This window comes from Anas platyrhynchos, chromosome 2 (genome assembly GCF_047663525.1).
Source record: "Anas platyrhynchos isolate ZD024472 breed Pekin duck chromosome 2, IASCAAS_PekinDuck_T2T, whole genome shotgun sequence".
Taxonomy (NCBI): Eukaryota; Metazoa; Chordata; class Aves; order Anseriformes; family Anatidae; genus Anas; species Anas platyrhynchos.
The window spans coordinates 71,385,767-71,457,855 of record NC_092588.1 but is presented as its reverse complement, the minus strand read 5'-3'; the positions used below and the strand labels follow the sequence as shown (position 1 = coordinate 71,457,855).

At 36.9% G+C, this 72,089-nt stretch overlaps 1 long non-coding RNA gene across 1 annotated transcript; it reads left to right on the top strand.

Moving 5' to 3' along the window:
* Positions 1 to 18,584: 18,584 nt before the first annotated feature.
* On the top strand, positions 18,585 to 43,954 carry LOC106016960 (uncharacterized). Its single transcript, XR_001190082.5, has 3 exons — positions 18,585 to 18,685; positions 23,142 to 23,302; positions 41,846 to 43,954. It is a non-coding gene; the product is annotated as an uncharacterized lncRNA (long non-coding RNA).
* The last annotated feature ends 28,135 nt before the right edge of the window (positions 43,955 to 72,089 follow it).

Below are 72,089 nucleotides of genomic sequence, written 5' to 3'. Positions count from 1 at the left end.
AGCCCCCTGCAACCCTCTGCCAACGAGAGCTGCAATGACAAGCTTTGGTACCTCAGCCTGGTCAGAGCTGCCTGGGGAAACCGAGGATGCCAGCTCCCCATATCCTCCTATCAGCCTGGGTCTGCTGCAGAGCCCACAGGAACCCTGCTTGGGGTGGGATCAGAAGTGCTGGACACAGACAGCACCAGGTGTCCCCTGTAAACACAGCTTTGGGCACCACGGGTGTCAGGGAAGCAGGGTGACTCCAACAGTTCTGCCCCTCACCCTCCTGGGTCTGGGGCAGCTGACCTCAATCAGCATCCAGGTGGTTGTAGGACAGGGAATAACTCCTGTGGTCTGTGTCAAAGGAGTCATCTTCTTCTTCCTCAAAAAGCTGCTTCTCAAAGAAGCTCCCACCCAGGTCATAATCCTGCTTGTGGAAAGAGATCTCACTGGAGGTAAGGTGGGAGACGCCGCTCATGAAGTCAGCAAATCTCTTGGGAGACTGGATGCGGGAGACTGCGGTCCAGGCAGAGAAATCCAGGCTTCTGCAGTAGCTTCAAAGCTCCTTGAGGGCCTTGTGTGTCTCCACCTCACCCTGGATGCGGTACTCCTCCTGAGTCAGCAGGCAACGGGGGATTGGCCCCAACTGGGTGCTCTGTGCTCTCCTGCCAGCAGCATGGCACCAGTTACTGCTCTCCCAGCCCGGACAGGGCACCTAGCATGGGTCCACACCCCAGGGAGCTGGGCCAAGATCTGGCGGTGGGATGAAGCAGAGCTCGTGGCTCCTCACTCTCAAGGGAGGCTCCCACATGCGAGGAGTGTGGTGCTGCCCTACACCAACCCTAAGAGGAGGGGAACATCTCCCCGTTCTTTATTAACAAAGAAAGTTCAATTAAAACACAGAGAAAAAACTATCAGGCATACTAATCCTATCTTTAACAAACTTTGTAACCACATCCCTGGGAGAAGCAGGCACTGAATGCTTAAAAATTTAAAGAACGATTTAAAAATTTAAGAATATAGCATGCTTTAGCTATCTTTTCCTGGGATTACACACCTACTCTCCCTTTTTTGTTTTTGAAGCATAGCTTTTAGTGTTACACAGGCTTGTTCACTAATTGCTTGACCCATGGGGAGAGTGAGGTATACCCATCAGATGTTGAATATCCTGCTGTTGAAAAAAAGTGGGTTGCGTGGGCCACATGTCCTGGCCCATTACCTGTTTTAATCATTTTGAGGATTTCTAATGTCACAAAAACTGACAGAAAATGTTTACACACACCCTTTGCCTTTTCTCCTGCATGGACAGACGCAAAAATACAATCAGAAAAGTATCAATTGAAATATAAACATAGTGAAGTTTTACAAATTCTGGCAAATGTGTAAAAAGCCAATCCTTTCAAGTCTATTTCTATTAATGTCTATGACTGGGGGAGCATAGTTGGGGATGACAATCCTGGTTGAAGTGCTCTCCTATCTTCCAGGACTTCATTAATTTTTCTCAGATCACGCAACACTCTCCACTTTCCATTCATTTTCTTGATTATAAACACCGGAGAGTTCCAGGGCTAGTCATGGGAACAATATGTTGTGCTTTAAGCTGTTAAGCAACTTGGCCTTTGGGTCTTATCCCTCCTGGATTGAAGGGAAACAGATACAGCTCCTTTTCGGAGCCTATAGAGCCTGGATCAAAAGGAGCATCCAGGTCATCAGGGGGTATAACAGAAAAAGCCTGCAATGGCAGTAGCAGCAGGGGGGGCAATGGCATTGCAGGAGGATCGGTGGATGAGCCCACAGCTCCCTCACTACCTGGCAAGCCGCACGTTTCTGACTGTGGTCCCACATGGCTCTTTAAGGCCTCAGGGATTGCTTACCAGGTGCTGAGCAATCCAGCTGCAACCTTGTAGTTTTCAGCAGCACTGTCCCAAAGCTTGACCTCAATTTGGTCCCATGTTTCAGGATCATAAACTGTCTGATTCATAATACAGGGAATAAACTGGAAGGTTACCAGGACATTCTCTGTTTCTAAGGACATACGATTCCCCAAAGTGTGCAACTGCTTCCGTTTGGCCAGGGAGGGGCAGTTGTGTGTGCAGGTCCGCTTCCCTCAGCTGGAGTTTCCTTCCAGCTCAAGTGCACTTCCTTTTAGCAGTGACTTTCAGTATGAGCTTCCTTTCAGCGACTTTAAGTATGAGCTTCCGTCAAGCTCGGGTGCGCTTCCTTTAAGGGACTTTCAGTAGGAGCTTCCTCTGAGCTGTTTGCTGTGTTTGGCCAAACCTATCTTCATGAGGCAATCAGTGTCCTTGCTCCTGTTCTGTTAGCCTGTTCCTGTTCCTGTTCCTCAAGTCCCTGTTCATTTTCGTCAAGTCCCTGTTTGGGCACCATTTGTGGCGCAATGGATCACACGGACACCAGGGTTCTTTTAGGATCAGGAACTGCTACTACTTTATTGATACATAACTTCAACTCCCTCTTATTACACTTTGCAAGATCTAAGGGCCATGGGTACACCAGAGCCCATCCAGGCTAACCCTCTAATCTGAATTTAGTGTGTGTACATTTGCAGAAAATAAATTGTTTTACATTCACTATATCCATTCTGCCAATAAACGAACTTTTGTTTGCATGTCAGTGGGTGGTGTGGTTTTGTTCTAGTGGCTACCCCACACAACATCCCAATGCCTTAGAATTTTGCAGTGTATTTTCCCTCATAAAATGAAATGTATTTAACCTCAGAAAACTGTAATTCTTACTCGAAACAAGATTTTTCATTTTACCACCAGTCCTATTTGTGGAAGAAGTACATTTACTGAGAGAATCCCAGACTGAATGTGCAGCTGCGTGTACAGGTACTACGATTCTCTTTGTCCACAGAAGTAGAAATTTATTCCTTACAAATTTACACAATATGAAAGAATTTTAATTGCTGAGAACTGTACACACATGTGAAGATGAACAGTTTAACTGATCTTACAATTTGCAAAAGGTAATCTAAATAGTGACTTGTCTTTAAATAGGAGACAAATAATATGTGTCCTGCAAGGTAGTCACACCTTACTTTTCACACAGGACTTTCATCCTGAAAGATTCCAGAACCAGGATTGTTTAGTTCCTAATGAGACAGCAAATTCAAAGTGTTTCAAAGTCCTTTGTTCCTTACAAACAAACAAACAAATAAATAAATGCTGCAGACCTGGCATTCAAATAATGGTATTTAGTAATTGTGCACAAAGTTGGCCAGGTAAATACATATTGATATTTTGACTTATGTCTGGCCCCTTCTCAGAGATCATAAAGCTCTAGACAAAATACTCACTCAGTCAAGAGATAATAGCTTATTAACCAGTGAAGCTAGCTAATTCTAAAGCGCAGGGAAAACAAGTATTGCTTTTTTGCCTATTACACTTTCTATTAGATCTTGAGTAAGACTGCTGTTATGTAAGAGATGAGAACAAAAATCCAGCCATCCTTGGGAGAAAGTGTTATTCCTAAATGCTAAGATTTTCTAGCATTTCCAGACAAAGATTTTCTAGCATTTACATGAATGTCATCTTAAGAGCTGCCTGGAAGATTGGGGTCTACCCGCTGCCCTTGAATATACCTGTAACCCTTATCCTCTGTGCCACTTAGGTAAAACAAATCACATATAAAACCTCTATTTCATATATGCTCTAGTGTGAATTCATTTCCTGCTTATGTTAACTAATCAATGTGACTGTAATAAATCAAGTTACATGTAAAGAACCAAGGAGGAAGAAAAGAAAAAAATAATCATTTATTAATGAAACAAAATGTCACATAGAAGAGGAAGAAAACTCTGTTGTGTCAAGTCCTTATGAAGACCTCACCCACACAGCTGCTTGTGGAGTGTCAGGATACATACTCAGATTCTGCCTGATCATTGAAGCTCAGCAGAAATGACAGACTCAGTGCACAGCCATAAGAGAAGCACATCAGGTAAGGATCAGTCATGGATGGCAACTTCATGTTTCCTGAACAAAGTGTACTTGCACAAAAGTACCTTGTCTGTTGAAACAGTTCCATCTGTGAAAAAAAAAAAAGTGGTGGCCAATTCACCAATAGTGGGAAATTAGACTTTTGAACTGGTTTTGTCCTAAGAGAATGTGGGAAAGGCAATCGCTACCTGGTTCTTCTGAACTGGTCATGACCACTGCTTGAATAAGGGTGTCACTGGGAATAAAATCTCTAGATGACCTAGATGATTACTCAGACACATAAAAACTAAGATGACTTCTCTTGCTCTAGCAAAGCCACTAGTAGTGCTAACAAGGAATTCAGCTGGATACAGGAGGCACCGGGAGCATGGAAAATTTTTAAGTGCAACCACATGAACCCTTTGGATTGTAGCCACAGCACAGAGAGCAAGCCATCATTACCTAGAGGTCTACTGTTGAATTCAGATGGGCAGTAGCCAAAGCAGTGTTGGAGCAAGATGGAAAGACAGATGAGGATGTAGATAGTGCAATTGCATTTTAAAAATTCTGCCTTGGTATAGACATGTTAATGCAGACAAAAAGCAACCCAGGAAGGAGTGGATGTGTATCTCCTCTAGAAAAAATAATTCTCCTTTTTCTTAAGTAAAGTATATTTTGCTTCTGTACCATATAAACTACAGTTCTCTTGTATCAGAATGCCTGCAAGTAATCCTACTTGCAATTTATTTTAGTGGTAGAAATGTAACAAAATTAATGAAAATGTGGAAGTTAGATAACTTAATTATCAAAGTTGGCAAGTAAATCAAAGAATCTAGCTTCTGAGATATCTCAATTTTATAATGGATCTCAGGAAACATTCTGTGATTATGTAGTCTTAAACTGAGAAAACAAGGAAACCTTGAAGAAAACAGGAAGATTACTAGCTTTGACCTAGCAGAAGCAAGGGAAATAAGGGATGAAAGCTAAAAAACAAGGAGAAAAACAGCTGAAGGAAGATTCCAGTCTGACCTATGGTAACCCTTTGCTCATTAAGGACCATTAACATATTAAAAAAAAAAAAAAACAACAAACAATCAAAATGCTAATATATGCAAATGTGAGATTTGGTGTTCCCTCCTGCTGGTCCTCTGTAACATGCAAACTCAGTAGAGATAAGTTAGGTGAGCTGAAACAGCCAATTAAAAGTAGCCAGAGAGATAGTTTCACAACTTCACTATGTATAAATAGCAGTGATTCAAGTCAGAGGTGTACTTGCTTTGTGAAAGATTGCCTAGCACCTGTCTTTGCAGAGTTATAGAAGTAATTATTTAATTAAAAAACCTTCATGTGGATTTCAACTCTGTGTGCTTATTGGCAGGATGCACCAGTCATGAACCTATGGATAGCAATTACTCAGACACATAAGAACTAAGATGACTTCTCTTGCTCTAGCAAAGCCACTATATGGTAGTGCTATGTGCCACTGTAAATAAGTTTTAGAGATAACAGATAAATATCACCATGATCTAACTCTTCTTCAGACAACTTTAAGACAAAATAATTGTGAAGCTAGGGCTGTCACATTTGTTTTCTGACTGTCAGCTTTGCACAATAACAAAAGAATAAAAAGAGAACAGCAGTTTAAAAATGATGCTCTGGACATTTGAAATGGAACATCCAAAGCAAGACATTTAAAGTTTTAAATAGAAAGGTTCTTTCTTGTTATAGAAAAGCTACTGCTCTTCATTGTAAGTTTAAAGTAAACGTCCTGCACTTTAACTCAAAAAAAAAAAAAGTCAAAAAAAGACTTTACTTGTTCCTTTTAAAGAAGCATTCAGCAAAGTGAAGTGGCAATTTGCATCACCCAAATTAACTGGTAACAATGAGGTTGACCCAACAACCCAACAACGGATGAGAATTAGAGCTTTAATTGCTGTTCCATGCATAAACATCCTTGGTGAAGCATTCAGTTTTAACATGGCACATATGTTCAAGCTTAATTTATTCCTTGAAAAAGAGCAGTAGCAGCATGTAAAGGAATTTCTATAGAAAGTTGGAAATAATTACCATGAATCTCCAAATATTGTGTCTTTCTTTTGATATTGTATTAGCAGATGCAAAATACTTGAGAAAATATTTCTACCTTACCTAAAAGTAGTGTTGTGTTTTTTTGTTTTGTTTTGTTTTGTTTTTTCAGCTTGAGTAAAAGCAGTTGTTTCCTCTGAACTACAACTTTTATACTTTTTGCCATGCCACTTTTTTTTCATGGAATAAACCAAACTATAATACTACAAAAACAATGCATGTAGAACACACAAAATCACCATCTATTTTACTAAATCAAATCTGACAGTAACCTTGTAGCCTCTTTGAAAGTTAACATAGCCAACAGACAGACTCAGAATGACACAAGCATCTTTGTGTAAGAGAATAGCAGTTGTAATTGGAAGAGGATACAAAGGCACCTCTGTTGTTTTTGATGCAAAAGAAACCTCCCACCTCTCACACTTCTCAGATTCCTTGGGCTTGTTTTATTTTTGTTGAACTGTCTATAGATGTGAAACATACTAGAACATATGTTTGCATAAGATTATACTTTGTGTCACTTTATGCACCATAGATGTTTTAAAAAAAGCACAAGTGATGTTTCAGTGTCTTGCATTAATATAAGAAAGAAATATAAGGCTCAAAATTAAATCCCTCACTCCTACAGATAGCATCCTTACTCAATGACATTTGAGTCTTCTTTAATCAGGGCTATGACGGAAACCAGGAAGCTCATGGTTCTGTTGTCTGACTCAGAAGTGCACAGATGTTTTCGGAGCAGAAGGCTAAAATTAGGACTCTTTACTACATTAGGCAGTATCATTATATAATGAGTAGAATCCCTTTATTCCTGAAAAAGCAAGGGATCTCACTGCCCAGCTGCCTTACCATACCCTCTTCTCCTCTAGGACAGTCTGAATAGACTGAAGTGGTTGTACAACTTATTTAAGAAAGAAAATAAATCAATTAATGCTTTTGATCACACAGAAGGGTTAAATCAATAAATACCCTTAAAACTGTTGGTATTAATCACTATTCCTTATTCCTCTGTTTGAGAAAGGCAACTGATGCTTACACCATTTTAATATGAAGGGTGCTGGACCTGGTGCTCATCAGTGCAGAAGAGCTCATTAAAAAGTTAAGATTAGAGGAAGCCTGGGTTGCAGTGACCATGCCCTGGTTGAGTTTGTGATCTTGAGAGATATGGGCCTGGCTAAAAGTAAAGTCAAGACATTGAACTTCAGAAGAGCCAACTTCCAGCTGTTCAAAGAATTAGTGAATGAGATCCTTAGGGACAGAGGATCTGAGCTGGCAACTCTTTAAGGATATTTTCCTTGGAGCACAAGAGCTATCTATTTCCATGTGTAATAAATGAAATTGGGAAGGTAGGAAACTGACATGGTTTAATAAGGATCTACTGGTCAAATTTAGGCAAAAGAAGGAAATGCACAGATGGTGAAAACAGGGCCATGTGCCCTGGGAAGAGTACAAAAATGCTGTCTGAATGTGCAGGAGTCTTCTTTTCTGATCAGGAAAGCTGACAGAACTAAACTCTGTGAGGAAGTTCTACAGGTACATTGGCCTCAAAAGAAAGACTAGGAAGAGTGTAGAGCCTCTGACAAATGAAGACCTTCGTCTTCAACTGGTAATGATGGGCGGGGAGAAGGCAGAGGTACTTAACATCTTCTCTGCCTCAGTCTTCACTAGTAGTCAGGCTTCCCACAACTCTTGTGTCCCTGAAACTCTAGATGGGGCTAGGGGAGCAGAGTCCCTCCCACTGTAAGCAAAGAGCAAGTTCAAAACCTCCTGACTTAACAACTAAAAGACTATGGGCCCTGATGGCATGCATCCCAGGATACTGAGGGAACTGGCTGATGTAGTTGCCAAGCCTCTCTCCCTCATATTTGAAAACTCATGGCAGTCAAGTGAAGCCCCCACTGACTGAAAAAAGGGAAACATCACTGCCATTTTAAAAAAGAGTAGAAAGGAAGACCCAGGGAACTACGGACCAATGAGCCTCACCTCTGTGCCTGGGAAGATCATGGTACAAATCTTCCTGGAGGCAATGTTAAGACACATGCAGGACAAGAAGGTGATCCAGGACAGCCAGCATGGCTTCACCAAGGGAAAAACATGCCTGACCTATCTGGTGGACTTCTACGATGGAGTGACTGCATCAGTTGACAAGGTAAGACAGACTGATGTCATCTAGTTGGACTTCTGTAAGGCCTTTGACTAAGTCCCGTATAGCATCCTAATCTCTAAATTGGAAAGATATGGATTTGAAGGGTGGACCATTCAGTGAGTAAGGAATTAGCTTGATGTCTACAGCCAGATAGTAGTGGTGAATGACTCTATGTACAGGTAGAGACCAGTGACAAGCGCTGTCCCTCAAGAGTCTGTCTTGGGACCAGTGTTTTTTAATATCTTCATTGATGACATAGATGACAGGATTGATTGCAAGTTTGTAGATGACACCAATCTGAGATGTGTGGTGGAAGGACTTGGGGATTCTGGTTGACGAAAGGCTTGACATGAGCCAGCAGTGTGCACTTGCAGTCTAGAAAGCCAACTGCATCCTGGGCTGCCTCAAAAGAGGAGAGTCCAGCAGGTAGACGGAGATGATTGTCCCCCTCTACTCTGCCCTCATGAGGTCCCACCTGGAGTCCAGGATTGTGGCCCTCATCAGAAGAAGGATGTGGATCTGCATGAGTGAGTCCAGAAGAGGATATGAAAATGACCAGAGGGCTGGAGCACCTCTCCTATGAAGAAAGGCCAAGAGAGATAGGGATGGAGAAGAGAAGGCTCTGGGAAGACCTCATTGTGGCCTTTAGTACTTAAAGGGGTCTTACGAAAAGGATGGAGAAGGACTCCTTACTCAGGTAGATAATGATAGGACAAGGGGAATGGCCTTAAACTAAAAACATATAGATTTAGATTATACATTAGGAGGAAGTTCTTCACTGTAGGGGTAGTGAGGCACTGGAACAGGTTTCCAAGAGAAGTTGCGGATGCCCCATTCCTGGATGTGTTCAAGGCCAGGCTGGATGGAGCCTTGGCCAACCTGATCTAGGGGGATGGAGTTGGAGTTAGACGATCTTTAAGGTCCCTTCTAACTTGAGCCATTCTATGATTCTATGATAAAATAAGAAAGTTGTCCAGACTTGTGTTAGCATAGGACTGTTGGAGATTTTTAAGGTAAGTTCAAAGTAATAGCAATATCTTATGCAGAGAAGATGAGGTCAGGCAACTTTTTAAACCAAAACAGTGCTGTCACAATCCCAACAGAGGAATGAGGAGCTGACCCTAATCTGCTTTTAGACCATGCTTTGCTTCAATTATTATTAACAAACTGCTGGTACAGATAGTAGAAAGTGTCATGCTGTGTCCTGTACATGTTTTTGCTATGAGTAGAAGATACTACATGTATCAGCAATACATGCTACAGTCCAGCTGTAAAGACAAGCTAGGTTTATTTTCTTCATGGTTTAGTGGAGGACTTGTTAGTGTTAGGTCAGAGGTTGGACTCAATGATCTTGAGGTCTCTTCCAACCTAGACAATTCTGTGATTCTGTAATTCTGTGAAGCCTTATTCTCGCTTAGCATGTTATTTCTTAAAAATGTTTTCAAATAGCTATGCAAATCATGGGTTGACAATGTATAGCAAATAAACTTAGTTATAGGACAACCTCAAAAAATTGGTGGCTTTTATTATGCTGCACAAAGAGCTGTAGCAATATTGACATGGATGACAAAAACATTCAGGGAAGTAGATGGGGAAAACAATACATTTTCTTGAACTGGCCATTCTGAAAACAAACAAACAAACAAACAGAAAAAAAAGATTTACAATTCTTCAGCAGCTGAAGTGATTTTTTATTTCCATTTGAAAGAAAACATTCTTAAACACCACTGTATTTCTAAGTGAATAAAACCACATTTCACTGAGGACAGCTACTGAGACTGAGGTATTGCTTTCCATTTTCCTTGTAAAACATAAGTTTACATTTGCAGGTACTTAATCACCTCACAGAGTCATGATCTCTGACAGTAGCATTGCCTATTATTCTGCATCTGGACAAAATATTTTGTCAGTTGCACTAATAGAATAATTCTTGTCCATTTCAAAAAGTTATTTCACCTATTTGTTCTTATTAGTGATCAAAGCAATGATCCAGATGATGAAAAGCAAATAATTGTAATGACTAAAGATAGATAGGGATATTGGAATTCTAATAGTTTTTGAACTGGTCAAAAAACAGTGAGGTAGAAGATTATGAATTTTTTAAAAAAATATGAAATTATGAAAAAAAATATGAAATTATGGGAACAAAAAAAAAAAAAAAAAGAAGAAGAAGAAGGAAAGGGTACCTATTACCTTATTGGAAATAAAATAAAATAAAATAAAAAATCAAGAGGAAAAAATCAAGAGGAACACCTCTAATGATGATTATTATTATTTTTTAATTCTATAGTGTTTGCATTTAAGGAGAGCTTCAATAAGCATACATGTATTATGAAGGTGTTGTGAAAACAAAGTGTGAAATCTTCCCACAAGATCCCAAGTATTTTCCTGAGTCAATTTGTAAATTGTATAGCATTTACAGAAAAGTTCTGCTTCATAAGCATAAATTTCACACTAAAAATATTGCCTGAGAAATGGAAATTAGAAGTTTCAATCAAGCCTAGAACTAATTCAAATTTACAAGCAATTTTATGTGGATGTCATCAAATGACTACTGCAGGCTCTTGTTTAGATCAAAGCACCCTTAAATGCTTACCCAGCTGCAAAACCAGTCTCAGTGTAAGTAGCGTTCAGAAAAGGGGAAAAAATCACCTATTTTTGCATTAAATATTAGTTTGATTTTCATTGTGGCAAGGAAATTGCTATTTTTTTTTCTTTTGTTTTTCAAGAGGATTAAGATGATTGAATATTTTTAATTAGTATTTCACAGTTCAGATAAGGATTTTGTTTGTTTGTTTCTTTGCTAAACAGGAGTGATCCTGATTCTTTAGCCTCTCTGACAAGATCCCAATTGAAAACATGTTCCACATGGCAACCATTCCACACACTTGACAGATTAGATAAATGATATTGTAGCCCCAATAAACATATGATATACATTTGAGATTTCTGTGTCTGTCCCCATTGGGCTTTCAACCTGCACAAAATTTCTGATGCATACAATCGGCATTATGTGATCAATTATTAGGAAGAACGAGGAAATTGTTTCCCATAATACTGCTAAATGCTGTGCTCTATGCTCACTTATGCAATTTGGAACACATACATTTGGATTTTTTCCTGAAGTCTGCAAGTAAAACTCTTACTGCATTTCTCAAACCAGACAAGTTGGTGATAATCAAAGTACACTAAACTTGATATCTGCTCAATCCCTTGACTGGCACGTTACTTACTGTTGACAGAAAGGTATGCCAACATTTATTTATTTATTGCAAAGGGTACTAAATGAGACAATATAAGTAACATAACAACATTTACAGAATTTGTGCTCTAATCAGTATGTAACTCTCCAGAATCTGGCAGAACTACAACAGTATTTTCTGCAATTAACACATTCCTTGCTTCCTTCCCTGGAGGATCAATCTGTATATCTGTAACAACAGACTGACTCCTTTGATATGAATCCCAGTCGTCTCCAATTGTCTCATATTGCTTCAGGTCTCAGCAATTTTACTTCACACAGTTGTATTCCTTTACAAGAAGCTACACCTGAAGTACCAATGCTAATACATACCCACTAAGGTAACACTTAATGTGGTGTTGCAGTACCAGAAATCATTTGTTAGGCACATAGGCACGTAGTATGTATGCATGAACCATGTGAAAACTACAGCACCCACAGGAGCTACTATTGCAAACCCTTCAGCTGATCTGTGGGCTATATAGCAGAACAAATGCCGTATCATTCCACTTACCCTCCAGTGCCAAACCTCTACAAACTTGCTTCTTTGACAATCCTGACCTTGCAGCTCCTTGTACATGTTCAGATATTTTTAATTTTTAACCACTTGCAGTTGAGACCAAAGAATAATTTATCATATAAATGTGAAATTACTCATATACTCCTTTAAACAAACATATTTTACAGAATTAAAACTGAAGAAAAATAAAAAATGAAGTACTTTAATAATCTTACTTTAAATAAAATATAGTACATATGTATACTAATAAGTTTTAAGCACTTTTAAATTTATCATTTTCTACTTTTGTTCCTGCATTCTCCAAGAATGTTAATGACTAATATATACATCAGTGATCTGAAAAGAATGTAAACATCAACAACTGTATGGTAAGTGTTCTTCATCTTTGACTTATGTTCAATTTAGAGTCGAAAGAATTTGAAGTTTTTATATAATAACTTTGTAAATAAGTAGTGATGAATGTTTGTTTTAATTTGACAAGACTGTTGTACAGATACACCAATGATTAGATCATGCTGTTAAACTCTCAGTCATCAGTTAGTTATAAAAATAGATACAGAGACCTAACTGATGTTTTCTGCAATAGTGTTTATAAACAATATCCAGATCATCTATTTAGTGTCCACACAATCTGGAAACAGCCTAGAATCTAATGTTGACTTCAATATATTTGAATGCTGTAAGTGTGTCAACACTTGCCAAGATTAATGTATTGAAATAGGTTGAGATACTTAGTTTCCATTTCAGACCACATTCATCAATGTTGCATAAAAAGCTTGGTCTGATGGTCGTTTCCCAAAACGTGTTCCAAAAAGGACAATCTGTCTGACAGAATGATCTCTCTAGATCCTCCTGTAGGAAATTGTATGAATTCAGTGATACTTTATACTAAAAATAGAGTAATAATATGCAGAAGTGGGAAAATAGATCCTTAACTAAACAATCTAGCAGATGAACCATAACCTTGCATTTAACTACAGATAAACTAGCTAGCTATCTAGGATAAATAGATGCCAGTCCAAAATAAATAAATATAAACTATTAAAAACAACAAAACAAAACTGATTATATACATATAGGTAAGAAAGAGTGGCTTAAACTGAAGAATTAACATTCTTCACATCTTTAGTTTTGCCTTAAGAATTCTATTTATTTTGATAAAACTAAAATATATTCAGTTCTGTATGTTTCAAACTTACTTTTTTATTGTATTATGTTTAGTGGAGGACTTGTTAGTGTTAGGTCAGAGGTTGGACTCGATGATCTTGAGGTGTCTTCCAACCTAGAAATTCTGTGATTCTGTATTTTTTCATTCCAGAAAACAAAGATAATTTAAACAAAGTTGACCCAAACTAGCACTTTGAGTTGTTCAGCTGTCTAGTCCATAAGTGTCTTGGCAGTTATCACAAAACTTAAATTCTCCTAGAACATGGTGGTCTATTCAGCACAGAGAACAGAATAAGAGTGTACTGTATTTGTTGTGCATGTGAGAAAGTATACAAATATTTATAGATTTAGGGGAAAAAATGGGCCTGTAAGTCCTCCAGACTCTGGAAAATGCTGGTGGTAGAAATCCTTTTTAAATGCATAACTTTGTTGTATGATTAAAGAAAAGCCTTAAAATAATACCTGGCACCTTGAAGGCTTAGTTCTCAAGTAATGCTCAGACCACAAAGCAAGACATAACACAGATAAGCTACCTTAGGCAGCACCTAAGTATCAACATCACTTTACTTGTACTCTAATAACATAACATTCATCGTTTTTTGTTTGTTTGCTTGTTTGTTTGTTTTTCTCCCCTGTGATTTGCCCTCAATAACAGAGAGAAGGGCCTCCATCCTCCACCCCCACCTCCACCAAAAAAAGGGATAGTCCTAGCTAAATAATAATAATAATAATAATAATAATAATAATAATAATAATAATAATAATAATAATAATAATAATAATAATAATAAAGCAACCCTTGTCTCTATGTCTGGACATTGACACCTGGAAGACAGCCAGGACCATTAGCAAACACAGTGGCAGCCACAAGATCTTTGTAGTCCACAAAAATTTGCCTTGATGAAGCTATTACACTGTGACCCATATCTATCTTTCAGATGATTTTGGGTGCTTATTTAATCCTGCTGAATTATGTAGTTTCCTGGAAGTTTTATGTAACTGATGCACTGAACTGTGAAAAATGAGGAATGCATATTGGAGAGAAGTCAAGTATAGAAAAAAATGTTTGGAAGAAAGCCTAGATCTTGCTAAGCATGTCCCCAAGAACATAGAAACAATCAAAAGCTATTTACATGAAGTGTTTTTAACTCCAAGATTTCTCAGTCTGTGCATTAATTTGTCATGGCTAGAGGTAAAGAATTGGCTTACAGTTGCAGTTGTGGAATGTTGATTATATGGATTGGTTAATGTTTTGAGTTAAATTAAAATGGAAGATTATTCCTTGGAAGTGTTAAACTAAAACTTTTGAACATATCCTGCCAGTTATTTACATAGGGCATTGCAAATTTTCAATGGACTAAAGGGAAAATGACAAAAAAAATGCATAGGCTTAATCAAGTCATGTCAATATTGCATCTTTATTGGATGCAAAGGACATTTTTGGGATTTTGATGACAGATGAAAAGAAGAAAGCTGCAGCTGTCATCATGAATCTGGAGCACCTTCTTGAAACCTGTATTTTAAAGCATAACAGATACTGTAAACAGGAAAAGGTTCAAGCTACTGAAGGATATTAAGGGAAAAAAAAATCATATGCTAACAGGGGAAAGGAGAGGAACACAAAATAATGTGACAGGATAAGTTCAATTAAGAGGAACAAATGAGGGCTGCCAGGGAAAACTGCTCATACATTTTCACTCATGTTTGCACACATAGGGATCACAATCTAAGCCGTCACCTGAGCCCTGCCTTGATTCCTTTGAGATGGTAGAGTATACCAGGTTGGGGAAGGGGGATGGGAGAGGTGGCAAGGAGAAGAGGGACGGGTGGACAGATAGATGTATGAATGGATGGACACATGATACCACACTGACCCTTGGCAGTGGACCAGTCCAGAAGGCAATGGTCCCACCTTAGACTCTCTTCTGCATGGTGGCAAACAGCCCTGTCACAATGTTCTCCCAGTCTCTGAGGGGTGTGTGTGTGCGTGCATGTGCATGTGAGCATGTATGCATGTGTTCAGCCAGACCTGCGAATTAGATCCATCCATGATGAAATCACAATTTGCTCTTTCTGGTATTATTGTTCTACTGGCTGTTGATCTCCAGGTGATGTCAAGGACCATGGCACTCAATTTGTGTTTGTAACTTTGAAGCAAGCAGATTATTTTCAAGGACATATCTCTATAATCTCTATAAAAGACACATAGAATTTAAGAGTTTTGCACTCCTAAGTTGTACCTAAGTCAGAAGTGAGCAGATGTGGTAAAATAGGGTAAACTATAAATCAATACTCAGGTCAGACAGTCCAAACATATAATGGGAAATGGAAAAGCTTATGAGGTAACAGGTCACTCTATTTGGGAATGGTACCCACATTTATCAGAAATTCAGTATGTTATATATTGATACTTTTGAAGTTAGTTTATGCTGTTCTCAAACTGAAGCATTAAATAAAAGAAATTAGAAAAGACATAATATGCCTACAGACATCTGAAGACAGGAAGAGCTTCTGAAGAGAATGGGGATTATATTTCATTAAGGCTGGAGTGTAATTCATAAAAAAAAAAATAAATAATAATTAAAAACTACTTGTAATTCACTTGTAATCTGAATACTCTAAGGAGTTTGGAAATAAATTCACCTTTGTGATAATTGTTTTTCAAAACTTACACTCAACATCATACCATAAATTTGATTATTAAAAACTGATTTAAGTTTCTTGTTTATAAATAGAACTTGGGACAGAATTTTAGTATGGAGGAAAACCAAAGATAACAGTCTATTTTACATTACAGATATCTACTCTCATTTTACTTTCATGCTGACCTTTCTGAACTCATACTAGACTCATTTTAGGGTAATAGCAACATGAAACTCTAGTTCCTAGGAACTACAATAGTAAAAAGAAATAACAGTGGGAGAAAGCCAGAAGAACCTCCTTACCTCCTTTTTTTTTTTTTTTTTTTTTTTAATGGCAATTATATGTATGTATGTGTTTGTGTGTTCCTGCTGCAGATAAGAACATGATTAGATTATAATGTATATTGCTGACATAGGTTCTGATGTTATTTATTAAAATAACTATTAAAAATCACTTCTGAAAGCTTTCCATTTACCTTGATTCCTGGCTTCTTATTGCAAATTATTCACATCAGGTAGAAACTCATACATTTTAAATGCTTATGTGAACAGGATTTGAAAAGTCTCATCAGTGTTTTCCATGTAGGGAACATCTGTGACAACATGAACATAAGAACCTTTGGTGTACCTTAAATAGTACACAGGTTTCAAAGGGAAATTATATTCCAGACAGAGTGGAATTTCAGTATTTTTTCTAAAGAAAATATCATCCTATAGGTTTCAAATTGTTTAAAAAAACTTCAATGTAGAAGCTTCAAAAGAGAATATTTAATACCATCAGAATCAATATTATCATAAACAATTGATACTAAAATTCAGTGGCCCTGCCACAATACTTCAGAAAACTAAAATTATATTTTAAATGAGCAATATAAATACATTTAAACTTGATAAAATATTTTGAATAGCTCAACAGTTAAATAAAAATGAATGTGGTGAATTTAAGAGTGTTTTTTAATTTTATTCTCTTTGTAGCATTTAAGCATATTTCTGCTTCTTTCCCCACTCAGAAAAGCATAGCTGACTTCTAAGCTTTATTCTGATAAATGGGTCTTTTATGAAATTTTTATATGCATCATTAAAGATTTAAATTAAATTAATTTCAATGGACTATTCAGATGTATTGATTCCTCTATCATGACTGACATGACATTGCCAAATTTATGCTGTTCTACATTTGTTTGTGTCATTGGCCCTCCAGATGTAGTTTGGATTTTCTTTTACTGTACACTTAGTATTAAAAATATCTGGAACATTTTTTCATACACTTGCATTATACTCATGTACAGATTGTTTGTATGTGGGGGGTGGGGTGTAAAACTGGCTTTAAAAATAGTTAATTGGTGCTAAAATACTCTTCATGTGAAGCATGCTTATGCTTTTAACAGCAGGATTTCAACCACCAGTGCTTGTGTTCCTCAGCATGACACCAATTGGCGGTATTTGGGTGTTTGTTAGCAGTCCTTTCAGCCTTGATTCAGCCTTTTGTTTTGTTTTTAACAAAAATAGAGGGTCTTAACTGAAACACAAAGTCTGCCTAATGCTTTATCTCATAGCTCTCAATACAGCATTTGCTCCCCGACTTTTTTTTTTTTTTTCACTGCTTGCATTAGCTTCATGCATTTTCCAGGTTTAAATATGTTAAATGAAACACTCTAGGCACCTGTTTAATAAATTGGGTATGTATTTCTGCTACTTCACTACCATCAGAATGACAGAATTCTTTGGGTTGAAAGGAACCTTAAAGATTCCACTTCCACTCTCCTGCCATGGGAAGGGACACCTACTAGACTATGTTGCTCAAAGCCCCATCCAACCTGGCCTTGAACACCCCTGGCCTTGGTGCATCCACACGGTCTCTAAGCAACCTGTTCCAGTGCCTCACCACCCTCATCATGAAGAATTTATTCATTATATCTAATTTAAATTTACCATCTTTCAGTTTAAAGCTGTTATTCCTTGTCCTATGACTACACTCCCCAAAAAGTCCCTCCCCATCTTTCCCATAGGAAACATGTCCCCTTTAAATACTGGAAGGCCACAACAAGAATTCTGTGAAGCCTTCTATTCAGCCTTTTTTAGGCTGAATGACCCCAACTCTCTCAGCATCTCCTTCATAAGAGAGCTGATTATTTTTGTGTCCTTCTTCTGGACCTGCTCTAACTGGTCCACATCTTTCTTACACTGTTTTTATTGATATGTGAAAAACTAGTGTATGTAAGCACCAACGTAACACAGTAAATGGCTGTGTTCTTAATTGTAAACTTTTCCAAAGAAGATGGTTTCATTAAACCTGCCCTTATCTGTGCAGCAAAACTTACTGTATTTTTGTTTGTTTGATTGGTTTGTTTCATATGGTCCAATTTCAAATTCTGCTGCTGAAAATCCATGTTTGCTTTCAAAGGCAGGCACATACAAAGGGAATTAACTTTTGCTTTCAAATAGTAACCTGTTCTTTTCCTTCTGCCCTCATTCCTAATGTGATTTCCAGAGTTCATTATCAAAAGAATATATTTGCATACATATATTCAAACACAAGATTGATATTATCTTAATCTGTATACATTTTTACGTGTGTGTACATAGACATAAATCCTTACTAAGCCAAAGACTCTTTGAAAACATTTTAAAGATCAAATAATTTTCTTTATAACCTTTCACAAAATTAAACATGAAAAGCTTTTTAATTTTGTTTTAAGTATTTGCTTTCTTTTTGTACCAATTAGACATCAGGGACCTGTGGGCACTAATTAGCCTTAATTGTCCTGACCACTATCACCTGGGATTCTCACCCACCACTCAGTCTGCCCATCAAGTTAGTGGCTCCATTTAATATCTGGCCTGGGTTTGCTTACTTTGTTTCTAACTCTGCTGTAGGTAGAGTTATTTCCTATTGGTCTTGATCCTTAGCTAGCCTATGGGTCTGATTCATTGCTTTGCCTGATGAACACTAAAAAAGCAGTGAAGGTAATATGATATTTGTTTTGTTTTTCTTGAAATATTTCATAGAAAGTAAGAGAGGGTAACTGATGTTACTTGCTCTGATTTTAGTGTGTTGCCCTGAAATCTTTCTTTTTTGAATTACTGAATAGAAGCACCCTTCTTTGGTGATTCTCTCAGAAAACTTTCAGAACTTTTAAAAAGTCACAGCAGCTCTGTTTCTCTCATCTTCTGAAATGCTAGTAGACTTGATTAACAATATAATAATTAGCTAATTTCTCTTCTAAAACTCTATGGGAAGCTATATCTGGATTTATCTGCTGTAGACAAGTGATTCAGCTGGGAAAAATTAACCTTGTACTGCTCCATATTAACTCATACTTTTGAAGAGTAGAATACCTGGAAGCAATATTGGGTGTTCTTGGTGAGTCCTGAAGGTTGTAAAAGTAGTTTTAACTGTAAAGGAACCCTTTTAAAAGGTGAGTGTATTGGAACCCTTAGTGGGATATGAAGATACATACAAGGCAACATGTGGTTGATGGCAGTAAACAGGTTTTCTATCAGAATAGCAGTACCAAATTATTTTGGGCAGTTACACAAAAGGGCAAAGACACTCCAGTATACTTTTACATGTGCTCTGCGTCCCCATGTCCTCTGTGAGGTGCCCAATGGGATCAGAAGGGAGTGGATTTTGCTGTCCAGTTATTCTGTCTGCTTGTTGATGGATCATAATGTTGTGATTTACCTTGTCCTAATTGGCCCTTTTAGAGGTAGTCTGTCCTCCCACTAACTATAAAATGTAAATGGTGATAAGTAATGGCATGCTTTAAATTAAAGTGCTTCAGTATAGCATTGCATACACAATATTCCAAATAACAGCTCATGTTGTTTCTCTTCTAAAACATGTCTGCATATTGTAGTTATACTGTGTGATGGTATATGGTGTATAGCCAGTCACTAGCTTTCATCCTGAGATGGTTAATTGCTCATAAGGCTGATTTTATGCTGGTGATGAATGACACGTACCAGGTATGTCTATGTACATATTCTGCCAGCACATTTGTTTCCACGTTAGAGGTGTGTGATGTGGGAGTATGCATACATGGAGGAATGTACTGACTAGTCTATTAGTCTCATGGAGGCAACCCAGTCCCTGAGGCTAGCCCTGGTTCTTCATTAACAGGAAGGCCTTTTCCTGCGGTGTGCTTGAGGTGATTGCAGCATCCTTACTGTGGTTGATGCCAACACTGCAGCACTGCAAGGAGCCTTTGTGTCCTGTAATTCTAGTCTGGCTGGGGCTAACAAAAGGCCTGTTTGTATTTGGTGTAGAGCCTAATGAGATCAGCCACCTCTTTCCCTTGATGATCCTGCTTGCTTCCTGCCAAGATGTCTCATTAAGCCTTTAACTGGCAACTTCTTTCTCCCAGAAATCTACCTCTGTTATCTGAACTGCTCACCACATTTGAATGTCAACATGAAAAGATGATGGAGAGTCGTTGCACTGTGAGTCTAGTCTAAACCTCAGTTACCTGGGAAGATGCTGATTTCTTTTTGTAACCAGTACTGCAGCTGCTAGGGAGCAAGGGAAAAGAGATGGCAAGATGGGATGTTTATGACTGGGATGTGCCTGCACACAGGCACAATTGAATGACACAGTGGTTAGTTGTTTGTTTTGTTTTTCTTCCTCACAGAGGTAAATATAAATAAAATTTGGTACTGTTAACCCTCATGGGTAGTGCTACTATAAGATACATAGGGACTAATCTGCTTCTCAGATCTGAAGACTGGCAGCTACTGGCCAGAGATCTGAAATAATGCAAGCTATGACTTACCAGCACCAGGACTGTGAAATCAATGTCACTAGCACATGTCCACACTGTACTGCAGTGTATACTGTACTAAATTTTGTTCCATGTTCTATCTTTATATCTAGGTTGAAATTCTGTGCTGGTGAGGCTTCATCTGTAGTACCATGTCTAGTTCTGGGCCCTTTAGTACATGGACATACTGGAGAGAGTGCAATGTAGGGCTGCCAAGGTGATGAAGGCACCGGAGAACCTCACCTATGAGGAAAGAGAAGAGGCTGAGGGAGCTGGGACTGTTCAGCCTGGAGAAGAGGAGGCTTGGGGAGGAGAGGGGATCTTATCAATATTTATAAATACAGGAAGGGAGGGTGTAAAGAGAACAGAGCCAGGCTGTTCTCAGTGGTGGCCAGTGACAGGACAAGAGGCAATGGATGCTAAGTGGAACGTAGGAGGCTCTGTCTGAACATTGGGAAGCACCTTTCTGTGCAGGTGACAGAGCACTGAAAGAGGTTATCCAGAGAAGCTGTGGAGTCTCTTCCCCTGGAGGTTTTCAAAAACCATCTGGACATGGTCCTAGGCAACCTGCTCTAGGTATTCCTGCTTAAGCAAGGGTGTTGGACCAGAGTTCCACGGGTCCTTCCTCCAACCATTCTGTGAAAATAGTCCTGTATTGTTTTCTGGTGGTGCTACAGCATGGTATTTGCAGTTCCTATTTTTTTTCTCACTGTTATGAAAATGTTGGTTCAGTACAGGTGTGTTCATCTCTTAGTCTTATAGCTGTATAGATTTGTGAAATAAACCCTGCTTACCTGTTTTCCAGATATGGCAAAAGTCTGTTTGATTTAAAGCAAAAACATGAAATATCCTCATTGCAATGGTGCCAAGCAGTCATTGTTCTCCTTAGTCAGGGAGATCATATACATGTACCTTATTTAGAGCTATTTACTTCAGTTCTTCTCTCAGTAGGGGACAATTGTGCCAAATATGACAATGTAGGGTAACTTTGTGATTTGGAGAATAAAAGGGTTCAGAATATAGCCTGCTTCAGATTTGACTACCTTGGTTGGTGGACAACTGTTTCAGAAGCTTTTTTAGTTGTGCCTAGGGGGTGGAATCCTTTTAAATTCAGTTCTGAAGGCAGCTTAGTGTGATTATGAATGAGGGAAAACAATGTTGTCTCATTCTGCTTATGATGTCTTGTGACTTTGGGTACTATGAAACATGGAATACACTATAAAATTTTCCTTTGACATCACAATCAATTGACTGAATAAATTCTAATATAGCTTTAATTTAAAAAAAAAAAAGTAATAAACACCTCAGGCAGTGATTCAACATAAAATCAGTTTATATGTCAGTGTTCAGCATGACTGCTGCTTTCATGAAGCAGAGGAGTAAAGTGTATTTACTATTAGTACTGTAAGCTGTTGCAGTTTGGTAACTTAGCTGTAGAATCCAGTAATGTCTAGTGTCCCTGTAGTTATCTCAAATATTGATGCGGGCAGTATTTATAGCGATCTTCCATTCACGATCACGTGGTCAGCAACTATCTCATAATGGACCAGTATAGAACCTATACTGCCTGCTTCCATTTAACAGTTGTTGCATACTATCGCATTTAACCTTCAGTGCTGGGAAACCTAAAAAGGAACTTGAAGCTGAGCTCCTTAACTGTTAAATTCTGTAGGCACATTGCAGGCATTACATTCAATTTCAAAAAGTTCATTCTATTATCCAGAGTTGTGGTCTTGCTTTTGAAAAGCTTAAACACTCTGGTTCTAGTAACGTGCTTGGGTATACTGTCAAAATGAAACAACAGTTTTGAAGTTAGTGACCTGAATGATATGCTCATAATCTGGAGGAAACTAGCCAGTGATTTTTTTCAGACATTCTTTGATCTTTAAAGAATGCAATTGCACAATTTATTTGACATGCCACCTTCTCTTGTTTCCCAAAGCCAAATGCAGTACTGCAAATAGAGACAGATCCTCATTTTCAAGCATTGGATATACCATGGTCCCTGCTGCATAGCCTCAGGCACTTGCTTGCTGTTGATGCAACAGTATTCTCAGTTGTGAGACTTCAGTAGAGCAGGTGTTGTGGCTAGGTCAGACTATCCAAAACAGGCATAGGAGGTGTTAGAAAGGTCTAGAGGAGAGCTTTGGACAAAGTATGTTAATTCTGTAGCTTGCCAAGTGTGAGAGTAGATGTACCTGATAGAATAATTTTTCTCTTTTAGTGTGGTCTCCCCTTTGCTACATTGCTATGTATTTTGCATTATCACGCAGAAATTTCCTAAATGGTGTGCTGCATCACTATAACTAAAGCATGTGTCGTACTATACTTCAGAAGGAATATTGATGAAATGTATATATTCTATATAAATGTATATTTATGTAGAATAAAATGGACATTGTATTTTCTCAAGCTTCATTGTAACCTAGACATTTATGCGTCTATGTTTCTGTAACATTTCGTGGTCTTTGTATTTTTTGGCTCTTCTACTTTGTAGAAGAAGGTGAAATTGCTTTCTTGGTTTAAAAAGATAAAAAAGCTTATTTGCCTGGTTTTTCCCTGGCTGAACTTTTTCTGTAGAGAAATATAATATTTTATAGGAAAAATAAGGTTGCCTGTTTTCATCCTTGTTAATGTTAAGTTCTGATGACTCTTATCCACAGGCAATGTATGGGAGTCTACCTTCCCGACAATGCTACTCTTCCAGTGAAGACCAAGGTCAACTTTCCTGACTTCTCACAATCTCTCAGAAACAATAACCTCTTGAGATATCGTGGGAGGAACTTAGATGTTGTCAGTGCTGAATGTCACTGAATGTGCTAAGGTATTTAACCACCAAGAAACCATAACTTTTTCTTTAGTAAAAGATAAAGTTATGCACTTTGCAAAAGCTTCTACCTTCTGTAACTTACTTCTAACTTACTGTAACTTAAGCTCACTCAAGCTACTACTCATGTTAGTAGCATCAAAGGGTAGCAGCTGTGAATGTATATTCGGGTGGTGGAAAATGGATATTAGTATATTATTGGTGGAAAACATATATTTGATACTATCCTTGACTTGATTTCTTTGTTAGCACAGGTAGCTGTCTGCACTGAGTTGATATCTTTAGGGGGTGAAGGGGAGAGTTCAGCAATCACTTATTATCCCTTGGTAAAGTGTGTTTATGCCTTGTATGAATTGCTCTTGCATTGAGCAATTTCTACACAAGTAGAGGTAGCAGGGAAAGAATGCAGCATGCATGTTAGCATTTGAAAATAGATGTTATTAGGTATCTTTTCATCCCAAAACTCGGAAAACAAATATTCTGCAAATCCTGCTTCAAGAACAACATGACTCCATGTCCTCAAATTTTAAGTAATGTAGTAGACCTGTGTATCATTGTTGTGGTTTTACTCAGGTGGGCAGCTGAGCTCTACCAAAACCACTCTTTAACTCTACCTCCTCAAAGGGAGAAAATATGATGCAAAGGGCTCAAGGGTAAATACAAGGACAGGGAGATCATTCAAGAGTTATCATCATAGGCAAAACAGACTAAGCTTAGGGAGATTAATAAAATTTATTGCTTATTACTAACAAGCAAGAGAAGCGAGAAACAAACCAGAAACAAACAAAAAAACACCTTCCCCCTATCCACCCTCTTCCGCCTCCTCCCCTGAGCAGTACAGGGGAATGGGGGTTATGGTCAGCCTATAGCACTTCATCTCCACTGCTCCTTCACAGTCACTCTCTGCCCCTGCTCCACGTGGGGTCCCTCCCATGGGATACCATTCTTCCCAAACTGATCCTGTGTGGGCTTCCCACAGGCAGCAGCTCTTCAAGCACTGCTCCCACACGGCTCCGTCCCACGGGGTCCATCCATCCCCCAGGAGCAAACTACTCCAGCACGGGTCCCCCACGGCTGGGCGGCAGCTCCCCCCAGATCCCCTGCTCCTGCGGGGGCTCCTCTCCACGGGGGGGCTGCAGCTGCGGCCCGGGGCCTGCTCCTGCGGGGGCTCTCCATGGGCCGCAGCCTCCTCCAGGCCACATCCACCTGCTCCACCGGGGGCTCCTCCACCCACGGGGGGGCTGCAGCGTGGAGATCTGCTCCGTGGGGGACCCATGGGCTGCAGGGGGACAGCCTGCTCCACCGGGGGCCTCTCCACAGGCCACAACGGAGCTGCTGCTTTGGAGCCTGGAGCACCTCCTGCCCCAACTTCCTGTGGAGTTTTGAGGGGAAAATAAACAAACAGAAACTCATTTCTATTTTCTTTTTTTTCAGTCCTGGTTATAACACTACAGGAAATCTACTTCAGTGTTTTTGTTTTTAATTCTCACTCAGGGCTCCAGTAACTCTTCACTTTTGTTTATATTTCAGGATTATAGTCTGAATTAATTGTTTTTCTGCTGGTGTTATCAATAAGTTCATCTTCTGTGAGCCCCATACCACTGAGGGACACATAGTAATAATGTTATTTATTTCCTCTTCTAACTGACATTAAAAGGAGAACTTCATATTCCCCTGGTTCTCAGTGGAGGCTGAATGAGGTTGCTACTATGCCACTTGTACTTGCTGTGGCAAGTACTATGCTGTTGCTGTTCACATTACAGCATGATGCAATCTTGCATGGGTCTATGATCATTGTGTTTCTTTCCTTAGCATTCAAATACTCTAGTATTTGGATACTGTACTATTTTTAGTCTCAAAATCCCTGTAGCCTACTGTGTTTGGGCTGTTTGCATGACCTTGCATGGACGTTCCTGAAGACTGCAAAAGCAGTGATGTACCACTCTTGGATATGGGGAAATTCAGTTGTTGTGGATCTGGGCAATAACATAGGTTGGCTATTGTGTTGGAGCAATTTCCATCTGTTCCAGGATTCAAAGCAATATTTAAAGATACCTCTGCCTCCTGTTTTTTGTCTGGCATACATGATGGAGGTTTTCTCAAAGCACAAGAGATTTTCAGTAATATCTGGAGGACTGGAGCTGAATCCAGGAAAGTGTTTTCCATGTTAGATGTCTAAAATGGAGAAGGGAATGTGTTGCTTTTCTAATTCCATAGCATGATTATCTGGAATAAAGAAGGTTTTCTTCTTCAAGAAGACCTAGGACTTGCATTAAAACTGTTTCCACTGGAAATTGTTCTCATACACATAGCCAGCAGTCCTGTGAAGCTGAGGAAAAAGAATATACTTTTCCATTAACAACAACAATGAAATACTTTCTATATAACCTCACTAATAGCGAGTCCACTGGAGAATGCAGTTATAATTTTAATTAATACAGAACTAGGTTACTTGATCCTTAAGATAAAAGCCTACCAATTCTCTAACATTCTGAAAAATTGTCTTATTTCAAGAACTGGAAGAGCTTGGACTTTCTGCATTATATCCATCACTAATTAGATAACATTCACCATGCTCTTCATAGTTCAGAGTCTAAATTCTCTAATGTTTTATAACTTTATAGTTAACCTAACATAGCATGCTTTTGATTGTGAACAGTTTCTAATTGAGAGAATTATTATCACAGTTCATATTCAGAAGACTCAATGCTTTTGTTCCCTGCTGTTTTCAATTTTCTTTATATTTCTTTCTCAGCTGGCTAGTTTACTGAATAATATTATTCCAGATATACTCTCTGCCTCCTTGAAATTATTTGAAAACCTCAAAATTCAAGCTCAGTTCAGCTTACTAAGATACTTTGAAAAACTATCTGTTCATGACCCTCCTGCCTTGAGGATGGTGACAGCTGTCAGAGGTGAGGATGGAAGCCAGGGGTTGGTTATTGCTTCATCTATCTGTTTTTAATTTAATAAAATCTGTGAGAGACAAAATTCAAATCATCGTTGTAACATGGCACCTGCTCAGAACAGAAGGACTCTATCATTTGTCTAGTCCGGCAATCACAGGAGTCTGTGAATTGCTAGCAGGACATACTGCAAACAAAATACTTGCTTTTATAGCTGCCTGAAGAAGAGCAAGCAAATTGCAGTATCTGTTCATTCCTATAAGAAGGAGGAGACAAAGGAAATAAAGGAGTATAGGCACAGATAAAAACTGAGAAGCCAGAAAAGGAAGACTGTGATAAAGGGAAATGTAGAATAGAGGTTGGCAGAGATGCTGATGAGGAGTCTAGTCCTAGGGAAACCTGTGTCCTGGTTTTGGTTGGGATAATTTTCTTCCTAGTAGTAGATATGGTTCTGTTTTTGGATTTTATGATGAGAATGAAGTTGATAACACACTGTTTTGGTTGTCACAGAGTCAAGAACTTTCTTGCTTCTTGTGCTGCCCTGCCAGCAAGGAGACTGAGGGGACACAAGACAGGTGACTCAGACTGACCAAAGGGATGTCACATATCATATGGCATCATGCTCAGTGTTGTTGTACATGATTTGATAATACTCCCCCTGCCCCTTTTTTTCTTTATTAAACTGTCCTTACTTCAGCACTGAAGTTCTTGCTTCCTTCTGTCCAGTTCTTTTCCCACATGCTAGGGTGGTAGGGTAGGGACATCAGTGAGCTGTGTGACACATAGCTGTGTGATGGATTAAACCATAACTATTTATTTCCTCATGTTGTGTTTAAGTTAGAAAGGAGGTCTTTTAAAGCATCAGGGTGCTAAAACTGGAGAAAAAAAAAAGTAAATATCAGTAGAAAACTAATTGTGTTACTGTGTTTGTTCTACCTTGGATTTGTTAGGCTTTCCTGTTGGACTCTTTGCCTTCTGCCTGAGTGAAGAGTATACATCTAGGAAAAAAAAAAAAATCCATGTTCTTATTTTGAGAACATCTTTCATTTTCACTGCTGTCTTTTGCTGCACCTATAGGAATACAAGGGTTAAATAACCCAACTGAATTCCTGGCTACCTTGTTGTAAACAGGGAGAAAACTTCAGCAGTGCTATGAAATTACGAAAAAAACAAACTCTTCAATTGTCTGACATTGCCAACTGTTGCACAATCATTCTTCAGAGTATTTTTGGAAGAGTCTTTTCCATGTTCTTTGCTTATTTGCTAAGGAAAGCTGTCATCTAGTTAATATATTTAGATTAGTTGTATTATTTGCCTCATCCAATGTAGCATAAGGTATGAGCTTTAAAGTAATACTGCTTGGGTACCAAAAGATGTCTGGTTGCAGCAGCATTGAAATATTTGTATTGATTTACTCTGCCCTTTGGCAGGTGTTTTCCAATGAATAAAGTGTTGTGAACAATGACAAACAAGTATTCTCTTAGGGTGAGACCACTCTGAATAGAGCAGCATGTGCACAATGGTGCACTGGAAAGCATTTGTCTCATAAATGAAACCCAAATGAACACATACACATTCATCAACAGAGATATGTAAAACAGACTGGCAGTGTTTCAGAGCATAAGCAAAGCTGGAAAATGATTAGCTCTTTTTTTCATAGTTAGATTAACAATGCAAACAAAGGCTGTATTATTTGGATCTTTCACTGTTGTGTAACCATATTTATTGATGATCTCTGTAAGTGAGGGAATCTTAAAGAACAGAAACATCTATTTATGCTCTGGGATGAGCTTTCATTTTCAGTTGGGTCTTGAGGAATATATATTTTTTGATTTGACAAAGATAGATTAGAATTTTCTCCTGATACAAAACTGTCACTGTAGAATCAAAAACATCTTAATGAATACCTCTGCACACCTATGTAAATGGTGCAAAGACTCTGGAGGTTATGTAAACCAGGAAAAAACTTAGTTGTTTTAAAACAAATAAGCAGTTAGCATCCAACACATTGGATGGCTGATCACTGATTTATGCTCAATAAAGCTGTGAGAGAACTTAGTCTTATTTGTGTATTTTTTTTTTTTTTTCCCTCACTATAATGAACTTTAATCTAAATCCAGTCTTTTATCCTGAACTTTTAGTGGCATTACTTTGGGTATATTGCTGAAAAATGAAAGAAAGATTACATCACTGATGAAAAAAGTTTCAGTAGATAGTTTGCTATATGATAAGCTTTCTAATGAAAATTTCTCATTTAAAATTATTTTTTCTTCTATGTGTCTTTTCTATTCTCAATAATTCTTACAATTTTGTTTTCACAAATGTTATCTCATTGGGAAATTTTTCCCTTACGAAGACCTGACTACCTTATAGAATCTATTGCCTTCAAAAGACTGTTTCAAATAAGCTGTGAAACTGGAGTTAAAGGAACATATAGAAAATTTCCTGATTTTACTAATATGTCTTCTGTAACTATTTCTTGCAACTGGATTTTTCACCATGTGGTGTGTGTGTATATAGTTAAAGCTAAGGACAATATAAAAGGCCCCTATTTCTTGCCCTTACTCGGTACAACTGTGAAAATATCTTGCTTTTGTTATATACTAGAAACACTGAACACATGGAGGAAAAAAATGTTATTTGTTTATAAATTTAAAAAGTTGAGCACTTCTCTTCATTTGGAAGGGGGAAAAAAAAACTTTCATAAAATGCTACTTAAATACCAGGTTGAGGGGGGTGGGGACCTTGGAGGTTTGCTTTTTTTTTTTTTTAAGCTTTACTTGCTACAGATTTTTTTTTCTCATGCTAAAAATCAGAATGAAAAGAGATTATATTGGTATGAGGAAAACTTGATTTTAACTAGCCCTAACATCAAAGAGTCCTGTCTTTTATTTCCTTACCATGAGAAAGAGTTCTGTCAAGTAGGCTAAAGTATTTACTTTTTTAAAGATGTGAGAGTTTATAGAGAAATTTAATTGACTTAGGAAAGTAAGTATAATATATGCAAACAATTGGCAATAGCTGGTTCTAGTCAACTGCAGGTAAACTTTAAATTTTTAACTCAGGTGTTCATGTAATTATCCAGAGGCTAATGTCAGATGTTGGAAATGATATCCTGATTCTGGTGTATCATGTATGAGATGATATTTTCTTGTGAGTAAATTTCTGTTGTGACAACTGAAATCTTTTTTTAACAGGTCACTACCAAGCCGGATCTGTTTTTTCTTGGTAGTTCCATTTCTTTTCCTGGATTTGAACAGTTATTCCTCTTGGGGAAAACTTGCCTTTAGAACAGTGTTAGACTTAATAAAATAAAATAAATAAATGATACGTGAAGACAGCTTACAGCCACCTGCTGTCAGGCAGCCTTTTGCTAACTACAGTTTCTCATTTCCTATCATGATCACTTGCATCTGCTTTCTTCCCTTTTTGGAAGCTGATATGGGTCTGCATGATGAGCTATCTGGTCAGCTCTGCCCATGTGGTCCTGTTTGTTAAGACAAGCCAGCACTAAAATGTGGAACTGTAAAAGTTCTTTAATTTCTTCCTGAGCAAGGCTTTCCATTCTTGTTTTTCTACCTCACTTTCAGTCTCACATTAAAATGTTCAAGAGCAAATGCACTGGTGCATTTTTGCAGACCTTGGAACATACCAGTTCTGTGAGGAAAACAGGGGATATATGCTAATTTAAGAACCACTTGATATTGCTTTCAATTCCCAGGATTCTATATATATAGGGTTATTATTATTATTTTTTTCTCCTGAGTTTGTGTCTATAATATTGCATTGGGTTTGTTTGGCAAGGTTTTGGTAGCAGGGGGCTGCAGGGGTGGGCTCTATGAGCAGAGCCCAGCAGCTGTCCCATGTTAGATAAGGTCCAGTTTCAGCCAGCTCCAAGTGGACCTGCTGCTTGGCTTGAGCTGACCCAATAAGCGAGGTTATTTGCACCTTTGTGAGAGCAGATTTAAGAAAGGGGAGGGGGGGAGCAGGATTGGTGCACAACAGCAGTTTGGAGAGAGGAGGGAGAACCAGCTCTGCAGCTCCCCAGGAGGGTGGAAAAAAAAAAAAAAGATGGTAGGAAGTGCTCCAGGCAGCAGTTCCTCTGTGGCCTGTGGAGAGGCCCCTGGTGGAGCAGGCTGTCCCCCTGCAGCCCATGGGTCCCCCATGGAGCAGATCTCCACGCTGCAGCCCCCCCGTGGGTGGAGGAGCCCCCGGTGGAGCAGGTGGATGTAGCCTGGAGGAGGCTGCGGCCCATGGAGAGCCCCCGCAGGGCAGGAGCAGGCCCCGGGCCGCAGCTGCAGCCCGTGGAGAGGAGCCCCCGCAGGAGCAGGGGATCTGGGGGGAGCTGCCGCCCAGCCGTGGGGGACCTGTGCTGGAGCAGTTTGCTCCTGGGGGATGGATGGATGGAGCCGTGTGGGAGCAGTGCTTGAGGAGCTGCTGCCTGTGGAAAGCCCACGCGGGATCAGTTTGGGACTGATGGTGTTATAAATGAAGTCTTAACTCAATCTAAATTTAGTAATATTTATAAAAAGGTATAAAAGGCAAGTAAACAGCATTGGGTGTGCGAGGAGTCTACACTCCACCAAGGCATACACACAAACATCAAACATTCTAAGTATACAGAACGTTGCTTTTACATACTAAACCTGAGTATGCCTATACAATCTGAAAAGGTAACAATCAATCCTTTATGTTCCATGGCTTAACAGTCTCCATTTTCCATTCCCTTTGAACAATATGTCTTGCTTTAAGTTGTTAAGCAGCTCAGTCTTTGGGCCTTATGTATCCCGTTCTTCCCAGATTGAAGCAAAGCATACCCATCTCCTTTTCAAGGCCAGTAAGGCCTGGGTCAAAAGGCACGTCCAGGTCAGCAGAGGGCATAACAGCAAAAGGCTTCGATGGCTGTAGCAGCACAGGGGCCCGTGGCATAACAGTCGGATCAGTAAAGGAGCCTGCAGCTCCCTCACTGTCTGGCAAACCACGTTTGTGATTGTGGCTCCACATGGCTCTTTAAGGCCTCAGAGATTGCTCACTAGGGGCCGAGCAATCTGATTAAGGAGGCATTGGGGAGGCAAGTACAATCCCCAGACAAGGACTGTATATTTTGAAACAAGACACTGGAACTCATGATAAGGAAGTGGCAGATGGACAGAGAAACAAATGTATGGACTATAAATTTCAAAACTGGACACTGGAATTCATGATAAAGGTACAACAAACAGAAGAATTAGCAACAACCAGCTCTTGCAATTAAGAAACATGCCAACTCAGCAGATTCCTGACCAAAGGTGAAAAGTACACTGTGAGGAAGACTCTGGGTCTTCCTCCCAAAGACCACTGCCCATATCCTGGAGACCCCTGCCCACAATTCTTGGGAGGCCCTATGCAGGCACAAGGTGCCAAAAGGCTAATTAGCATGAGAAGCGAGGGAAGGCGAGGATAGGTAATGAATATATATAGGCGATTGAGGAATATTGATTGATTGTATAAATTCAAGACTGTTTTCTGCTTTGGGTATGCACAGTAGGTGGAGAGATCCCCTGTGCATCCAGCGCTGCAATAAAGAATATACCACTTAAAGGAATTTTGGCTTTGATCTTTGAATCAAATCCCACTGCAACCTTGTTGTTTTTAGTTGCAGAGTCTCACACGTTGACCTCAATTTGGTCCTATGTTTCAGGATCATAAACTGTCCGATTGTTAATAAGGAGAATAAGCTGTAAGGTTACCAGGACAGTCCATGTTTCTAGGGACGTATGATTCCCCATAATGTGCAACTGCTTACCAGCAAGAGGCAGTTGTGTGCGTGGGTCTGCTTCTCTCAGCTTGGGCTTCTCTCTAGCTCCGGTGTGCCTGTTTCCAGTGACTTTCTCTATGAGCTTCTCTGAGCAGTTTGCTGAGTTTGGCTGAACCTATCTTCATGAGGAGATCAATGTGTCTGTTCCAGTCCTGGTCTCCGTTCTGCCAGCCTGTCCCTATTCATTCCTTCTTTCTGCTTCTTTATTGATGACATAACTTCATCGTGTTGCCTTCTTTTTATCTTGAGGGCAGGCTCCCCTCTTATACCCTTCGCCCCACAGTAATCCTTTTCAAAAACAACTTTTCATCGGTCCAACAAGTTTGCATATAACAACAACAACAGCAAACACCTAGAAACTTCCATGTCTTAACGGCTGGAGAACAAGCAACAGGAGACTGCATGGTGTCTCCTGAATCACCCTTCTTTGTTCCCTCTAAGTTCGTTTATGTTTCTGATGGCCTCATCCTTAAGAGTCTGATGTTATCATTAACGATGGGGCTTTCCGACCCCCATGGCCACATTCTGAAATCTCCCCCTTCTTTATTAATATCAACCATTTTCTCGACACGAATTACCACTCTATATATAACAATGGCATCCCGTGGGAGGGACCCCTAGTGGAGCAGGGCGGAGAGTGACTGTGAAGGAGTGGTGGAGACAAAGCATTATGTACTGACTGCAGCCCCCATTACCCTATGCTGCTTAGGGGGAGGACATAGAAGGATGGGGTGGGAGGTTGAGGGGGAGAAATATTTTTAGTTTGAGTTTCTCACTGTTCTAATTGGCTGTTGAGCCTACTTCTCTACTGGGGTGGGTGGGTGGGGAATGTTCTTACAAACTCATTGTGCCTCTCTACTATAGGTAATAAATGATATTCAACAATGCTCTACTTTCAGAAGCTGCAGTCTGTCTAAGAAGGCTCGTATTCTCCTTTTGTCAGTCTTACACAAATTAGATGAACATAATCAGTGTCCAGAGGAGAGGCTATAACAGAACAGCTTTCAAAAGCTCTTGTTTCTGTTGTTGTTAACAGTAACACTGGGGGAAGAAAGGATATAAAAATATGTATTTATAAACTTTTCATATATTACCTTCAATACTTCTGTGCTTGAAATGTATGAATGGATAAGGGCAAGTTTTCAAAATAACATGCTCCTTCTTTAGAGGCTGGTTTAACCAATATCAATTAAGGAAAAATATTTATATATCCAGTTTCAGTAAAGCAGTATGCTTTTTAATTGATCTTATCAAAGTAAACAGGCAAAAGGTGGTACTACTACTGGTACTAACAGAAGAAAAAGAAAGTACAGATAGCAGAAGTATAAATAATTACATTCTGGCCAATGTTGAAAGTATTTATGGTTTCCTGTGAGATAGCACTTGATAGCTTGCTAAAAGCAGATGTCACTTGCTAAAGTCAAGTAAATGGTTTTTAGGTTAGTGTGATGCAAAAAGTATCCCCAGAACTTTAATCTATTATTTCATTACATACCTTATTTGAAAATAACCCTGAGGATTAAGTTTCATTTGACTGCACAGAAATATCAATTTCTTTATCTTTACTATTTACTGTAGTTCTTCTGCGGTATTCGTTTCCTTGTATGTAAACTTGTATTCTTCCTAAAGAGATTAAAAAAAAAAAAAAAAAAAAAAAAAAAAAAAAACAGAAACAAAAACAAACAAAAAAAAAAGGAAAAAAAAAGCAGTTCTGCTACATACCTTTATGATTTTTGCTAGTGGTACACTTAGAGTAGTGTTAGCTGGAGCATTAACTGTAGTGCTAGACTATCTGTTGAATGCTCTGCTCATTTATCTTTGAAGAACTTTTATTATTTGTGTTGCTATCATATTTAGAAGAACTAGTCATGGATTTAAGCCTTTTTACAACAGTAACAGCTGTGCAAACATCGGAATAAAGAACATATTTTTCTCTTCTGAAGTTTCTAACAAAACAAAATACACTGTATTATGAAATTATAAATGCTAATACAAGATAGTAGCACAAAAAGCCCCGCTATCACCAGGAGTTTAAATGAGATGACCTTCAGGGTTTCATCCTATAATAAATAATTCTATGATTTATAAAAAAAAATGTGTTCCCATATGGCTCCAGTAAGCATTTATTTGCAATAAAGATAGATATTAATGGCTTGAATCTGTTGCCTAAGCATTGCTATATCTAAATTGTAATGAAGACTCAAGAGTAGAGTGCTGGCTCAAACACAAGCAATAAATGTATTTTCCTTTAATATTTAAGTAATGCTACCTTGTAGCATCAGTGTCTCAGGATGTAAGTGTGAACAGATCTATACTCTTAAATCTGAAGTAATATGTCAGTGCAACTAGGTAGTTTTGTGTATGAACCCCATACGCAGTTGGAAAACAGCTTTGCCATTGCTATCAGTTTTAGGCAGTCAGGCAGTCTTCACAATTTTTTAATTAATTATTTATTTTTTAAAAATTTCTGTGTTTGTAATTATGTAACCCCTGCAATACTGCTAAGAATTGCTAAAATGGAAGGTTCCTCAGTTTCCTTACCTTTCAGGATTATTGTTTTCTCCTCCAACTGATTATTCCTACCTCTCTGAACATTCCTCAGGATATATCTTTTTAGTATTGTATATAATTGCTTCACCAGTGCACCTATGTCATGAATATGTTATGCCCTAAAACCAGTTTCTTTGCAGGCTGCACTCCAGATTGATTAATAAATGCCCACACACTTCTGACATTCATATTTACAATGGACATTGACTAGGCCAGAATGAAGTTCATCATCTCATCTTGTGCACAGGGCTTTAAGTGCTTTACATTAAACAGATATTATTTACATCCTCAGCCTTTTGTATTCATCATCTCTTTATGGACACAGATGTTTTCATTCAATCTAGCTCTTCCTTTGTGCGTCAAGGATGGTCAAGATATTGTTTCATATAGAAAAGCAGATCTTTTTTTGTAGTTTCCTTTGAATTTAGATGTGTCCTAGTCTTCATAATGAAGTGCTGGGATTTTGCTTCAGAGATATGCAATAGTGGGACGAAAAGCACCAGACTGATCTGGATGAAATAGGCTTTCATGTGATGCCCACTGTAAGGGCCACTGGGGGAAAGCTACTGATCCTTCTGTGCCATAAAACTGGTACCTGAGCGGTGGTCCCACAATATTTCTTAATGAGGTGCCTTTATTACATGCATCTGCATCTGTCTGACTTGTCACCACAGTATAACATCCTTATTACTCTGACCAGTGTGAGTGATGTCTTCTCCTATGTTAAATCATTCCCTCTAGTTATCACTATATGGCCATGAGTATGACCTGCACAAGTGATTTACATTGTTCCAACCTTGACTGACACTGAAAAGCTTAAAATTGTCTCATGCTCTGATCCTGAATTCTTCTGACTTTCAGAAGGATTTTCCAGCTACTAGATTTAAGATTATAAGGGATTTAACAAACCAATATCTCTTTAAGATTTACCGCCATTCTTGATGCAAAGAGCTTAAAGGGGGAAACCCAATCAATATCCTTCATAGTCTGCCCTCCAGTAGGCTGAAATGTCAGTCATACTACCCTTCTTTGAAGTTAGCTTTTGATACTACTTAACTTGAAACAAAGGTTCTTTTTGACAGATAGTACTCAACTCTTTTCAATCTGTTTTGTTATTGTTGTTTGAAGGGTAGGTTTCATGTCATGTCCTTTGGTGGTCTTGTGTTAGGAAAGGAAATGAGATGTGGTGGGATCTCTTATTAGTCATTTCTAATTCTTTCCCACTTTAGAATATTCTAAAATAATGGTTTAGAAAGTATTATAGTCTTTCTATATCTTCAGGGAAATCCTTTATTCACATATTCTGTCTTCTTCCACAGTTTTTATTATCCCTTGATTTTTCTGCACTGTCTCTCTATCTCCTCCTCCTCCTGACCCAAGCAATTTAATTTTATTGTGTTAGAGTTCCTAATTTCACTCTTTAGTATATATCTATTTCCAGGTCAATCATTCTGCTCCCAGTTTCTTCAAAGCCTGCGTAAGTTTTATGGCCCTTACTATCCATGAGAGTTTAAATTCAATAGTCATCTGCTTATATAGAATACTTTTAAAAAGGTACCTCTCTTCTTTGTCTTCAGCCTTTTATACACAGAGCTTGCCCTCTACAGGAGTGGAAATCTTGGGTAACTGAAAGGAATCTACTGGCGCAGTCTTCTCATGACCAAATGATATTACTTTAATGAAATGAATTTACCTTATTTTTATTGTTGTTTCTGCAATAAATTCTTATTGGGCATATATTCTAGGGGATAATGCTAAGTCTAGGGTAGGAAATATAGATCATATCAATGAACTTGAAGCTCTAATGGCTAGAGTTGCCATTTTAGTCTTAATAGATTACCCCTGCACCCAAAGTTCTTTCTGCATATTTGTCAAAAAGTAATGTTGGAGCAGTGTCTTCCTATTAAGAGTGTACTCAGTCTAATTTGTCAAAAGATGTGTTTATTACAATGCTACAAAAGTTTTCATAAAATCTGATGTATTTCAAACCATATTATTTTGCTTTTTAATTATTTTAAAACATTATTTTAATTGAGACTAAGTGACTATTATTACTTTTTTATCCTTCTACTAGTTAGAAGGGCTTGAGAGAAAGAGCCTTTGTTTTTGAATCATTGCTCTGGACTGCAAATGAACACTGAATAGACAAAAAACCTGTCAGTTCATGTAATGTAAAATTCAGTTCACTGAAATTCATACACAAGTCAATTCAATAGAAAATCCTTATAGATAGACCTCTTTCTCAAATCAACTGCATGTGGAAAACTAAAATCAACAGGAAAGTTTAAGGCCATAACTTTACTGAAATTAAATATGCTTTTATGAAATAAAACAATGGTAATGATTAGTTTAACATATGGCCAGTATTATAGGAAGCTCGTTACTGTTTAAATGCAAAAACAGGGTTTAACAGAAGTAAATGAGGTATTGAAATAGTTATTGTTCAGTGAATATTTGCGGCCTACATGCCTGTTTGATTAAAAACCATTTCAGTTCACTTGAGTTCTGTTATAAGAGTGAAGTGGTTGTCTGTAATTCTGATTTCTATCATGTTGCTCATGAGATATAAAAGTTGCAAAATCTTACAACTCAAATTTGTTGTTATGCATTGATAATTTCCAGTAATGCGACTTCAGCTCATGGAAGCTTTTGTCTCATTTTGACAAGCAATGCATCCTCACTTGTAGAAAATAAGTGTTTCTGTGTGGGATGGACCTATAAAAGAATAGTATGTAAACCTTAAACAAAAGATCCTACCAATGTGGGATGGGGAATTTAATTTATTTTAGCCATTTTTGACATAGCAATAATTATACATATTGAAATAAACATCTAATGCATTTGGGAGGAGCTACACAGTATTTCTCTTTTGTCAAATTATTTTTGTTTTCCTCAAAATCAGAGCGGAAAATAAGATCTGAACCTTGACACTTCAGAAAAACTGTGTACGGGAGGCCTTCAGCAAAGCTAATAGTGGAGGATGTGGAGTGGAGGATGAACTGAGTAGATGTGCTAACAGCTGTCTGAAAAATTAATTGTTGATGTCTGTGGGAGCTGTTTACAGTATTAATTTTTTAATACAGAAGACAGTTTGCTGTCTTCTCTGTGAGGCAGTCAGATGAAATCATCAAATGTAAGAAAAGACAGAGCTGTTGGAACTTGTTCTTGTCTTCGGCCCCACAAATTTGACAGGTCCAAATTTAAAATTGTTTCCTGCTGCCCTGTAATCTGCTCTGTTCATCAGTAGTACAGGATCGCCTCCCCTATCTAGATATAAAATGAGTGCCATAAAGAAAGTTAACTTATCTTTCATTAAGCCATGTACTCAAGAAGTCATGAAATCAAATGAGCTAAATAAGCATGAAGTGCCGTATATTTTAAGTGTTGAAATGTTTTACAAAAAGGATGGATGACTGTGATCTGTGAACCACAGTAGTGCTAGCCCAGCCAATTATGTCTTTCTACTTGATCAAATTTCTGTAATTCTGTAATTTTGGACAATCCAAATTGCTTTGAGAAAATGTTACAAAGGACTAACTGAGTAGTCAGACTAATTGAATTGATCTCTACTTCAAGATAGCTTAATCTACTTCAAACTTGGCAAATAACTGTTCGCTATGGCCATTTATTGAGTGAAAATATCTTTATAGCTAAAACTAATTATGAAAGCTTATGAAATAAAAAAACTTTAATTTGTCCTACAGTTTAAAGTTGGACCAGGTTATCCTCTTAAACTATCAAGATGGGAGACATTGCACATTGCTGTTTTCCAGCCATCTGCTGGGGTAGTTTCTGCAAGAGTTGATCAGTTTTAATCTTTAATAATAATCTACTAGCATTGAGATATTGAAATAAAACATTTGGTGAGTGCAATTTTTGAGATGTGTCTTGTTACAGCTGAATGCCATTTTGATGGGCGCTCTTTGAAAGCTGATTACATTTCAAAAATAAGCAAAGTTCATCTTTCAGTTGAAGACCATCAAGGTTTTTCCATAAAATAGCTGTTACATAACACAAATTATTTTATATTTTATCACACCTACTAAATAAAAAATAAAAATAAATCCATGAATCAAGAGGGGCTGTTAATAATTCTTTGTGGTTTCTTATCCGTTACACACCTATTATTGTGCTGCACCAATACAGCACACCTAACCACAGCAATTTGTTGTGTGTGAAACTTTCACTGTGACACAGTATTTCTTACTCTATTGTCTTTCTTTGAAGTGAATTGTAGCCATCTCCCACAGAAGTAGCAGACACATAAGTTGAGTTAGATGTGGCTGCAGACTAAGAGAAGCAAAGAATCTTTTGGAATTAGTCTGAGAACATTAAATCATTTGAATGTTTATACATTTAACAAAATTTTTAATGTATGTGAACACCAGAACATTGTGAAGGGGTTGTTCATTTCATCTTAATCTTCATCTTCATCATCATCTTCATCATCATCTTCAGGTTCATCCCCTCCAATACATTGTCACATTCTTAATGTGACACATTGCAACCACCGCAGGAACAATTACCGTATTTGTTATTGTGTATTTAGTTTTACATACTACACAAATCATTAAGAAACTCCTTAGGAAAGCATTAGTGATTTTGTTGAAGGTGTTTGTTTTTCTGTTCATTATATTCTGTTGACTTTCTACTTTTGTTCTTTCTGCTGGATTAAATTTGCTGGCTAATCAACATTCATAGTAAGCTTAGTTTGCAGAGTTCTTTATAGGTTTAATGCTGTTTTGTCAAACGACTGTTTATAGAACACTCTGGATAGTCTTCATTTTCAGTCATTAAGTGTAGCTGTGCTGTATGCAGTTCTCTTGGTATTTCCTCTTGACCTTATTCTGCAAGGCCTTACCTTTGAACTTCATTGCTTGCTTATCTCCTCACAGCCCATTTTGTATTTAATCAGTAACACTAGTTCCATTCTCACTTCTGCTGGTTTCTTTTTGCTTGAAAGATTTATTTATTTATTTTAAGGGGAGCTCATTCAAAAATGTCTCGCGAATTGTGTCTATGCATAAACGTGCATGCTGTGTAGTAAGCAGATTAGTGACCAGATGACAACTGGCTTTATACAGAACTAGGTGAGCTTGAAAAGAAACCTGTCAAATGTCAGTGTCATGCTACAGTCCACATTTTGAGATAATGGTCTGAGGATTAATGTCTCAGAAGTTGCTTTCTGTCTTGCCATATCTCATTCTAAAATATCTCATTCTAAACATAGAACAATCAAGAATGATATTCCTCAGAAGCCTGAGGAATCTGAAATTGTGTGAATTGCAGGACATAATCTGCTAACAAGATGAAAATACAAAAAAATAAAAGAGTTTTCATCCACATATGATAGTCAACTGATTAATAAGATAGTACACCAGCTTTGGTCCTCATTCTTACACTACTGAAACGTCATTTCCGTAGCTGGAAGATACAATGAAGGACCCTCTGAAAAATTATCACTGAATATCTGAAAACATGAAGTCTGACATTTTCTGACATTTTTCTTTAAAGTAATAGGAGTGGTAATAGGACGATGTTGCAGCAATCCTGGATTGTTCTTTGTCAAGAAAACAAAAGATGAACTGAAACAGAAAATTGCAGCTTGCACTAAATGTTTTAAATATTCCACCCTCATGTGTCAGTCCGAAAACCAGGGATGTATTTACCAGTTCAAGACAGAACAGTGAAACCTGAAATCTGCAAAAGCTGTGACAGTTGAGCGCTGTCTGATGCAATATTTCCTTCTTCAGTATCCAGGCAAGCTTAATATTGTTTGTAGGAGTGTGAATGTATGTCTCCTCCATTCCCCAAGTGTCTATCTTTTGTAAAGTGAATGTGTATTTCACATCACTGTTCCAAGGAAGAGGTCAAAAATTAATCTGCCTGAAGAATGACTATTTGGGGGCTACTTTTAGTCAGCAAGGTTTTCTGGTCAAGTTTATAGCACAGCCTCACAGATATCAAGAGGATACGATGGAAGGTACACTTACGCAGAACAATTCCTAGGTGTATAACTACAACTGTATCCTGTATGCTATATGGTATAGCCATAGAATGAGGAATGTTGAGACATGCTTAGATATTAACTTTTGCATGTGTTGTTTGTGTATGGTTTTAGAATGTATACATTTGGATTTTTTTTAAAAATAAGACAAAAAAAGCAAAAAGCAGAATAGTATATTAAGTTCAAGAATACTGTATATGGATCAGCAAGTGCAGTACAGGGACAGTGTGAAATGCTTTGCCAAGTACTCTTTTCTGAATGTCGTAAAAAATAAGACACTTTCCTCTAGAGTTGAGCAATATGTGCAAAACAGAGCTTGAAGTAGATGCAGCAAGTAGATGGAGGAGAACATGATTCTATTTGGGAGAGCTGTGAAGAGTTTTAGGAACTATGGGTGGGACTGGAATATCACTGTCTTTCCAGCCTGTTCCATGACTCTGCTTCCTCACTCTGCTAAAGGAGATTTTCGAGACTTTTTCCTCTCAGGGCACAAAAATACTGTGGGGGAGTGTATTGATTTTCAGGTTCTCCTTTATTCTTCTTCCTTCATTCTGCATATAAATCTAGAAATTCAACTCAGGAAACACCTGCAGATCTTATCCCTTTATCTTATTTCAAGGTTTAAACATATATAGTTTGGAACACTGGTCTGAGAAAAGCACTGCTGATAGTCTCATTCTAACATGCATTAGATTATCTGTAGCTACTCTTTCAAGGTTTAGAAACACAGGAAGTCTCATTCCAGAGGGAAGGTTGAAAAAAAGACTTCCCAGGCCCCCTTGAAACAACCTGAACTTTTGCTTCCACAATCGGCCAGGACTGACTGAAGGCCATCAGTGGAGAATGTCCTTGCCCTGGGTACTCAGTTTTCCCTCTTGCTTGCCAGAGTTCAGCAAACATCTGCTCTGGCCTCAGTAGTCCTGTCTTGGTTATGTCTGCTGAACAGGGAAGGTGGAGACTTTGACTGAAGCAGTCTCTCTAAAACTGCCTGTCTCACTATATTCTTTGGTAAACATTTTGAACCTCATCAATGATCATGGACCAACAAAAGCTTGATTCTGGTCTCTTTACTCCAGAAAGTAAAATTTTGCCAATCAAAAATTGGGCATGTATGTCCTCAAAAGACAATTTTCTTCTTTGATATGAACATAGATTGCTTTTAGTTTTTACTTTTTACTTTAAAACAAGTGCTACTTTTCCGTTGAATCTAGCCAAATATTTAACCAGAAGACTATCATCTTCATGTCCTGTGTCACTCATTTCTTGCATGTTCACTGCAGGTCAACATCGGTCAGAGGGCCCCTTCAGTCTACTGGATGTTGCTTTTCTTGTACAATGAATTTGAAGATGGAAAAGATTGTGGAGATGCTGTGAAGAACTAATGAGGGACAGACAGGTCTTAGACTTAAGCTTGGACTGTATGTGAAGATACAGACTGTACATCCTCTGTTCTGTAGTATAAAACTGTGTATCTGTACATACTACTGTGGCAAGCAGCCAAAAAAGCAATCTTTCTCATACGTGGTGGCCTAGTTTGGTTCCACAATATAAGTCAGCATGAATAGGGGTCTGGGATTTTAGGGTAAAGTCCGTGTTGTTCCATGGTCACAAAATGGATAGGTAATCCACTGACCATGCAAATGGTACTAGAGTTCAGCCTCTCTGTTGTCTGTGCCATGCCAAAAAAAAATATTAAAATTTTAAAAAACAATCTAGAGAAAATTCAACAAGCAAATATTAGGTACGTATTCTATTTTCTTATCACTCCTGCATAAATCTGTCACTGCTAGAAACTTTCACAGACTTCATTGACTTTGAATGGCTGTTGAAATGCAAGCAATAGAAGCTAATGGAACACTCCATTTAAAATCCACACACAAACAAGACAATGGCTGAGAGAATTATAGAGAAACAGCTGTACTTCTAATGGTTATGATCTATTATATAAAAAAAAAGAAAAAAAAGAAAAAAAAAAGTAACCTGTGTTGTTACTTCATTTCTCAGTTTACCTGAAATGAGAATTTAATCTTGGAAATGTAGAGTTTGTACCTGCTGATTTGAGAAGTTTGTCACACAGTAAGATCAGAAATGTTGACACAAATTTGTTGTGATTCCAGATGAGCAAATTCACAACACTGAGCTTAAGACAAGAGAACTCTTCATTAGGCACATGCTGTCCTAGTTAGTACTTATAACAATAGATCCAAATCCTTCAGAGATTTCACAGGGAAAAAAAATCCTCTTTGAAAGAAGAACAATTACATTTCTCCTGTTGTTTTCTCTGGGAATTGATTAATTCTTGATTTGTTTCCAAATTGAGAATGTCATCTATTTGGGACCTCTTGATCCTTGGATGATGTTACTATCACAGGTGTTACAGATGATATCTACCCTGTAGTGAGTAATCAGTCAAGTTAAACAGCAAGATCCTTGCATATAAAGCAGAAGATATCTGTGTTGGCAGAAGCTTTTAAAAATAAAACAAGCAAAAAACAAACAACAAAAAACAAAAACAAACAAAAAAAAGCCATAGTTACCTGGACGAGGCAGGAATAATTGCTAATATCTTAACGAAGCTCATGTACTAAGGTGTCTTGGTAGCTTCCTGAATTGTTTTATAGTAGTTGGTGGGTTTTTTTATTTGTTTATTTATTTATTTTTAATGTCAAGATACTTGTTAGAATGAGATTTGCACTAGTATGTAACAGTAGAAAGAAACTAATATCTAAGTTATGGCTGTCTTGTTGAATATCTTTACATATGTATTGGTCAATGGAACCAGGCTTTGGAGACATCACTTACAATCACACCTGAAAAATATACAGAGTGTGGGGTCACTGACACATATGTGTGAGGCATCTTTTTTGTTTTTTATTCATTTTGAAGAGGCCAGTCACTGGCAGTCACTTTCCCCACTCTGCAACACAAGTTTGGGATTGTTTTGAGGTTGTAAGTGACATTTTTTATCATGTAGGATGGTCAGAAATTGCTAGTTTATTTTATTATTTATTTTTCCCCCCCACTGCTTGAAAGCTTTGTTATTCATATTTCATAAGCTTTTTCTTTTTTTTTCCACACACATTCTTTTTTTTTTTTTTTTTTTTTTTTGTGAATGAATCAAAAGCTATTGTGAAGATAATTGCTTTGAAATCTAGGTCTGTCAGCTGTTGAGTTCCACTTGCAACATTCAAAAACAGCAACTGTCTGTACATTTTGTAACTGTTGTTGTTTGTTTCTTTAGTATCAAATCTTCAATTTCATTATTTGGATTTCCACGATTAACAATCTAATTAAATGAGCATTTCTACATTTCAACTTCAAGTATGTGAAACCTTATTCTCAATGTTATTTTGTATTAAAGAGTTTCCAAGGATTCATTAATAATCCAATCCTAGATATAAAAAACATGTATTTAACACTAAAATATTTGAGTATTAATTAAAATATATGCAATGAATTTATCATAATAGTATTGTTTTTTAACAATGACACAGCTGCTTAAACATTAAACTAAATACAAGTATTGCATATGTATATATATCTCAACTTATTTAAATCCATCTCTTGAACATATATTTCTGAAACTGTGAAAATAACTGGAATTATCAACATATTATAGTAGAACATTACTTACTAAAAATCTTTAACTTATAACTCCATGCACTGACATTTGAGTATCTGTATTCTAAAGGAATACATAATTCCACACCACAGTTTATGATGCTAGGCCTCCCTCTCTGACAAACTGATTTTATCTGTCTTTACCCATCGTATATATCTCCAGTCCCCCTCATTCTGGAAGAGCAGGACAAACCATAGAAAACATGTACTGGATTGCCAGGTGTGGTTGCTTGGCTATCATGTTTGCAGGCAAATGCCCTTAGGATCTCTTTTCTATCACTAATTTCCAGAGTTTTTCAAAAGTCTGTGTGTGCTCCTGGGCCATTCATTCATCATTTGATCCCTAATGAATATTCTGTAATGTTTTCATTTGGGATACCTTTGATTTCTTAAATGTGTCCTCATTTACAACCTCTTTTAAACTACACCTTTATTTCCTCAAACATATTGTGTTCTGAAAAATTTTTTAAAAGTAATGAATGCTAAATTCTCCCTCCCCTTCCCTTCCCATAACAAAATACAGAAAGGAATGTTCCCACTGTGACTGACTTAGAGACGGAGTGGAGAGTGTTACCCCTGCTGTACAGAGTTATGCCTTTCATCTTTGCACACCACATTTTTAATTGCTTTCTGTTGTGGCAACAGAATGATGTTCTAAGATGGTAAAGTAAACATATTTAGCCCAGACTTGTGGTGGTACTGACTTCTACCTTGAGAGAGATGGTAGCATTAGGCTGGTCTGGAGGAGGTTGATGTCACACTCTGCGCTAAGGCAATCCTTAGTGATATGGGCTCACGGATGAATCACAGGAAAGGTGTTTTTAACCTTATGAGGCCTCAATAGGGCCAAGCAGCAGGAATAGGGGTTAGGCTTCACAAGCTTGCTAGCTCTCCTCTAGCCTTTGTTTGCCATTCCAACTGCAATGCCTCTCTGCTCTGACCTATCTCCTTGTCTGACTCATGTTTCTGTACTTATCCTTACACTGTACCAAAGACATCCCTCATTCCTAGTGCCAATTGTGATACCTTTCTACAGCTAATAATACAACAATAAGATAATCCAACTTCCCCAAATATGTCACTCTTTTTCCATTTCCTGTTGCTAACCCCACATTAAGTCTGAGGATGTCTGTTTTTGACATTTTTACATCAATATGCAAGCGCCATTTTCATCAAAGGAGCCCCTGTTCCACATGTATCTTTTCAGTGGCATGAGTCACTCCAGCTAAATGTTGGTAGGATTGCTATAGTCTATACAATGTCAACATTCTGCTTGCTTTGTCTGCATGTGGCTTGTTAGAAGAGAAAGATAGATCCTACTGAAACTGTAGCTGGAGTATACATGCCCAAAGCCCAGTAGGCATCCTACATCTTCCATAAGCACATGGAGCAGTAGTACTGAATCACTTTTGAAGACACTGGGACTCTACAGCAGCAATAGACATTGACAAAGGGCACAGAATTAACCCTAATTTTGCCACTTCTTTCTTTACTTGTGTTCTTAAGTATACTCTTTCTGATATGACTTATTAATCTTGTAGTACTTTTACATTTTCTAAACATGCAAAAGATCAGGTAGGTCTAAGACCATGGCATTACAGAAGCAGCAGTTTCCCTTCTTCTTCAGAACTGGAATAACAAATACAGGGTGTCGTCATGTATTCCTTGAAAGTTCAGGATTACTTTGAAGGATTAAACAGTCTGTCTTCTTTGGGGTCTCTCTGAGATACTGCATTTTTTATCTACTCTTGGAGATCACCACCTATTCATTTCCATTCAGTTTTTCTCCTCTTGCTTTAAATAGTTTCTGAAAATGTGCTGTTCTCAGCATGCGTTAGTAATAGAATGACAGTCCATGTTCTCATCGTTCAACATATTGCATATACCTTCTCCAGAGGGAGCTGGCACTAGATAGACCCTGCTTTAGCAGAGATGAGGGAAGCAAGCTTACTTTTATCCTTTTTTTTTTTTTTTTTTTTTTTTTTTTTGTAACAGCTGCTGACATGTCATATGTGCTTCTCTGTGGGCTTAATTGCTCCTTCCATTTGGCCCTGAAATAAAAGTTGGCCCACCCATTGGATTTAATGATGTCTGTGATTGCTTGTAAGTGCAGACGCTCTTGGTGGCAGTCATTAGCACTTTCAGTATGACAAGCTGTCATCCCCCATGTAGGTGTCAGTATGTCTCACAGCAACCCAGAATGGCTGTGTTCCGAACCCACCATTCCATCTTGCTCAGTGGGACCAGATTTCACAGCAAGTGCTTTGAAATTATCCAGCAATATGAATTTATTCAAATTTCCATCTTCACTCTCATCCCCTCTTTAAATTTTAATTCCTAGTTGGAAATGCTACTTGTAAGTAAGCATTAGAAAAATTTATTTTTAGCTGAGATGTTCTGATATAATGCTTAATTTTGCATCTTTTTTTTTTTTTTTTTTTTTTTTTTTCTCAGTGGAGTCAATAACATGGACTACAGAAAATGTAATGCTACTTAAGACCTAGATTAGAATTTTCTTTCTCATGTCATTGCCAAAAATAAAGGAGCTCATAACTCATTTGGTTTTACCTTGCACTTCATGAGGCCTCAGCTGTTGTGCCGTTTTCCATATGGCCAGAAGAGAAGTCCAGTTCCCTCTACACCTTGGCTACAGGCTGGTCACTCTCTCTGTCTTTACTACTGCACACTGGCTGAATGAGACAGTATAAGGAACATACACATTGCCCCACTTCTCTGGGGAAAAATTGAACATAGTTGGGGATGCCCCAGCAGGGCAAAAACACAAAGCACAAGTCAGCTTCCTGGTTGCAGAGAAATGAAAGGTGTCTCACAAGGTTTTAGGACTCAGAAGCCCTTCAGCTAAGGAATTCTGATACCTACTAAGTAACATGTGGGATAGCTTTCTATAAGATCAGGGAAGACGTGGATCATATTTTTTAGCTGTGTCCCTTAAAACTAAACTTGTACACTTGATTTCTATTTTTCCCTTATAATAATTATTTTTGTAGCAGAGGGAGGCCTTGGCTGCACTAGATATGAGAATATGTAGAACACCTTTTTTGCATTGTCATTTATTCCTCAGCTGCCATCTCAGTGTGATACACACATAGTATAAGTCCTATCAGGAGCTTATAATTGGACTTCTTTTATGAAATTAGATATATGTTTGCCATATCTTTTATGAAATAAAATTATATTATTTTTGGTGTGGAAATATGTTGGTGAAGCTTGTATCTAGGAAATAAGGTCTTCTCTAGATGAGAACTTCAGAGGTGAATCCACATTTATGTACAAATTGAAGGAGGTATTTTCAGCCTGTTAAAAATGGCTGTGGTTTGTTGCACTCGGCACTGACTTGCACTGAAACTTATTATGCACTGAAAACAAATAATTAGGAGAAAATGTAAGATCTTTAAGGAACTTATTTGTTGTCACTATAAACAGCTCTGGAAAAATCCTCAGAAATGGATGTCATATCTTTTATTTATTTATTTATTTTTATGTTTTATCTTTTTACTAACACTTGCCTAGCGTCACAAAATTTTATTTGTTGAAATCCTCCTATTTAAATAGAATTCTGTAGTCATTTACAAACACTTTATTTAAGTTAACTTTACTGTTGTGTCTTTCTCATTACTTACCGGAATTTCTACAAGCTAGTGAAAATCTTAACTTTTCCCAACTGTTTGAACTTCTGACAGTGTGCCTAATCCTGATTAGAATCTTGCTGATACCACAGTCTTTGCTTATAGGGAAAATTTTGTTTCTGGCTACTCAATATCCTTGCTCTTTTGCAGTTTTTAAATGACTGTCTTTTGTGTTGTGTTAGAAATGTGTAGCTCTGATTGGGTGGCATATTTACCAGTAATAGCACTTTTATTGTTCCATGAAGCATTTACAATTGTGCTTCTTTGAAAAGAAACACTCTTTTTATTTTTCTGAAATCCTCATATTGTCTGACAATTTCCAGCAGTTGATTCTGAAAGGCAGGAACAATAGCAGTGCATGCTTCATAATTTTCAGCTGAAATAAAATCATTGTGGCTGAGAAAAGTAATGGAATTTGTTCCTTTCATGGTCATCTGTGAATACTCTCAATTTCCTTGTGAGGATATAATGCTTCCTTTGAATATTAATACTGGTCTGATTTCTGTCATGCAGTTTCAGATTCAGGTCCCTGAAGTAACTTGTTAAGCCAGCTAAGAAAACCCTATCAAGGGTATCTTTCCTGTACTATAAGTAAATTTGAGGGAGTAACATTTTTTTTCCCACCTATGTTTTTGTTTGTTTGTTTGTTTTGTTTTGTTTTTCCACATTGTTCAAGTGTTTAGATAAAATAATTGGTTTCTTTCCTTGTTCTTCAGGAACCTTTTCAATTTCTGACACTTCTGCATCTTTTTCTCTTCTCACCAGATGCAGCACTGATGTATCTCACAAGATTATGTGATAGCAACAGTGCTGTGTCATTGAATTAACATGCCTGTTTACAAGCTCCATAACTATTCTGCATGTTCAACTTAATGAAGATTTAGTAAATACCACAGGGATCATTTGATGGATTATTGTGCTAAGCGGTATTGTGCTAAACAGCACTTGACATGCTTTCAGGCAAAAAAGTAGACCTTTTTCTTTTCCCATCACAGCTGCAAACTTGCTGTAGCAACCCTAATCACCTCCACAGATTAATGTTGCATTATCAGAGGTGTCCCAAGGGCCTGTCTACTGTTCAGGAAGATTATCTGCCAGGTCTGAGATCCACTGTCTGCACTACATCTTGCTACTGTTTGTGGCAGATATACAGTAGTGACACCATGTTTATGTTACTTGGAAGAGCAAGTTGGTTCCTACTGTTAGTTTTGTCATGTTGTTTTCTGTGTTTTTTTTTTTTTTTTTTGTATTTTTTTGTATTTTTTTGATGCCTGTCTTGATGCCTGGTCCTCTCAAGTTTTACTGAGCTGCTACCTAGTATATGCTAGTATATTAAAGGGCTATATAGGAGTATCTGCTGACCTGATACAGCCTCTTTTCTCTGTTGTAAGAGCTCTGTGTTTGGGTTTATCTGTCTGTTATTATTATTCTTATGATCATTGCATATTTTTGTTTATATTTCTACAAATCTCTTGGTGTTTCTTATTTATATTTCCTGGTAGGAGTTAATCTTTTAATTGAAGATTAAAAATTATCGTTTCTGGCTCAAGTACATTTTTTCAGAAGACTGCATTTTCTGGGAGAAGAATTGTGCTGGAAACAGGTCATTGCAGCTTAGATGCAATGTCTGCCATCACTGTAGCATGTGATTTTTGCTCCCTTCCGATGAGAAGCATGACAATGCTCAGCTTGGAAAATGACTCCTCTTCATTCCCCACCTCTATCCTGTTTGCTTTGATGCAGGAGACTTTACTCCAAAGGTGGTGTGGGAAGATTAAACAAATCATTCCTATCTCTCTATCTTTTGTTTAATTTCTTGCTACCTCTTTTCCTTGTTATTCAACTTCAGACAGAAGTCCAGCATTGGAGCTGAGGGGAAGAGAGATGTAAGCAGCTTCTGTCAGCTCTTTCCTCAGTATCCTTATACCCCGTACCCTGGCTACCACTCAACACAACTCTGTCTAAAACGCAGGACAGAAAAAATTGATTTTTTTTTTTTTTTTTTTTCTAGTGACATTCTTCTGCATCTAATTCCTCACAATATTTCAAGCGAATGGAATACTTAATCCATTAAAGTCAGTGGGAGCTTTGCTTTGGATATCAGCAGATCCAACACTTCAAACTGGGGAGAGGCTTAAAAAAAAAAAAAGGGTTAACGTTTAAAAGGAACTAAAGAGAGTTTGTATGAAGCTACTGGAAGAAAGCATCAAAAATTGAAAAAACTGCATTCTTTAATTTCCAATATATTTGAATGCTGTTTTATAACACAAAAAGCTTTCTTGCAGGTAGCCATTTTTCTTGTTTCTTTGCTTTTATCTCAAACTATCTCAAACACTATTTCACTGATTCAAGGTTTGGTTGTGTTTTTGATTATTTCTTTTATTTATTTATTTATTTATTTATTTTTCCCCTAGAGCATGAAGAATTTACAATGAAAATTCTGGCCACCAAATTAATATGAGATTCAGAGATTCTTTAATGTCCTTATCCCATTTGTTTTAACTTCACACAGTTCCCATTGCCATCAAGGTACAAAACCAAGAATATAACTTAAATAGAGGGATATATATGCATGTACATAGGGATATATATGCATGTACATATGAAAACAACTTTCTTATCTCACGAAATCAAGAACTTTTGCCTTTTCTGGATATGATCTTTAGAATTTGAGTACATGGTCAAATTTATTCTACCTGCATATCTTGCAGAATGCCTAGCATTTTTGTTTGAACTCATTTTAAAGAAAAGATTGGTAAAATGCTATAGTTTGATGAGCCATAAAATATTCGGCTTAGGATGTAAAGCCCTTTAGGTATGACAGAAGTGTTTTGAGGCTGTAGCATTAAGAACTTGTCTTAATCTTGGTTTAAATTTGTAACACTGCTAAATGCTAAGGTTTTATATGTCTATATAGTTGCATTTATTTCTGTGGTCCTTATTTCACATGAGGATGGTAGTGATGTAATTCCAGTGCAGTTAAATCTAAATTTCACCTCTGTAAAATCAGAATCAGGCTCACTTTTTGATTGCAAGCAATCTTTCTGAGGAATTTATCACAAAACCATCTTTTCCTTCTGTGGCATTTCCACCTTTTCTCTGGCACAGACTAATGTGTGTATTACATGGTTGTCTGTTCTTAAATATTATTAATAGCTGTTTATCAACTGCTAAAAGCTGCATGCTGAGCCATAAATAAAAGCCTGACACATTATTACTGCTGTAAAGAAATAAGCAGCTGGAAGTCATAAGCTAAATGCTTACGGAGAAAAATAACTGCTTACCGGCTTACTGTACATTACTATGAAAAGATTCATATAGCTTTATTCATTTGAAGATAAACACCGCATTCCAAGAAACACTAAGATTCGGTAGGCACAAATGATCTCTATTTGGAAAGTTATCACCAGCTGCTACTTCATATGATTTCCTAGTTTTATGGCACCTGGGACTAGTTTGTCCTTGGATGCTGAGTGATTTGGGGGTAAAAATCTCTCCTTATTACTTCAGTCAGCAAAGTGAAAAATGGCACTTCACAGAAGTGTGATACTTCCTGTAAGCAAAAGAGTAAAGTAATGCAAGAGATAGGGGCTAAAACTCCTCTCCTATCTCTCTTTCTTGCTGGCAAAAGTTACACTCTGGGCATGCAGGTGCAGAGTGACAAAGAGCCCGTAAGTGTGAAATAAACTACGTCTTCTTCCCAGGCAAATGGAGGAAAGTTATGTCCTTCTCAGAGCTAACAAATTTTTTGACATCTCATTATAGGTATGTGGAGAAAGTACTTTTCTGCTTTTCTCTTTGAATAATCTACTAAAAAGTCTAACTAATAGTTGACTTGATACTTACTTACCAAGTACATATTTATTCTACATTTGTACTTGGATTACTAGTGTCAGAATAAGAACGTGCAAGAAGGAGGCTTTTTTGCATGTATGTTCTGCGGCAGCTCCTCAACACTATGATATTTAATAGAATTAGATGTGCAGCATGAGCATATGCCCATCAGGGAAGGCATATCTGCAAGACTTAAAAAACAATGCAGAAGGCAACACTTGCTTTCAGATATGCATAGGAGAGTAAATCTGCCCTCTGTTTTTCCCATGAGCTCCATTTAATGGCTAACAGTGTTTCGACTACTTGGATTAGTTGGCATATGCTCTCTGGAGTAATAAAAGGACTGGCAACCCCATTGTCCTCTGATCAGTGTGGCTTGTTACCTAAGCTCTGGTGCTGGATTTGGTTTGAAATAGAAGTGATCTGGAACTGTGGTATGGTGTTTTAACACAAGCAAATATTACCTTTCAAAGTTACTTCACACTACTAAGCCTTTTATAAGAATTCCTCGCTTAGGTGAAATCTCATATATAAATTATATATATATATATATATTTATATCAGAGTTGCATTGTTGGGTATTGTAGGTAGATTCAGAAAATCATCTTAATAATGAACTTGTATGATTTATTTGCCTATGTTTCTAAGAAGCCTTCAGCCTCAAAGTTCATATCAGATGCCATGCCACAAAGCTAATCAAAACAGTATCTCTATTCATTTCAGTATTAAATGATATCTTATTCAGAAAACTTCTTCAATGTTTCCCCCACCACTCACCAAAAAAAAAAAAATAAAAAAATCATATGACACACAACAATTATCCGTGTAACCCTGACAGGTCATTCCAAGTCCTGTGTCAAGCACCCCATCATACTCACCATTTTAGGTATTTACCACCAGGCTTCCTTGCCTTCGCTTGCTACACTATAGGCTATGTAATGTGGTAAATCCAATGCTAGAAACAGGCCATGAGATTCATTCACAGCTTGCTAGGAAGGCCTCAGGACTGAATGTCATTGCATCTTTTCTGTATGAATGTTTTTTGACTGCCTGCAGCTTTGTTTTACATGGTTTTGCTGGAATTTTATTATTGGCCAGGTATCAATGGGTAATTTGGTTTGCTCTTGTTTATCTTTGTGTAATACCACCACGGTTTTACGATTTTAGCCTAATGATGAAATGTAGGGAGGTGCAGGCATGGTATAATAACAGTGGTCTTCAAATGGAGGCCCAGGTTGCAATGCAATGAAGTGCATATTGGGTGTAGCAAAGAAAATAAAGTAATAGTAACTGTACCTGACATGTAAAAGGCATTGTATATGTTAAATTTAGATGTAATATGGATGTAATATGGAGCTGCAGTGCCATGAGGAGATAGAAGGGTATAAAGGTATAAAGAGAAAGAATGGTAAAAAGAAGTGTCCTAACACACAGAAGTATGATCCACTAAGTGGATCCCAGAATGTGGAAGAAGAAATCATTAACATGAACATCCCATTCCTCTCAATGTAGGACTCCAGGTGCTGACAACTCACTATGACATTAAGCGACCAGAATAAAGCCACCGACCTAATTACCCAGAGGGTAGAAACTAAGTATGAATAGAGCAGTTTTCACTGTGTAATTATATTATTTTTTATTGGTTATATTCTTCTTATTATTACATATTAAAAATAACGTGGCCATTTTCTTTGTTTTCCTGTAAAAATTAGATTCTTGGAATAGACTGTTGAGGTGTCTGCCACTGAGATGGGCCCATTCCCTGATATATGATGCAGGAGAAATTTCACAATTGAGCAGCTGGATGCTGCAAGGCATGGAGAAATTTTTTGTTGTTGTTTTTTTTTTTTTTCTTCCACCCCTTTACATATTTTCTGGCTTGTTGAGATGTGACAGACTCTCCAAAGCACAAGAATTTCTCCAAAGTCTTGGTGTGGAGCACCTGATTTGTGCCACATACATGACAGTATAAAAGAAATAAAATGAACTGTGCTGAGCTTAGGCCTGCTTTAGGTGATTATGTCCAGTTAGACCATACCTAAATAATTCATGAGAAGTCTGAACTAAGTTGATAGGCCATTATTTTCCTTCTGTTACACATCTTAGATAATAATTGGCCTTGTATTATTTTCCTCTCCAGGATGGAAAATCAGTTTTGTTTCAATCTATTTTAGAAGCAGTAAAAATTTACTCTGTAGTGCAATAAAAGCATATTATATTATATTAATATTGTATAAGTATACATATATATACTTATATAATATATATATTATTAATAATATATTAATAAGTATAGTGGGTTTTTTTAGATCTATTTCTTATGTCATAAAATCAATCTGCACTTAGTACTGTCAGTGGTGCCCAGAATAGACCAGAACATTACTAATAACGAAGTAGTAATTTGAAACAACAGCAAACAATTTGCAGCTTTTTCAGAAGCAAAATAAAATTAAAATAAATAAATAAATAAATAAAAATTGTCTATATTGACGGAGAGTTGTTGGCCATAGAACTTACAGAAAAATAAAGTTGCAGTAATGAATGAATACTGACCTAAAAGGGAAAAAAAATAGTATATTTAACACAAAATGAATGAAAATTTCCCTCTGTGCTCCATCCAGTCCACATAGATTCCCTGAATACCTACAAAATCTGTTGACTTTAAGATTCCCTCCTGGGTATAAAGTCAAGACAGCTGTTTAATAATGAAAATCAGATTAGATAGAGTCTTGCTTGGATAATATAAAATACCTAATACAGTAAAAGGGCATAGAGTTTATCAGTCTCTCTTTGTCCCTGGAACAGATGTGTCATCAAGTTTTATTTTATTTTTAAAAACATTCTACTATAATCCCATGTTCTCTCTTTCTTCCTGCTGAAATAATTGAATCAGCTACTAAGTTAGCCATTCCTACTGTTTCTGAAGAGCAGTTCATAAAGCAATGAAATCATAAATTAAATCATTCGTAGTATAGAAAGGATACTAATCTTGATAATACCAGCAGTCTCATTTTTTCTCCCTAAAATGAGTCAAGTATCAGTGTAGAGGATCCATATCACATCTGACCTTGTTAATTGCAAATGTTCTCTAAATTATAAAAAGTACTGGTAAACATGTTTTACAATAGTAAAGTATCTAAATGATGACATGCAATAACTATAATTACATCAGTCATCAATACTGGATAAATGTTCTTACAAGTATTTTAGCAGCATTTATTAGTTAACATTTTTTATTGCACAGCCTCTTATCCTGATGAAAATCTAACAAAATACATGAGTTGCCACCAACAAAATATAGGATAAGCATTTAGCTGCTAATAGCTTAAACCAACACACACACACACACACACAAAAAAAAAAAAAAAAGTGGTATGAGTCAAACAGGTTAGTAAAGCGGTTCCAAGTTTTGGTATTCATGCCATTCATATACACTAGTTATTTCCAAAAAGGCATGGGGTATGCTGCACTGCAAAAGAGTTGCTGCTTATGTTGGTACTCACATTTAGCAAGGCAAAACAAACAAGCAACAACACAACACAAACAAAAACAAACACATTTGTGATTTTCTATTTTAATAAAATAGCAATACACTTGTGTACATGTGTACAGAATATTGTGACCTTTATGGCTTTCTAATAAAACCACCCACTGTTCTTGATCTTATTAATAATTAAGATGGAGGAATCATAATAATTAAGATGGAGGAATCAGTATGTAACAGCAACAGATTTAAAGTATAGCCAGATTATTGAAAATGGCAGAGTGCTGACAGAGAATATTGGCTCTGAAGGATTACTTAGCACTAGAAAAATGGATGGCCAGAAAGTGCTGAGAATAAACTAAAGAGAAATGCATTTGTTAGACAAGCCAACACAAGTATCTCTTACCAGTGAAACATAACAAGAATTTCCAGAAAGCAGCATAGGAAACAAATGTTAAAATGTATGAAAGTAAATAAATACTCATGCTTGCAAGCATTACAGATCTACAAAACTGAAAAATGGTGAGTTGGTGTTTTCCAAAGGAAATCAACTGTGGAATTTTTAGAAAGGTTTGGACACCTCTGATGTTATGAACATTCAACATCACATTTAATAAGTTAATGGAAAGTTTCCATATTCAGACAAGTTGTTGGGTACAAATTTGTTGATCTAGTGTCCTTACAGCCTAGTGATCTAAATGCTTGTACCACAGTTATTCAATATGTACTGCCTATATTATTTCTTAGTCTGCAAGAGCTTCTTACAAACTATTTTGCTTTCTAACAGCAATGTACTTTGCATCTCTGACACAGCCATGAACCTCTCACAAACACCATCCCAGATGGTTTACAGAGAAGCAATTTCAAATGTCAGTTTTCTAACTGGAGGTCAGGCTGAAAACAACACATCTCATTGAGAGAACTACACTGGCGTTTCATTGTTCTTTGCATGTTTTTTTCCATTCCTCTTACTTTTTGAAGTTCTGTCTGACAAGCTTTGGATTGCAACTGCCAAATAACTCCAACCATGCTTAATGAGAGGATCTGTCTTACACATTTCTGTAGATAGCATATTCACTATGTTACCATCACTCTCTGGATTATTTTGTTCAGGCATCTATATAAGAGTCTCTAAAGTAGGATTAATAGAACAGAGAAGTTATTTCTGGCCAGGAAACACAAAATTTCTAGGATTTAGTTAAATAACTGTGATATATGGAGTAATAATTCATGTGAAGAAGATGGTTGATATTAATAAAGAAGGGGGAGATGTGGGAGTGTGGCCATGGGGGTCAGCAAGCCCGATGGTTGGCAATAACATCAGACTCTTTAACGATGTGGTCATCAGGAATGTAAACGAGTTTAGAGGGAACAAAGAAGGGTGATTCAGGAGACACCATGCAGTCTCGTGTTGCTTGTTCTCCAGCCATTAAGGCGTGGAAGTTGCTGGGTGTTTGCTGTTGCTGGGCGAAATTGTTTGACCAATGAAAAGTTGTTTTTGAAAAGGACTGCTGTGGGGAGAAGGGTATAGGAGGGGAACCTGTTCTCAAGATAAAAAGGCAACACAATATAATGAAGTTATGTCATCAATAAAGAAGTACGAAAAAGGAATGAATAGGGACAGGCTAGCAGAATGGAGAGCAGGACTGGAACAGGCACATTGATCGCTTCATGACAATAGGTTCGGCCAGGCTCTGCAAATCGCTCAGAGAAGCTCGTAGAGAAAGTCACTGGAAGCAGGCGCACCGCGGCTGGGAAGAAGCTCAAGCTGAGAGAAGTGGACCCACACACAACTGCCACTCCATGGTAAGCAGTTGCGCATTATGGGGAATCATACGTCCTTAGGAACAAAGACTGTCCCGGTACCCTTACAGCTTATTTTCTTTATTAACAATCAGACAGTTTATGATCCTGAAGCATGGGACCAAACTGGTCAAGGTGTGGGACTCTGATACTAAAAATAACAAGGTTGCGGCGGGATTGCTCGGCACCTGGCAAGCAATCTCTGGGGCCTTAAAGAGCCATGTGGGACCACAATTGGAAACGTGTGGCTTGCCAGATAGTGAGGGAGCTGTGGGCTCGTCCACCGATCCTTCTGCTACACCATTGTCCCCCTGCCCCCCACTTCTGCCATTGCAGGCCTTTTCTGTTCCGCCCCCTGGTGACCTGAACGTGCCTTCTGCTCTAGGCCCTATTGGCCTTGGAAAGAAGCTGGGTATGTTTCCCTTTGATCCTGAAAGAATAGGATACATAAGGCCCGAAGACCAAGTTGCTTAACAACTTAAAGTACAACATATTGTTCCGGTGTTTGTAGTCACAAAAAGGAATGGAAAATGGAGACTGTTATATGATCTGAGAAAAATTAATGAAGTCATGGAAGATATGGGAGCACTTCAACAAGGATTACCAACTCCAGCTATGCTCCCCCAGTAATGGACATTAATAGTAAGAGTTAAAGAATTGTTTGTTAAACACTTGCCAAAATTTGGAAAACTTTGCCATGTTTATGTTTCAGTTGATACCTTTTCTGATTGTACATAAGTATAGGGTTTGTACTCGGGTTTAATATGTAAAAGCAAGGTTCTGTATATTTAGAAAGTTTGATGTTAGTGTGTGCATGTTGGTAGAACATAGACTCCCCACACACCCAGTGCTGTTTACTTGCCTTTTATAAATATTACTCAATTCAGATTGAGTTGTATCTTCATTTATAACAATATATATATATACACATATATATATAACTAATTGGAATGCTCACCCCTGTTAAGACCTTTTCGTGTCTTAATAGGATATCAAAAGATGCTATCCAGGCAAGTATGAGTCAGGAGAAGAAGGGTTAGTCTCCACGGCTTCCAGAAATAGATCTGTAGCATCTACCTGTAGCAATCTAATAGATTGTAAGCATTCATCAAATCTAATGGTATCAAAAGGCTGGAATATATATTTTTAAATTATTTTTTCCCTTTCAAATTTTGTATTTTTTTCATGTGGGTGCTTTTTTACCTTGAATCATTGAGTTATTAACAATCTCCAACTTCATGGTTCTACCTCTGCCTGTAACTCTACAGTCATCACAGGTATGGTTCTACTCTGCAGCCTCTCAAAGCTCTTTTCCACAGCCTATGAGTTTGGCAGCCTGATAGCACATACTTTGACCACATCACAGCTGGATCTTTGGAGATCAAACAGCTGAGCCCTAGTTCTGGGAAGGCAAAAAAGAGAGATTGGTACAACCATAAAGAGGAGGATCGATCCTACTTAACCTTAAAAACCTAAGCATTAGACTTCAAAGTCTGAGCTAATGATCCTAAGTTGCCTTTATAGTCAATGGACTGAAATACCTGTTGTAAGTAGGTGAGTCATCTACAAAAATAGCATCTAAAGTAAATCAAATGACCCAGATCTGTATGTGCCTGTTTCTCTCAGCTGACTGACAGAAAGTGTTGAGTGATTAGTTTAAACTTAGGTATCTCACTTTCAAATAACTGAACTGAAGCAGTTGTATTCCTTTATTGTCTTTATGGGAATGGCAAAAGAGGCCCTGGGCAATATGTAAAAAGCTCATGTTAGAGAGTGTTGTTGCATTTGCATAACCCAGTGCATTGTTCACAATGCCTCAATTTAGCAGTAGTCATTAGTAGCTCTGTTTACTTTATGCTATAGTTCAAAGATTAAAGATAACATTTTGGTTTGAACTCATTTAGCTATTATAAGGCCAACAGAAAGCATAAGAGAATTTGAATCAAGTGTCAGAAGATCCTTCACCTGTCTTCGTTTTTAAAATCGCACCTATGCAACATTTCCATGGAGTAAAACCTATGTATAAAAGCATCTGAGAACAAAAAATAATCATGGCTTGTCTCTGATATCCCAGGTTAGATTCCAGCTGTTGCAATTAGAAAGAAGATAAATGAAAATGCATAACTTAAAAGATTTCTAAGAACACAGTTTTAATCCTGTACAAACCTTACTAACAGAGCAGATACTAGTGTTTTAATGACAATGAAAAATGAGTAATAAAAATATTCGTCTATTTATTTTACATCTTGCCATGATCTTTTGACATTGAGCAAAGAGAATACCTCACTTAATATATGGATTATTAGTAACAAGGATTCAAATGAAATTAATACAAAAAGTACTCAATCCATTAGTCTTGTTCTCTCATGTTCTAGAAACTAGTTTTGTGTCAAAGCATTTCTTAGAAATTCTCTCTCTTTTTCTCTTAGTTCCAATGTTGCCTGAAAATATATGAGCCAGGCTGGCTTTACTTTCTTTCCCACTTAAAAACTCAGAAGAGTTGATTTATTTCAGTTTTGTTTGGTGCAATATAAGAAGCGTTACACTGTCAATGTACTGACTCATCTTCTTTATGTCAGATTTTCATGTCCTAATATTTTCTTATGAAAAAAATGTTGGAATTGCTTTGAAAGTGTTTGTATTTAGCACATGAAACATTCTGGAAATGTAAATAATATAACAGGATTGCATAAAACTGGGAAAATAAATAGTGAAGGTTTACAATTGTAGTATACTGTGATACAATGTTACAATGGGTATTCTACAATAGTCTGATCCTTTGGAGTTTTCCTCTGCTACGAAATGTAAATGAGAACTCCACAGCCACTACTGTAGTTGTCCTGTAACAAATACTCATGCAGAGACTTTATCATGTATGTCTTGTGCTTCTGCATTACTTTTTTCCTTCAGTAAGTGATCTGATATACTTTTCCTAGCAAGTATAAGCAGATGTTATATAGATATTTCTTTTTATTAATTTCCATGTTTGACTTAATGGTTGACCTAATTCGGTATACTGGTGCAGATTCTGTATACAAATTCTGTATACTCTTCTATCTTGATTATCTGTTCTACAAATAAAAAATAAAGTTTTTGTTTGATTGTTTTTTAATTCACAGACATAGAACAAGACTATGTTCTAATAGTGATGTAGAGAATGTACTTACCCCATTCATAGCACAATTGTGTTACTTTATAACTGGATGCACATGTGCATGCAATATGAAGGTAAGGAAAGGAAAAAAAAAGTGCAAGCCACTATTTTGAGATTTGTTTAATTTTACATTCATATTATATATTTTAGTAGTTGTCTTACTGTAATTCTGTAAGTTACTATAATGTTAAACATTTAAATATTTATATATACCCCTTTGAGGATGAAATCTAGGGTCTGTTTCTTTTCTTTCTCTTGGTAGAAAGCTAATATGCAAGCACATTTGTTATGTTTAAATTCATTTTCATATGTTTGAATGAATCAGATTTTCTTAGTGTGTTATGGTAATCCTTTAGCTGAAGCTGGATTTTAAAGTATTTTTCTCTGTATGTGCATTTAGATTAGCAATATTTATCAAATACTTCTGAATTTCTATTCAATACTGGTTAAAACTTTATTGTCATAAGCATAAATAAATATATATACATAAATACACGTGCTTCTGTACACTTCTTGTTCATCTAGCTTAAAACAATTTCTTTAATTCCATGTGGCCCCAAAAGCTTTCAAATTGCAAAAGAAAACCAGAAAGGGAAAGCAATGGAATGGAGAGCCAAAGAAACCCTTCAAACAACCCTAGATTTTACACCCTCCTTCTGAAGAGCTTTTAATTTACCATTGTAAAGCTCACAGAAGAATTTCACAGTGGATACCAAGAACAGTGACATAAAAGTTCATTCTAGTCCTAAAGATATTACCAGTGGAATTGGATTATTTATTTTAAGCATCAAGAATTCTGCTGGAATCTCTATCGTTAAAAATAGCTGATCTTTTTATGTACGTCTCTATTCTACTCTCAAAATGCATGACTGAATGATTTATAAATCTTAACTGAATTTATGAGGGGATGTTGGAGTGAGGGGGAAGTACCACATGTGTATGAGAACTATTTTGGTACTGAAGCTTATTTTTTTACCTGTTAATTGAATAACTTTGCAGCATGAACAAGACCTGCTGAAGTTCCTTTATGTTTTGCATTCTCTCAAGTATTCAGACTAGGACAAAGCAGTAAAACCCCAGAGCCTGAAAGCAATATGTACAAAAAGCTTGTTGTGACTTTTGATCAGAGGTTGGGATGTTGGAAAAATGTATTGCAATTCTCAGTAAGGTAGTTGTTTCCAATACTGCTATTACTATCTATAAAGAGAAACCTTTGCCCTCAGATACTAGGAACTGCAGTATATCTGTAAAAAGGAAACAAAGGAAGAAAAAATCCACCATGGTATCTTGCAAGCTGTTCTTTCCTGTTCTAATAAAGAGAAATGTTATACTCTCTGATACCACCATGGATAAACACAAAGGCCAGGCACTTGTACAGCTCTACAAAAGTCAATATACCACTGAGTTAATTACATATGGTCTCAGTTGCATTGTTAAAATATTTCACATTTGCAATTCAAAATAAAACTTGCAAAGAATCAGAGACCTTTTGACCAAATGTTGGGTACAACAGCTCTTAAAAATATTTATTTTATTTTATTTTATTTTATTTTATTTTATTTTATTTTATTTTATTTTATTTTATTTTATTTTATTTTATTTTATTTTTTGATATGAGGCTTTTGCTTTGAAAATAAATGGGAAGTACATTAAGCATGGAATTTAAGTGGCAACATTTACAAATGCAATATAAACATCTGCTTAGTAATTGTTTCTACTCCAGTAGAAATCTGGAGGAGTATTCCTACCTTTTTTTTATTTTTATTTTTATTTTTTCTTTTTTTCTCCTTAGACACCTTAAATTAGCCCCAGTCTTTAAGGGAGGATCTTACTTATCCTTTCTTTACTGTACCAGACGTTGTTATACTTGTTAGTACTTGATAGATCATATCTGTCTATCTGTCTATATATACACACAAAGACAGATACATGTATATATCACATTTGCACACACTGGTCTCCCAAGTCCATTTGATAACATGTAAATATTAAGATTGATTTGAATCAGTTACAGATAATCCTAAAACCTAAAATAAGTTTGTTTTATCAGTGTGGTGTGATTTACGTGTCATCAGGAAGATGTATATTTTAGTATATTTTGTTATTTTATTGTCCATAGTAAAATATATCCTGCATATTTTAATTATATTAATTTTAGAGTAATTAATCTCACTGGAATTAAAAAGTATGTAGGTGTAGTAAGACTATGATTATTCTTTCTCTACAGTGATAAGTGTCAGAAGTGCTATAAGTTCATCCTCTAATGAGCCTGGTTCAATTAATATCACCACCTCCATTAAAATAACAGGCAGGAGTTATGAGTGCACTAAATATTGAAAATCTTATTTAAGGGCTTTGGATCTTCTTTGCAATTGCTTAGACTCAACTCATTAGATTCTGTCCAAATCTCATCAGGTGGCTATTGTTGCATCTTAAATGTAAAACCTTTAAACATTTTTATGAATATAAGGTCATTCAGAATGGGACAAGAGAAAGATTTAAAGCAAGCTCTATATCAGAAAAAATTATATGGTTGAAGTAGATCCGAACAATTTATTTTAAGTGCTTTCTATAAATCAACACATATTCTGCTGGGAGAAAATATTATGTAAATGGAACAGTGACTTCTGACTTCTGGTCTCCAAGGACGTTAACCAAGCTGCTGCAGCTTCTGTTTACGATGTAAATTCCCTGTGAAAAAGGGCCAGTTAGAAAATATTCTTCACAGACACAATCATTTAATCTAGTTTGCACTCATCATTCCTATCAGCTCATTGCAAAGCTTAGGAAATCAATTTTCAGAGAAAAAAAAAAAAAAAAGAGCTTTTGAAGAATATTATAGACTCATTCTCAAAATGTCATGGATTTGAAAGACTTCCTTGTCACCCAGAATGTATTCTGTACCAAAATTTGTATCTAAAGGTGAACAGAATGCTTAACTTCAAAGTCAGTCTTATTACTGACATCACCCTGTGTTGCTATTGCAATACACACAAAGGTCCTGCTAATCCATTAAAAAATGCCCTCACGTCTACCAAACCAACAAAGTTGTCTTCAGTAACTATGCTATAGTACTCTAGAAGTTATTAGAATTTGCAGGTGGATTTTAGAGATTCTACTCTGTCTTAATGGGACTCTGTATCTACTTTTAGCTATCAAAACACTCTGTCTGTGCTTAATTCCCTTAATTGCAATAATACCATCTAGTTAACTGGCATTCAGACTTTCAGCTGCTGCTTTATATGCCATCATCTTGAAATCGGGCCTGTCACCAGTACATTAAGCTGATCCACATAAAACCACTTTTCGCAGTTTCTTGTGCAATGACTGTGGAAAGGCAAGTGAATAAAGTGGGACTCTAGTACAATTTAGGAGCTCACAATGGAAAGTAGAAAATTCAGAGTTGCTTTGTTGGAGAAAATCAACCAGACAGAAGATGAGGAAGGGGGATCACAGGAAAGGGCCTCAGGAAACAAGGCAATGTACAGTCAGAGCACAATAGTCATTCTGTGCCTAAAGCAGGCACAGAGGTCCAATCCCTGAGTTACTTGCAGAGAACTAACATGAAGACCACTGTTAAAGGCTGTCTCTCTTAAAAGCAAATCCCTGTCCCTGGGATAGACACTGACGTCTGAGAATGCATGTGCACATGCCTAGTCCGGACAAACCACTGTCTCAGCTCTTCTTTCTGCACTTAAACACATGGAAGAGCTCAGATGGGAAAGCTCACAGCTTCACAGTGAAAAATCATTCAACAGTTCCTCAGTGGAAAGACAGTACTGGAGCTTCATGCTGAGTCATCATGGACAACAGCATCACTGAATATGGGCCTAGGTGCATGTACAGGGTTGTCCTAGTTGATGTTTTAGGAAACTTCAAGCCTTTGCGGTGTTTATATGTTTTCAAGCTCACGAAGCATCTCACTGCTTTCACAAAGCATCATCTCTGCTTCTCACTGAAACAGCCATCCCAGATGGTAGCAGCCTGAACATATTACCGGGTAGGACCACGGGTAACTGGGGGACTTGCCCATGCAGATATACATTAGAGTTTCCAGGTACCTCTGAAGAAAGTAAGACCCACTGCTAACAGATGTTAAGTTTCTGGCTAATTCCAATTTAATAGCCAGTCCACAGATAGTAAAACACTCCCTGTCATCTTCCCTCAGACTCCATACACCCCATCTTGACACTTCCAAATCTCTTCCATAGGGAGATCATTACCTGTAACCATAAAGTAGTTTTGATCTTCCTTTTCATTGCTGCAACAGGTGTGTGTTTGTTTCCAGACCCTTTCTTCTATTGAGATCTTCAATTTTTAGAGACATACATTCAGAAATCCCTGCCTGGCTGAGGACAGGTGCCACACAGCCATCATTTTAGAAGATGACTTACAGAACAGTGTATGTGGAAAGGAGAACACCTCCACTCTTCCCACATTCATTATTACCTATGCCAGAGTCACAAGAATAAAATTGGCCTTTTATTTATTTATTTATTCGGAAATCTCTATTTTTGCTGGGCTTTTTCACAGCTTTCCTGTTTCTCTAGGATAAAAACTTGGAGGCTCTAAATAGTCTATAAATAGCAGTTATCTTTAACTAGAAGTTAACATGCACTTGGGAAGCTCATGGGCACAGGAGACACTTTCAGAGGTTGGGTCCATTACATTTTTTTCCTTTACAACCTCTGGCCTCACAGTTAGAGCTTTGTGGGATTTTCCATGATTTGTTTAAACAGGGGTTTTATCATAATTCCCCTCTTTCTGGGCACCATTATATATTTGACTATAAACGTTAGATATGAGAAAGGTATTGATGCCTTAATAGGTTCGAGGTGGTCAGTATTGCTATTGGTGAGAGAAACGAAGGGGCCAACCAGGGTAATGCTATTCTGTCAGGTGACAGAGCTTCCTATCTCTCAGCCAGTGGATGACAATTAAATCAAATGACGACTATTTTAGAAAGTACATCTAGAATAGAGACGTACTCTAGAGACAAGATAAAAGAGACTGAAATAACTCTTAACATGCAACTTGAAAGCAAACCAAAATAACCCAAATTTGAAACACATGCATTTTGTTTCTGAATATAATTGGCAATTTGTAATGTTACAAAAGAAACAAAACAACAACAAAAACACCAAACTTGTAGGCATATTTCAGTCTGAAGATTGTGCAGATCATTTATTTTTAGACTCCTAGACTCCTTCATGCTTAGCAACATTCTCCTGAATACTTATTTTTATTAAGTCTTAAGTCCTGTGTCTCTCACCATAAAGTGATATCACAACCTGATTTTGTTGTTGTCTGAATTAATCAGTTAAAGGGACATAACATGTACTTTTTATTTGCAAAACTTAGGTAGTGGAACAGTTTAACAGCTAGAATTTTTTACTCCTTTCCATATATTCAGACTAGAAAACTTTTAAAGCATTGTTAGAGATAAGATACCCAAGTAAAAACAAAAACAAAAAACACAGCACTTGTTCACTCCAACTGATAGCATAGACTTACTAGAATTTTGAGTCCTGTTGAAACTTCTACATCAGTGATTTTTCCCATTTTTTTTTTTAGCGTCTCTAACTAAAATGTAAGATCTAGCAATAAGTCTTCATTTACACACAGAAACATCAATTACAATACTAGACATCAACTTATGATACTAGTTTTGTCTTTCTTCCCTGCAGCCCTGTGTATCTGGATTATCTTCTGTATCTGATATTCATGTCCTTCTTACTTACTGTTAAATATACTCAAAATTACCTTCAAAATATGCTTTCAAAATATTGTAATGTTATTTTTTTTTTGATAATAGAATGTGATATATTTGGGGTGTATTAATACTGCATGAATTTTAAAAGCACACCTAATATACGCTTTTATCTAAGTGATATCTGTGTTCAAGGATTTTAAAAGAATGGACAGATATAAAATAATTGTGTATGCTAATGGTTATGTTTTTCTTAATACCTCAAACCTCAGTGGTTTGAGGTATTAAGCTCAAACTGTTTATTATCATAGATAGAATATAATTTACTATATATGTTTTAGATATGGTAAAAGCGTCTACCTTTTTGTAGAGAAAGAACTTTGAGGTCAATTTGATGTAAAATGCAGGTAGTGAACAAGTTTGGGAAATAAAGCAAAAAATGTTATTTTCTTTGGATCCATTATTTTTCTAACCTATTAGGGGGGCTCTTCATTCATGATGCAAGTTTGTTAGAAAAGATGTTTCAATACACAGTTCGGAAAACTTTTGAAGGTGTAAATGTACTGAGCATCAATATGCCATGTATCATCATGTAAGGCATGGTGATATCATGGATGCTTCAGAATGATATAATTGCTTATTGTCCGTATTAATCTTAGCTAGAATTGAAGTTTATATACATTATTTGCTAATGAGCCTGACAATAAATGTAGAAAGGTAGAAATAGAATACATTTCATATAGAAACAAAGAATTTGTAATTTGTATGTATTGTTTTCTATATTGAAGAAACAGAATTTCAATAGTATTTGATTTGTTAGCACTATGATTTTACCTGAGAACAATTGCAAGTATATATGAAGCAGATAAAGAAGATATATAAAGATAGGAATTAAGTCTGGAATTAAGGACTAAAAATTAATTATATGATCTCATTTAAGTTTTTTTTGTTTGTTTGTTTTTAGCATTAGTCTTATGATTTAAATAATTTTAAAAGCCTAATTCTATTACTTTAATAATAAGTTGAAAGTTGGTATAAAATTGTTTGTCTGTAAGTTACATGCAGCTGTTAGTGACTTTTTCTAATGACTTCCAACATAAGAATCTGTTAATCAAAAGTTTCAAGCCGTGTGTTTACATCTGCATGGATCTTTTTGGTACATTTCAATAAAATATTTCAGCCATCCCAAATATTAGAACTGAAAAGATGGTCAGTTTGACTTTGAAATGCAAACTAATATATATATATAACATGTATAATAATTAAATTTTATATAATTAACAATTATATATATAATATTATATATATATATATATATATATGTTGTATTACATAATTGTTTCCAAATTCCATGTCAAATACCAGAAAATGACTCTATTTGGAATTTGCAATAGACCTTGTTGTATATACAGACATTCTTGTAAGGTTAAACTAATGTTATGCTACTAATTCTTAAGAATTTTTCAAATATTTTTGCTAGCATTAGGTAGGATTATTCAGAAATGTACCACAAGCATTACATGACTTTAACTAGTCACGACTAAGAAAGTCTTGCTTGCTCATCATGCCACATCTATGTGTATTTTTACTAAAGTGAGCATGAAAAGAGAGAAAAAAAAGTCATTAATCTAAAACCAATGAGTTCTAAACCACAGTAATTCCTTCAAGAAGCCCATTGAAAGAGTAAGCTGACGGTGCTGAAAACTGTTATGCAGCTGTACAGACTGAACAATGGTAATATTTTTGATTTATTCATAACTAGTGACTTTTATCTATAAAGATTTTGGAAATCATAGTGAAGTAATATTAATATACTCCAGTCAACCAATTAAATTACATTAAAGTTAGAGAAAGAGGAAGCTGAGGAAACCAATTTTTCTTCTGCAGCTGATGAATACTTTAAATCTCACTGAAGTGGAGCATCATAAAATCATTAATGATCTTAAGAAATTAATGACCAATTAATTGTTAACAGTAACCTTCCAACGTTGAGCTACTGGGAAAACTCCTTGACAGCAGTCATGACTAATTTTCACTCTTCCTCAGTACTTAGAGTTGAAGAGGGCAGTACATATTTGGAAAGCAGCAACTAGAGGGTTTGATGGTGCACTCATTAACAGGGTAGCTTCAACTGTTGCTGTAATTTTTCCTAGTGAAATTATTCTGTTAAATGCTGGCAAAAAGTTATATAAGTAGTCAGTGAATATAGTAATAGCTTAAGAAAGCTGTATTTATGGAGATATAGGAAGTATAACCTCTTGGCTTTTTATAACTTCTAATCCGAAGAAATGCTGACTTTGTAACAGCAAAGACCCTATTACATTTGTCAAAAAAAAAAAAGAAAAAAAAATCAAGATACTAGAAGGTATAGATCCAGAAGCTATACGGAAATACAATGGATCAATACCCAAATACAATACAATGGATCAATTCCCAAATGATAGTAATCAATGATAGTACTCAAATAGAAGTATGTACTAAAAATACAACTAAATTTTTAGAATAGAGGAAACAGGTTGCTTATATATATATATGTATGTATATATATATGTATACATATACGTATATACATATGTACATGTATATAACACCATACTGAAGAGAGGGAAAAGTCAAATGAGATATGAACATAGTAAAGAAATTATTACAAGGCAAATATCTTTGTGAATGAAATCTATGGGATGTTACTTATAACACAGACAGTTTTATTTGTTTGTTTAACAAAGAAGCACTTAGCAAGAATTATCTACTATGAGAACACCTGCAAGAGATTAATCTCAGGAAAAGTAAAAAAGCTCTTCAGTGAAATATATATATATGTAATATATATTATAAAACATATATATATATTATAATATATATATATTGAAGTGGAAGTACTATAAAAAAAGAACGTACTCTTGCCTCTCCTTCCAGATCCTTTCTTAAATATTAAAAGAGGGAGTTTTAATATTGAACTAAAATGTAGGATGTAGTCACCTGTAGGAATTAATAGGAACAATATACCAGTTATAACAGGTACAACGATTTCAGTATAATTTTAACTGCTCTGATCATTGACTATATTTTTAGTGGCATTTATAAGGTCCACATATCACTTGTTGGGCTGATTAAACTTTGTTTCCATAATGTAGTTTTTCTTGTTTATATATAAGCAGGTTTGCATACAGGAACCACTCCAAATGATTTTATTGTTAAACATTTGACAGATTTTCTTTTATCAATGTTCTATACATTCCAGATATAAATCCTGCTTTAATGATAATTGTTTCCATTCTACTTTTCTGTAATAGAAGTTGAACATTTTTTATAAAGTTTCTCTACTTCATTTTCTTTTGTCCATTAATTTTGTACAATCTAGATTCACTTGAGAGTTGTGCTTTATATTACCCACGTGTCTCATTAAAGGGGACTTATCAGAATCAAATGTTTGCCTATTTCAGAGTCCTGCTAAGGACTTTCACTGAGAGAGTTTCACAAAGTTGAACATATCTAAAAGTGCAACAGATATAACAGATTTGGAATCGCTGTTGAGACTTACTGCAATAGCACTAATGTATGGTAATAGTGCTGGCTAATACTATCCTGGGTATTCCTCACCAAAAGGTAAAAGTGCAGAGTTTACCAAGAAGGTCTCCCTGTCTTGGTGGAGGAGAAGGTAGCACAGACCATTATTAACTGCCTCACTCTAACACTTTTTCCTAATACTAGCTCCTAACTCTAGCTCCTAACACTAACTCTTCTTTTACATCCTAACCTTATCCATCCCGTCTCCTCCTCCCCCCCCCTCCCCCCCCTGAGGTGACATTTAGCATGATTTGGGTGGAGTCAAGTACTATAGTTGTATGTTTAATGTGTACTTCATAAAGCTCATTATTATATCCAGGGATGTTAACTTCAATATTCATTTTACAAATAATCAAGCAAAAGGTTTCATTCTGGGCACCATGGTCTTCAAAATTCCGTTCTGCTGCCAAAACAGGGACGTCCCACAACTGCAAGACTCCCTCCCTCAGCAGCCTCTCAAACCAAGCCTGTAGACCTCCATCCACAAAGTTTATATAAGAGGTAAGCAGGAGCAAGCTGGTCGACGTCCAATGCTGGTGCTTATCCGTGACAATGACAAGTCTGACTATTCTCCAAACCACATTCTGTGATTTTTTTTTTCTTCTTTTATAGTGATTGAAATTAAAATCCTTGGAAAAGATATATGCAATATATGACAGAAGAACCTGTCTGTTCACCAAATCTAGGAATTGGACAAGCTCATCATAATGCAACCTATGTTCTTTATCTATAGAGTACTTAAGACGAGGAGTTTGAATGGGAGGAGGCCTCACAATAATATTGCACTTGGGACTTCATAGAATACTTTTCTAAGTCTTCACCTTATTTATTTATTTATTTATTTTATTGCTAGCACTATAAATAATTTCGTACAGATTAGTGTTTGCTATTTATTTTAGACAGTTTGAGAATTTATAAAGGTCCTTGGTTGTTCGTACTGTTTTCTAGTAAAGAGACAAGAATAAGCTTTACAAACTTGCCAATGGGAATGAGGAGTAAGGTTTGGGACAGAATGTTGCCTCCACAGCATCCATACTAAGGTTAGACTGGCACAACTGTACAGGAAATCACTAGGCAATAAACAGCTATTCTCTCAAATCTCTTTCTGCCTTGTAGGATGTTTTTGCAGGCAGTACAAAATGATGTGCTACTTTTCCTTTCCTTTCTTTTCCATTTGTTGTTGCATTAATTTAGCTCCATATGGTATCTTTTCTATGCATGTGGAAAAATTCCTCTGGAATAATCCTCAAGGACCATTAACTGGATATCCTTAGGTTAGGTTTCTTACTAAATCTGTTGTCATTGTTACTATTATTTTTTAGTATTCCATTACTCTTTATTGCTGTAGTGGATTTTTTTCATATCCACTTTCAGCTGGAAGGAGAATTAGATTTTCAATTTTCTTGAAGATTTAAAGAAATCTTTTTCAAAAATAAGGCAGCTGCAGGGCACAATCTTTCACATACGTCTCAGTGATAAATATTTGGGTAAATTTACAATATATGCACATCTTTAAAGAAACATTTCTCCTCATTAGATTCTGTTTATAATGACAAGGGATGTAGAAGTTTCCCAAACTCAGAAGTGCTTCCATTTTTCATCCTATCAGTTCGGAGTTCCAAAATTTGGAAATAAATTTAGATTAAAATTATGTCAAAAAAAAAAAAAAGTAAAAATGCAGATCTTTAGAGCGTTTGTTAAATCATTGAAGATTTACGATAATTTTGAAACTTACCTTTCTGGTACATTGTGGCATCCCTTCAAATCACAGTAGTGATGGAAAAAGAAAAATGCAGTCTGCTTAGAGAAGAAAACAAGCAGATTTGACTGAAACAAAACAAAACAAAACAAAAGTCTTATTTATTGTCTTGGTCAGAAATAAAGGTACATGTAAACAATATCAAAATAAATGATCTAAAAAGCTATTTTCTCTGAAACAAACATGAAACTAAATACTAAATAAATACTTTACTACAGATAGTACTTTAGTCCTAAGCCTTTTATTTGCAAGTGCAGTTTCTATCATTCAACGAAGTAACAAAAGCTAACCCATTATGATTGTATGCAAACTATTACTAATTTGGGTGCACCTCTCCAACTCTTTTAATATTGTGTATGCCATGTACCTATGATTAGGCATGATAATAAAGATACAATTCTGCAGAGTCATCTAGTTGAAATGCTTGATAAAATTGTTATGAAAGTACTAATTTAGCAGTTTTGAAGCTGTATCTGTAAACTTAAGGTGAAAGTATATTTCAGTTCAGTGGAAGATTTCTTGCCCATACATTTAGGCCATTGCCTGCTGTTTGGACCATCTCTCTGCTTTAAACTAGCCTAAATCAGTATAAAACACATATCATAGCTTTACCTGACATTAGTTTTATTAAATCAGATGAATCTATGAATTAGAATCATAGAATGGTTTGAGATTTAAGAGACCTTAAAAATCATCTAGTTCCAACCCTTCTGCCACAGGCAGGAACACCTCCCACTAAACCAGTTTTCTCAAAGCCCCCATCCAACCTGGCCTTAAATACTTCAAGGGTGGGGGCATCCACAGCTTCTGTGGGTGCACATCACTAGCTCATGTTGAGGTTCTCATTGATCAGCACCCCCCAAGAACATCTCCTCAGGGCTGATCTCAATTCATTCTCCACCCAGCCTGTGTTTGTGTTTGTGATTGCCCTGACCCAGTGCAGGA